Raw genomic sequence first — 72089 nt, 5'->3', positions numbered from 1 at the left:
CGGAACTGACGCCGGCACCAAAAACTGCCGCAGCAAGCACCTGCAGCCGCTGCGGGCGTAGGCGAGGGGTATGCCCGCTATAGAAGGGGGTTAACCAACTCAAAGGAAGAAGGAAACCGCAGAGGAAGAGGGCTTCTGCAACACATGACCACCGACGTAGCATCTGCAAGAGGGAGCGCGCTTTCGTCCTCCGTAGCAACTGGCCTCCAGCACAACACCACCCCTCTGTAACTGAGCCAATCGTAGCTCTTTCTTATTATTATCTCTTAAAAATCTGCTTAGGTATCGTCTCCAACTTTTTCAGTATTGAGGAGAAGTGCACGATGGCAGTAGAGTCACCCTCTTTTTCTCACCCTGGATGTTATACGCCAGCTTATCAATGTACGGACGCATTGGACTTGACTGCCTTGAAGTACTAGCCAATATCCGCTTGCTTCATGCAGAATTTCATGCTCTTTATCTGTAGTATAAGGAAAATTCTGCTAATAGTATGGATCATAAATTCTCAATTGTTTGCTTGGCGATCAATACTGCCCAATAACTTCACGCCGCATGTGTAATTAGCTAATACCTATGAAAATATATTAACTGATTAACAAATAATTAATTAACAATTCATCATCATAATGCTATCTTATGTCCACTCCAGTTTACGCTATCTCCGCGAATTAATTCTATTTTATGCCTGCAAATTTTTTAATTGATTGACCCACCTGTACCGATGCCATCATCGACTGTATTTCCTAACAATAGGGATTCATTCCTTGCTCTAACAGGACACCGGTTGTTTGTCCTCGGTATTACGTGACCTAGTCAGGTCTTTTTCTTCCCTTAACTTATATGTAGGATACCCCTACTTGTTCTTTGCCCCATTCTGCTGCCTTCTCTATTTTAATGTTACGCCCATCGTATTTATTTCCATCGCATTGATTGTTTTGTAATGCCTACCGCATGCACTCAGGTCCATCGTTGTACGAATTTCCTTTGAGTGTGTTCTCCTGATAGTAATTCACCTAGATATACATACTCTTTAACAGATACTACGGTCAGGTTGCCGATCGCCACTTCTCCTTGTCCCAATAGTCCACTGATCGTCATCGTTGTTTTCTGCCGATTTTCTTCAGATTCATCGTTAGCCCTGCTTTAAAGAGACACTAAAGAGAAACAATGAATTGGTTTAGATTGATAAAGTGTGCTCGGAGAACTCTTGCGTAGTTTATTTCACCACCATAGATTTATTATTAGAGGAGAAAACCAAGTTCAAAGTTTCATTTTTAAATTTCGCGTCAAACTTTGTAATTCATGACGTAAAAGACTTCAAAGAACATTTAACGTATTTTGACGGCACTGGCTTGACGAAATTTCCACAAACTCGTTAAGTCAAGTCTCTGGCCCCCTAAGAGGACAATGTACTTCGATTTAGCCGATTAGGAACTACGTAGAGCATTAGCAGACGCCGTCAAAAATATGTGACGTCACGGCAATTGTGCGGGAATTCCAAGGTGGCGTCGCCACCTGTATTTTCTTTTTGCGCGTTTTCTCGCTTATTAAGCGTCTTCGCGCAGAAAGCGTGGTGTTTTTGGTATCGTGGAAGACTACTTTACTAATGCGAGAAAAATCGTTTTGCTCTTTAGTGTCCCTTTAACACTTCTTCGGTTTAGATATTCAATGGTTTCAGCCACGCCGAGTTTATTGGCGGAACAAAAAATCGACGCTTCACACACAACGCATTTAAACCAATAGCACGGCGCAAAAACGTCATATTCTTTAAACCAAACGACGCGAACGGTTATGCTAGAGCTCTTCAGTATTTTACCTCTACTGGTAACGTTAAATACCAAGCACTTTATTCACTGCGTGAAGGGCGCACCCTGAGGAAGTTGTGAATCAGGCACTCTCCTATGAAGACCTCAACTGCGATCATCTGAAGAAGCGAGTAGTGCTTCACAAATTCCATGAGCTCCACGTTGTGCTTGCTCGACACTCCCAGATCGGAATCGCAGCCGAGTTCCAAGACGCGTGTCAAAGAACTTTCGCGTATAGCCATGAGCAGCATTCCCATGGCCGGAAGGTAGGAGAATCCGAGCCGAGCGGGAATGCCGTCCCGCATCATCATCACGGGTTCTTGGAACGGCTGGACTCCCGGGGCAAACTTCCAAACGATGCAGCGAGGTTGGACGGCGGAATAGCCTGTCGGGCCGTCCAGCGAGCTGAATGCACTCGTTCATCATTTCTACAGGCAGCTGTTCTCTCAAGTGGCTTTTGTAGGCTGAATTTAGCTTTCTTAGCAGCGAATAAGGGTGGTCAGTCGCCTGTTCAAGGATATCCCATTTCGACGAGTCCACTACCACCACTGGGGCGACGTGTCCTGCATCCAGTGCTTCTCCGAGCTCCTCCAGGGTAATCATATTATCGTCTGGCTTTGTCGCCGTTACTTGGGCTGTCATCCGGCTGCGAATGTAAACAAAAAGATACAATATAGTCATCATCCAACAAGCGTAAACCGCCCACCGTGCCCAAAGACGCCTGTGGTGTCGGGGTTCGGGTGCCGACAAAAATAGTTTCCCGGGTGACACACCGTAAGGAAGATTCTGAGGTGTGGGCACAGTTTAGTGATGTCAGAAGGAGAGCTGACGCAACCATGGAGAACTCTCATTGCTGCCATGGTGAACACGCACAGCATTGCTTTGCAGAAATGGTATGAAGCCGCGATCGAAAAAAAAGCCACGAAGTGATTTCGCACGACAGAAGGCGGGACCATGCGAGGTCGTAGCCATTCCAGCGAGGCAGGAAGAACGCCTATTCTTTTTTCTCCCCTTCCCCCTCCCCCCGTGTAGGGTAGCAAACCGGGTACAACCTGGTTAACCTCCCTGCCTTTCCTTCGCTTTTATCTCTCTCTCTCTCAGGAAGAACGCCATTACTACTTTCGTAACTTTCGAACACATTCGGCGAAGCACTTCGGCTTCCGCATAGGCAGTGCATCTTTGGATTTCGCCCTGAAAAGTGCACTGCAGACATAAGCAGAGCACTGCAAATGATAGACGTAAATGTGACATCTCACGCCAAGTCATCAGTTCTTGTCCGAAGCACCGTTTAGGATCTTTAGTTGTTTGCGCAAGTTCCCTGGAGCCTGGAGCCTGTGTGTTTGGTGTTGCGATGACTCTGCCAAGAACCACGCCGTGCAATCCTATTGTAGAAGGTGGTAAAGAGTGATTTTGTTGATACGTGCTATTGACGATCTGCCGCAAGTAATTTTCCTCGGATTGCATCTTTTTAATCTCTCGTTTCACAACATTCTGCAGCAGTATCGTATGTGCATGCCATGACTGCCTGTTCGTGGTTTTTCTATATACTGTACAAAAAAGTCGCGACCTCGCAGCGCGCACGCAATGTTGTAGACTCTAATTCGATGATAACGGGGACTGTTTGCCATCTTGCTTGTTTTAACTTCTGTTTTTCAGACAATAGATAAGCTGGGCCAAATTAGTTGTCCCTTTTACGACATAAAAACCGCGAGTTGCTCTTGTTTTCATTAAGGCGTACGTAGATAAATGCAGGAACCAGAGCATAATTACATTGCACAACGCTTGTATTAGAGGCCAAACGCCTACGATATTAATTAGGGGGCAAATAATGGTGGCGTTAATCAGGACACGTCCGATGGAAAGGGAGCTGTGCGTCTCGACTTTTAGAACCAAGGCAGCTGTGGCATTAGCCTAGGAGCATTAATACATTGAAGTTTCTACACTCTAATCACGGTAACGTTTACTACAACATAAGAAGGTCAGCGACTTATAATGTGTAAGTTACATGGCTGTTACAACAATTTTATCTTTGTGCTTTCTTCCCTTCCCTCTCCAGAGGTTACATTAAGAGTAGCGTGCCAGTTTAAAAGCTACAGCACCACGATAAGCATTGTAACATTTAGATTGTAACTTATACAAACTCAGTGATTCATCCGTCATGGGACCTACACTATGGAGTAGAAGTTTATTGATCAATGTGTCACAGCGCGATCTGTCCGTTCGAGCAACGCCTTCTCATAAAATCCGCACGGACGTCGGAAGAAGCACAAGAACGAAATACCATCATATGTTGGTTAAATCTTTGTGCTAAACAACTTCTTAAGTTGCTCTTATATCTATTCTGCTTTTAGCCGCGGGAGTCGGGAATAATTGACTTGCCCACATGAAGCTTCACTAATAGCGGAGCAGATACATGAGATGGTAAATGGCGACACGATAAAGTACTCTGAGCACACAACAACCGACCAAATGAAACTAACGAGGTGGTCGAAGACCCATTCCGTGGCGCGAGAAAAATATTTTCCAAGACTCGCAATCAGGGTGTCGGAACGAAATGTTTTTCGTTTCGGTTTTAGTTTCATTCCGCCGCAAAAAGTTCCGTTTCTGTTGCGGAACGAAAAGAAAATATTCCGTAACGGTTCGTAACGATTTTTATTTGTATTCAAGAATTTGAAGTTAAAGTAATTTAAAATAAAAACATTGGATTTGTGGTATAGTTACTTGCACTCCTCTTAAGAAAGTGGGACAGGGGTAAAACACTTTTGCCCTCGTTCTTAAGAGGAGCGGAACTAACTGCACCACGAATTCTTACCAACTAGCACAAACCAGTACCCTTCAAAGTCATAATATTTATTTTCCCAAAAGTCAATTACGAATTTTTTTAGCGGACTCAATGCTTCAATGCTTTGTGTCAAGCGAGTGAGCACGATCTCAGAAGCAGCAAGTCATTGAGTGCACTCTCTGATGTGCAAGACCGCTGTTCTGATGAAAAAATCGCTTGGCCTCGCGGAAGACGCAGCACAGACACAGCGAAAGCTGGAAGAGCGGCCTTTCTAGAGCCCGTTGTTGACTATTTTGGGGCAACTATACAAGTACACATGCAAGGTACCCACTACGCCATAAATAATCGTAATTTTTCTGAAGTAGGGAAGCATGCTATTTTCGCAATTCTTCGGAGAATCGTTGCACCTGCTACGGTGCAACGTAGCAGTGCTGTGTAGCGGTGCAACGTAGCAGTGCTACGGTGCAAGCCGGGGGGAGGGGGAATAAGCAATGAAAATTGGTGTTTTTTTTTAAATACTCAAGGTTTTCAGCCAGTGAGCCCCCCCCCCCCCCCGCGAAAAAAATTCCTGGCTACGGGCCTGGCGTGCGTGCGTGTGCTTGCGTGTGTGTGGGAGGGGGTGGGGAGTGTAAAGTTTTTGCTTTTGTCGGCGCAGTGCCTTGGGTTTTCTGCCTTCACCGTGTATCATCCTGACCAGACGGGCTTCCATCAAACTTTAAACTGCTTTAGTGTGTTGATCTTAACTTGAAACCCTACCAAAAATGTATGCTGTAGTCATCTGCTTTGTATTGTTGCTTTCATACAGATCTCAGTGCACGGCATTCAAGATTCACGTTACCTGAATTCATGCTCATGCTTATGCTACTTAAAGAGGTGCGCCGTGTCAGAAAAATAAATTATTTAGTGCATTTACGCGATGCATTGCTATCGGCAATACTAGCACTGCGCTGCTTGATTACGTCTAACTGCGCGGCTATCGAAACGGGGCAGCTGAGTATGATATATTACGGTATGAGCTATACGCTGTGGTTTAACGATTTTTCAGATAGCGTGAATGCCAGCAATCGTGCAAAGTAGGAGCTTAAAAGGGGACGTTATCAATGTGGTTGGTATGCCTTTCGATTTTCTCAGTTCTTTGGCGATGAGAATTTGTTCTCTGGCCATAAGATAACTTTTTTTGTTGTTGTTGTTGTCGTTCTGTTCTAGGGTGAAAACAACGTGTCATTATGTTTAGAATAGACAAATCAGTATATATGTGATGTAACTGTCAAAGCCGGAATGTTGAAAGGTACGTAGACAGCACAAATGTTTTTTTTTTTTTTTTTGCCATCACTCAATGTGTTGCGTTGAAACTGTTTCCAGCATACATCCCACCCAAGGCATGCTAGGAGGATCTCCTATCAAGCAGCTTGGAAACTTGCAGACGCCGATATGCCTTATGTTCAGTGCAGCCGATGTTATGAACTGCCAAGTGGAACATACGCCTTAAAGAAAACAATTATGTACGAACATATTCAAGCTGCACGTCAAGTGCTAGGTATGGCCACTGAAAAATGCTAATCCTAGAATTTCTGTTGCTAATGACCTGGTGTCGTGCTTTTGCTGCTGAACTGTGACTTATATTATTTTATCGCTTACTCTCGCATTAAACAGACGTAAATTAGATGTGGGATTAACGTGCGCTTTTAATTCAGAATTTTTGTTTTGATATAAACGTACTGCACATGCTAATATACTAGATTTTAGGAGCGATAATGTATTGGTAAAGTGACGCCCTTTTTTGGGAGGGAGGGACGGAGGAGTTAGTATGTGTCTGACACTGCGCGTTATCAGCACTTGTGTGCAATATGGCAGTAACCGTTGCGATAGTCTAAAATAACGGTTCTCCTTTTAGGATCCATTGCCCAACAAGGTGATTACGGATTCAGCAACTGACAGATTGACTGATCAAACATGATTGTTCGTGCAGCAAGAGAGGGTTTGACTGCAGATCCCGACCACCTGCTTCTGTAAATTTGTACTAACCATAGGTGATAGCAAGGAGGCATGCCTTGATTACCGGCGGCCTTCTGTCAGTTAGACAAGTCCCTGAATCAATATTAATAAAGATAATCAATAAACTTCGTGTACTGATGACTATCACGCTAACTTTGACGTCTTCTGCTTTGAAGTTATGAAAGCAGTAAAATATGAATTCTTTTTGAATGGCGCACGAATTTTTTTTCGGATAATTTCTTATCCACTGCCAATTTGTATAATGTTTGATTTGGTCATCTTTCGGAAGTTTTCTTTAACGTAACCTTTCGTTAGCTAAGCAGTCTTGTACGCCTTCAGAAACCGTGTTTTACAGCGCATGCTAAGGAAAATCGAACACTGCCCCGATATTGCAAAAGCTGTTTTCCCTATCAGTTCTGCGTGTTGCACCCACGCAAAAAAAAAAAGAAAAAGAAACAAGAAAACAACAACAAAGAAGTCGTACTTTTAAAATGCGATTACGTGTGATATTGTAGGCAGAGGTTTCTGTTTTTCGAACTGTGCCACAGTAACCTGTTGAAAAATTAAAGAACATATCACCTGAACAAGATAAAGAAAATGTATTCGGGTTTCAGCAAAGGAGAAAGCCGAAGGAGTTGCATGTGTATTGTTATACATACTTCACGTATGTTTTAGTGGTTTGAGCTAGGAGCATTACAGAATCGCAGACATTCCACACGCAACATGAGCCACAAACGTAAAGCACTGACAATCACCCTCTTTTTGGCTGCCCTCTGGGTTTCATCGTTCTGCTTACGCGCACAGCGCCAGCAGTTATGGTATGCCGCACACATGAGTATACTTAAGGAGAAGCACGACTCTGATCACCTATTATTTGCAGGGGGCTCCACTCAGTATAACCGCTGTACCGGTGTCGCCTAACAAAGGGTATGTGCCTCTTTTTTCTTTCCATCTTCTTTCTGCGACACGTTCCGGACCAGTCGCTACGCACATGATCTGCCCAGCCAAGTGTCGCCTAGCAACAGAGGCGTGGCTCTTCCTTTAGTGCTTCTTTATGTGCACGCCTAATCTTTCGTACTTCTTTCTGTGGCTTATGCACACAGACTGATGAGAACTTTCACGGAGGACGTCACTTGGCCTGCAGCCTTTTCCTCAATGCACGCGCTGGACCTTTAGAATAATTCTGGTACATGTCTACTTAGAGCACGACAGTTACGGTGTCCGTGTCAAGAGATGTACGTTTGCCTCATCGCAAGAAAAAAAAACACAAAAAAATGTCCTTTGGAGTTGGCTTAGAGCTTACATGCATCATAACGTTACTTTCGACCACAAGAATTATGTCGTTCAAATGCGGTCTTCCCCTCAAACGATAATTAAGAAGAGCAGGTGATTGACGGATATTCTTAATTATGAGTTGTGCCATTTGTGTCAGACAAGTATCCTCTCTCGATCCAATTACGCAGATGTTTAAGCATTACAATTTGCATTTCTCGAAAAAACAGCGTTCCGGCTTTTGATAGACGCTGTTGGTATTATTTTATTTGTGAGCATGCACACATTTGCATTTACTGCGGGATTTTCTGATAATATCATTGAGAATTCGTATATAATATGCACATATGTACCAGCCGGCTACTTGTTACGCGATGATTTGAGACATTTCTTTGGGTTTAGCGAGATGTACGCAAAACTGACTTAATAATAATACTAATAATATCTGGGGTTTAACGTCCCAAAACCACGATATGGCAAAACTGACTTAACGTGGCGTATGGCGAGAAGTTTGTATATCAATTTTGAATATACTCTACGCTGTGAGGAACAGTGTTAATTCTCCGCTCACTTCTTTACCGCCTTCAACAGCTTCCCTGCTTTGTCAACTTCGCGTTTTGTCAGTATCCATGTTTCTCTTGCTGATCACACAAATGAAGGTGAACAAAATGGCAGATAGCCCTGTAACAAATAGGCGACTGGTATCTATTAGCACATAACACATATTTTGATAAGCAAGAATCACACATTAAATGAAAGTGCACGAGCAGGAGGAAAATAATTCAAGTGTTATAAACCAGCCGACCTAATGCTTCAACTGCATAGAAGTTGGACCAAGAGAGGATGGCCTGACACGTATATCATGATACTGTTGTAAAATCTCTGGTCATCATTGATACTGACGGGTCGATCAAATTTTAATAATAATCGCGGTTGAGGCATCATTACTGTAGTGCATGCTAACACCAAGTCGCCTCGAACATGCGATTCTACTTTCGGCTCCCTCTTATAATGACCGCAGCTGACGTGTTTGGCCTTGGTCACCGGAATTGTCACGTTCTATAAGCAGCCATGTACTTGAATTATTACAATGCGCCAGCGCGTGTGTTCCGAGAAGCACCTTCCATGTGACGTCTTCCGCAAAGGTTCGCATTTCGTAGCGTACGTGTGTAGACGGTGTATTAAAACCGCACAAGGAAGCGCGAAAAAAACACGAGGCACGCGCAGCATGAACTGCTAAGAGTGGAAAGGCGTGCTTCCGTTGCTGCGGCACACCTGGCTGATCAAAGCATGCGGTGAGCGTAACCTCCTGGAATGCATCGAAGCAAGAAGAGCGAAGGAAATAAGAGGTGCAGAACGGCGGCCGTATAAAATCTCCTGCAAGCCGTTTTGTGTAAACAGTATGCCGTGTACCGTACAACGTAACCTCTATTTTTACGTGAGAACTCTCGATACTGTGAATGGGTACTAAAGCTTATTTTCGTAAATTCTATTTTAAAAGTAAATTTGTGCATTTTTAATAAAGGTTAATTTTGCAAAGGTTACTAGATAACTTTTACTTCATAGGTACACAAATTTGTGAAGATGTGCACCTTTAGCAAACGTTACCGTGCTTAGAGTGCACGAGCGCATGAGAAAGAAAAAAATTCGGCAGATCCCACGCCTTGTGGGAATCGGTGTTATGCAAAGCAGTCAGCGAGTAGTTGTCTATGCTGGTTGTTTTGACATTGAGCCAAGCATTAGGGGGTGGACCGACGAGCTTTTGTAAGCGTAGTAGTTGGGTGCACATCGTGGCCTTATCAGGCACGTCGACTACACTGGCGTTGAAAGGGTAAATTATGGTCTGACCATATGAACTTTCATTAGCGCATTCTTCACGGTCGAGCGACGCTTGTATATGGCTTGCTGAATCATAGGAATACAAATGTAATCTTTATTAGACTTCTATGAAAGCTATGAAAGTGGAGCCAACACTGGAACCACAATTGAAGCTAACTTCGCATGGCGCCTGTATTATGGGAGTACATATGTAATGTTTATTGCTTTGTTATGAAATTAAGTAAGCAGCACTGCAACCACAATTGACGCTGCACCGACATTACGCCTGCATAGGGTCTTTTTAGAAAGCAGCATCAAGACGTGGTGTGGCTCTGTGGTAGAATACCTGACTGCCACGCAGAATGCTTCGGTTCGATTCCTGTTGGGATCCTGATCTTTATTAGATGCGAAGTATCTCTTGCTCGGGGGTATGTAAGGCGGCGTGGTAATCCGCACGCAGCGTTGTCCGCACTCACACTACGCATGCGCGACTCTCCTCATTCTCTCTCTCCAACAGCTGCGCGTTACTCTCTCCACTTCTCTACCAGCACCTGCATGCGCTTCTCCTGCGTTCTCGCTTCTGCTCTCACGACGCATACGCTACTCTCTTCCTCTAGTCTCCTCTCCTTCAAATAGTAGAGCGCTGCGCGCGTTCAGTCCAGCGCTTGCCTCGGTTGGCTCCTCTGAAATCCGGGCTCGACATGCCGAAATTCTCTGCTGCGCAGCGCCGCGATGAGGGCCAGCGCATGCGCGTCCCCTCCCCTCTCTCTCCTCTCCTACGCTGCCTCTCTCTCGCGCGCCTATCGACGTTCCCCGCACGCCCTGTGAGAATTAATGGTCAGGCTAGAGGGAAGACACGACGCGCGTAGTGTTCCTCTTCGCGTTCCACGACGCGAGGTCGGTAGTATGCCCAGCGAATGCCAACGGAACGCGATCGTGCAAGTGCTCCGGCTTCGCATCGCCTCATGGTCCCCTTTAGCGGGTGATGGTGTAATTTTTTCTTTCCATTCGTCGGGTCAACGCTGGTGATGTCAGTTTTACAGCGAAAGCTGTTATGAGATGACAACAAGGGCCGTTTTCGGCGCCGTAGCTGTCCGCCGCCGCAAGTGTCCGTAACCACTATCACGCGAAATAAAAAAAAAACTAAATAAGAAAAAATATATAACCAGGTTCAAACCTGGGCCCTCTGCGTGGGAGCCCAGTATTCGGCCTCAGAGCCATGCCGGTGCTTGAGACTGCATTGTAAAAAGATCCTATACAGGCTTCATGTCGGGAAGGAACCACATTAACATGTGTAATGTAGTGTGGTAGAGTAAAATAACCAGGCGTCACACAACGCGAATTGCGCAACGAGTGGGTTGTTGAATCCTTCCAACTCATTACAAAGGCCTCTGCCATAATTCTTCCTCGTCATCAGCCACAGCATCAACAAAGTGCACATAATGCTTTACAGATGTTTAGCGATACCACGGTTCTCCGCAGAATGGTGAAAAATTGCAAAGTGGCTGCTTCCTTACTTCATAAAAATGACGATTTATAGCGTAGTGGTTTCCTCGCAAGTGCACTTCTATTCGTTGCCAAGGAAGCCCAAAGCTCCCATGATCCATTTCCTCAGCCTCTCAATAAAGTTAATTCTCACTCTCTCTCTCTCTCTTTCTCTCTCTCTGTTTCTCCGGTTAACGTATGTTATAAAGCCTGGTGGGACAGTTAAACAGCGACCGGAAGTCACACAATGTCAATTACGTAACTAGTGGGTCGTTTAAAGCTTCCAACCCATTACAAAGTGCTCAACCATAGTTCTTCATCATCATCAACCGTCGCATCAACAAAGTGGACAAAATTCCTTACAGATGGTACCCTGCTTCTCCGCAGAATAACGAATTGTGCTTCCCAACTTCCCAAAAAATTATGATTTGTGGCATAGTGGGTACGTTGCTAATGTACTTGTATTAGTAGCCACAAGAGAGTTTATAACGGCCTCTAGAAATGCCACTCTTTCAGCTTTCGCTTTGCCTGTGCTGCGCTTTCCGCGCAGGCCTGACGTTTTAAATACGAACGCATTTCTTAGTCGGGGGTCGTCCTGCGTCCCTGGCCGGCGTGCGCACAGATCTCTCCGCGCGCGCTCCTCCTCGCCCCTAGCAACAGCTGCGCCACGCCTAGCAACCGGAGCAGGTGGTGAGCGGCAGAGGGTAAGGGAGAGGAGGAGCGCGCGGGCGTGTGATGGCGCTCGCATCGCGGAGCAGCGGAGGGTAAGGAAGAGGAGGAGTGTACCCGGTGAGGGCGCTCGCATCGCGGAGCTCGCTTGGCGGAGAGAGAGCTCGGGCGCTCCTCCTCTCCGCACTCGGACCTATATATATATTATGCATTGGGCGCGCGCTTTGGTGTCTTGATAGCGATGGAAGTCGGTGAAGTCGAATCTCTCGCGGCAACGATACCACTAGGACGAAGTGTAACTCAATGCAACTCGAGCATTACGCCTCTACGTGCACACTCTCGTCTCTCTTCATTAATTCATCGCACACTCATCGGGTGCACCCAAATGCATTCGCATTTCCTCACGATCCCCTTCGGGGAGGTGCGGGGGATTTTTTCTTTACGCTGTCTTATGTAAATTACCGATATCTGTTCTCGCCGTTCCTCGGAAGGTATAAACTGTCAATCTCCTGTGGTGCATACCCGCTTACCGTATACGGGTGTGTGCCAGATGTGTCTGGAGGAAAGGGTTTGACGATGTACGGGGCAGGATTTTCACATTATTCATGCCATGACCAGACAGTCATATTCGTCAAATCCTTATAACCTCCGATTCCAATTTTGGTCTACACCAAGTTAAGGAGGCGATTATGAGAGCACCCAGACGTAGGCGGCTACATAGATAGATAGATAGATAGATAGATAGATAGATAGATAGATAGATAGATAGATAGATAGATAGATAGATAGATAGATAGATAGATAGATAGATAGATAGATAGATAGATAGATAGATAGATAGATAGATAGATAGATAGATAGATAGATAGATAGATAGATAGATAGATAGATAGATAGATAGATAGATAGATAGATAGATAGATAGATAGATAGATAGATAGATAGATAGATAGATAGATAGATAGAAGTGCCAAAGGTTCGCTAAGAAATGCTTCGTATTTAAAATGCGACAGTACGTCTATTTCATGTTTAATTATTGAGAAACGTACGCGTGAAAGTGAAGGTTGCTTTTATAAGTGAAAACAACTGTAGTGTAGTGATATCTGTCCATCGTTTATCCCAAAGTTGTGATGCAGCATGTGAAAAAGGCAAAAAAAAAGTCCGTAATTAGTTCGAGCATGTGAAGTATGTCTGAAAATTACGTTCGCTTATTTCTTGCACATGCGTACTTTCTTATCCAGAAGCAAACGTATAGTCGACAGTTAAAGGGTTGCTCTTGTACAGATGTCTCTCTAGGCAGCACGCTGGCATTAGACCGATCTCGGCCTAAGGTCGGCAAATGTCGGCAGCAATATTGGCCCACGTCGGCAAATCACGCTCGCGCTACTTTCAGCCACATCGGCCGGATGTCGGCTAGCCGGCGTTGGGCCAATCTGGGCTTCCTGGCGTTGGGCCGATGTGGGCTAGCCAACGTCGATCCGAGTCGGGCCTGCCGTTTTTCAGCCGATGACGGCAAGCCGTCATCTGGCCTATGTAAGTTAGCCGATGCTGGCGTGGTGTCAGCCCCGCCGAGGTCGGCAAGCCGCCAGAGTGACCGTTTGCACCCGTCATTGTGGTGTTTTAGCAGCGGTGCTTTGCCGTGCGGTAAGTACAATAATACTGTACCGTCGTGGTCTACACGTAGCTAGTTTATATGGGGACACCGGCGGCACTTGCTCGATGCGTACAGTAACTTGATCAGAAAGGCTCATAGACGTGTTATAAAGTAAGACGGCTGCGTGCCGACCACAATATTTCGGTATTACTGTAGTCAGCAGTGCTAAAATAGCCTATTCGCGGCCCAGCGGCACTCATCGACTACCATTGGCGCCGTATTCGGAAAATACTTCGTAATTACAATGACTGACTGCTCCACTGGTGTCTTAGCGTGCCATTTAGAACCAGATTGCCGTGGAACCGTGAAAGGCCGAGAAGGAAAGTCAATATTGTCTCCAACACAACTAAAAGGATGAAAGGCCTCCTGCACTAACTACGCGTGCGTCTGGGTAATGAATATTAAGGAGCCACGCATTTCAAGGTGAGAAACGCAAATTTATTTACCCACATGAGCACACGCCAGCAGTTCCGGAATAATTGTGCCGTAAAGGAATAATACCTAAACATCTGCACATACCATAGCCAACATCTAAAACGATCCCACAGCGTCCGTATAGACTTCCAAAGCAACGTCGAGCGGCGCCACCGCTCTTATCGCAACTGGGGGCACCCACGGCCACAGCACTTCAGCCCCCGCTTCCGCGCACGCGCAGAGCTCTCGTATTCCATCTGTGGTACTAATAAGGCGGCAATAGGGGCTAGTTGGTACGTCTCCATTATTGTGATGCACTGCAGGAGGACACGGACCAGAAAAAACGAGGAAGCAACACAGGGTGATGCGCAAAATCACAACTACTTTATTTCGACCATGGACAGCCCTATTTACGAGAAAGACAGGAACACGAAAGGAGGTGGGGGGATTCAGTGATAAGACAGTAGAACACAAAAGTAAAAAAAGAAACGTATTATGCAGGGCTTCAAACAATGTCACCGAAATGTGTCAAGAAATTATGCATGCGGTGATACGGTTTCTTTCAAAACGCTAATTTCTTTTTGAGAGAGGGCGATCGTGGGAGTGCTAACGCGCCCTTCGCTGATATGCACGTAAAATGCTTCGGTAATTTCCCTCTCTGTCTGATCGAAAGATCGCGCCAAATCTTTTCTGGTAGGAAACATCGCTGTGCGCTTACATTCTGCGCAGTCGGAAGCCATATGACCAGGGTGTGTTAGCAGCTATATAGCGTAATTATGCTCTTTTAGTCTCTCATAATGCACCACCCGGTTTGGCCTATGTATTTCCTACTGTAGGAGAGGCGGATGCCGTAAACAACGCCTCCTGAGCATTTCACAAGTATACAGCCCGTTTACTTGCTTCCGCTTTTTTGTGTGTGTGTGGAAAGGCAGGAAAATCTTGATCGAGAATGGGGTGAGGCGAAGAGTTATACTCTAGTCAGTGTTATTCACGGCACATTCACAATAAATATTTAAAGAACTATAGAGCGAAAAAAATAGCTTGCAATTTAGGCTGAACATGGTCCCAAATTCGAATCCATCAAAGACGACAAGATTGTGACAAACCGAAAAATACAAGAATACGAAAAGCCTTGCCATTTTGGTTGAAATGGTCCCAAAGTTGAATGAATCAAAAAACGACCAGACTATGAAAAAAAAAAGGTTAGGTTGAAATGGTACCAGAGTCGATGCATCAAAAAACGGCCACATTAAAAAAACCGAAAAATACAAGATTTCCAAAGGCTACAGGCTTGCCATTTAGGTTGGAATGGTCCGAAATTCGGGTGCATCAAAAAACGACCAGACTATAAAAATCGCAAAATACAAGACTTCCAATGGCTATAGGCTTGCCATTTAGGTTGAAATGGTCCCAAAGTCGAATGCATAAAAAAACTACCACGCTATGAAAAAATCTGTAAATACAAGATATCCAAAGGCTCAAGCTTGCCATTTAGGTTGAAATGGTACTAAAGTCGGATGAACTAAAAAACTACCACACAGTAAAAAATCAGAAAATAAGATACACAAAGGCTTGCCATTTAGGTGGAAATGGTCCCAAAGCCAAATGCGTCAAAAATACTACCAGATTACGAAAAACGGAAAAATACAAGACTTCCAAAGGCTATAGGCCTGCCATTTAGGTTGAAATGGTACCAAAGTCGAATTCATCAAAAAACTGCCACACTATGAAAAAACGTAAATTACAAGATTTCCAAAGCTAAAGGATTACAATTAGGTCCGAGAAAACACAAAAATGGTCAAAGAATTTGTCCAGCACCTACAGCCAAGGACGCCAACAGACAAATAAAAAATTACACCACCTCCTACTCAAGGGGATGCGAAGTTAGGGAATACGAAGCAGCATTGGGGGCGCACACCAAGTTTCCGTCACGTTCACTCGGCATTTCCGTTAGTGTGTGAGGTTTGTATCTAGTGTTTGTGTTAACATTACGTTGTGTTTGTGCGTTGCTTTCCGTTAGCGCCGAGTGAACGAGTGGCGCCGACGTTGACGTTACAACTCATCTCAACGGGAGCGAAGCGAGAATGACTGAAGCCAACCGAGAACACGCGCTTATATACACATGAAATGGGGGAGGGAGAGGAGAGAGTGGGGAGAGAGTGTATTTGGCTGCAGCGCGTCTGCATCACGTGGGAGGAGATGTTGCGCCGCGGCTGCAGCGCGGGGGAGGAGAGGAGAGAAGGCGACCGAACACCTGCGTAAAGGAGGAGAGTGTGAAAGGGACTAGGCGCATGCGCAGTGGAGCACGGACGCCACCAGCGATGATGGACACAGCCCCAAGCAAAAACTGCTTCGCATCTAAAACGGTACGAGCGCTAACGTTACACGTACTGAATACTTCGTTCGTCGTTCTTTTCCAAGAAAATATGACGTATATATGTGTGCGCAGATCATCCGAAAATCAGTCGAAACCTGTCCAGCAACACACTTCCATCTTCACTTATGATAGTCGTGGCGTACTGACAGTACTTTCATAAAATTTCATAAAACATGCTTCACGAATGTCACGCTCAATGGTATCATGCGGCCGTCAAGAAAACGTGGTGTGTAGGAACATAGCAGCGTCCGCATGGACACAAACTGGGTGTTAGGAACTAATCTTGTGCGCAATTCCTTTTTACTGCGAACAGTGTGGATACAATGCTATTTTCCATACCACGACGTTTTCACAACGGGTGCATAATAAGCTCTGAGGCGTAATCATTGAGCCATTTATTCCCTTGAACTCGAAGAAAGTAGTCGTTTTAACACTGGTTTGAGCAGCGGAACTTAAAACGAGGGACAATAGCAGACAAAAAGTGATTTAGACGTTTTAGTACGCCATCAATGGCGCGGTACACATTGTGGGTATTGGGCTTCGTGTATCCCATCCGTAGTTAAGCTAAAGCTATTCACATAACAAATGACAACAATTTATTTAACGCTCACACGTCAGCGCGACGATCGAAGGTGCGCAAGGTAGGGCAACCAGGAAAATATACGCAGGCGAACAGCACCTCCAGGCAGCGTGTGGTTCTCGTTGGACTGATCCTATCCTCTCACTCGGATGCGCGAAGTCGATCACATTTTAAGAAACAGGATGGGCCACGCGCATCACTAATGCGCATCACGTGGTGCTATCAAGAGCGCCGGTGAGGGCGTGGCACCAGCAACATGTATACCTCGCATTTTGTGATCAAACGCTCAGTAGCAACCATTGCAAAATGTTAACAGCGCTTACAAAGATTCGAAAAGGGGCGGAACAAAGAAAGGCAAACAGCGTTCTTTGTCTCTCTTGGTCCCCTTCCTTTCCGAACCTTCTATGCGCTCTTAACATTTTGCAATGGATCCACAGCATACCTGCACAAGCGTCAACCCTTTCAACAATGCAGTTCAGTTGTAGCCAGCTCTCGTCATATTCTCATGTGTCTGATGACTCTGATCTGGCCTTTCTTTGTTCACACTGCAGAATTTCTTCGCTATGAACCAACTAGACAACTCCGAGGTAATTCTACTTTAAACTCGACTTCTTCGAAATACGAAAAAAACTTTCAAAAATCCAGAAATTCGATATTTCCACACGCTTCAGGCTGACCGTTTAGGTTAAAAACTCCCATCACATCTGTTTCATCAGAATCCGACGAAACCTTTAAAAACCATGAAATGAAAATTGCTGGAGGCTACAGCGTTACATTTCTCAAATGACACCAGAACTTACCTGTGAGGCTGTGCATATGGCCAAGGATCGAGAGGCAAGCACCCCATTTCATTTTGACGTATGCGCAACTACACCTTGAGATACATGCATGCGCTACATGTGTGCATGCGATAATGTGCAGTGCAACTTCTAAGCAGCGTTTCCTGTGTCGTTGTGGTAGCCGAGACGGTATAGCGTTCGGTTCACAAGCGGAGGGGCGTTGGTTCGAATCCCGCAGACGGCGTCGCCAAAGAAAAAAACGCAGTGGTATGACGCAGTGTTGCGCTTACCATGGCTGAAACAGATGAAAAACCGGTGGTTCGCATGGCACTGCCGCAAATGCAGAGCGTAGCATGATGACATCATTCATGTGCAGGGGCCCGCATTTCCACAGCCACCACTGGATTTGTAAGCATGCGCTACAATAAGGTACTTACCGTCCCTTAAACACCTAAAAAGTCTCGTGGTTGCTTTGCTCCGCACCACAGTGGCACTGTAAGACCACTACGAAGCCCGGCTGTACCCATTTGAAACCGCTGGGTGGGCGGCCGGCACCGGGGATCGAACCCGGCACCTCCCGTATTGGAAGCTGACGCCCAAGCGTTTCGCCACCAATTCGGTGAGGGTACAAGTGAATAACGAGCAAGATATAGCTTGCACGATAATTTGCAACGAAACGTAAAAAGAATCGAAGGAATGAAATAAAGGTCACAATCACTAGGTCTTAGTGGGAGGGTCCTTCATTCCAGTTACACAACCTCTTACCTCAATCGCAACCATCAAGAATTCCGAGGGTTATTGCCTTACATTTTTGGTTGCGATGCCCGCACCGGGATTCGAACCACCACCCTTTTGGTTACGAGCGTAACACCTGAACCACAGGGCTAATGGAACGGCGATACGAATCACGCTTACAAGTTGGTTTGCACATTGTTGCACACCATAATCGTAAAAATTAATGCTAGAGTTTTCTGTCCAAGCCTCGGTACGTATAGCACTTGAGAAAAATATTTGTGTCATTGATGATGAAGGCTATACTCTGTATTAATATTTCTCCGTTTTTAGGCATCCTTACAATTCGATAAAACGAATCATTGAACAATTTTTGACTAAACAGTAGAGCCTATAGGCTTACTGGTTGGTGAACACTAGCCCTCAAGTCTATTTTATGCAAATTCCACAAAACACTCCCATGTAAAAAGACACTAGTTTAGCTGAGCCTATAGCTTTACTATTTTGGTTAAATATACACCCACCCCATACATTTCATCAAGTTTAAAGAGAAGGTTGAAAGCTAAACAAAAATTTCCACAGGTTGCCATTAAAGTTAATATTGGTCCCAAAATCGAATTCGTCAGCATACGACCAAACAATGAGAAATTGAAAAACACGAGACATAGCCTTGCTATTTGGGTTGAATATGGTCCCAAAGTCGAAATCACAAAAAATCAATCAAGATATAAGAAATCGGAAAATGCAACATTTCCAAAGCCTATAAGGCTTACCATTTAGACTGAAAATAGCACCAAAGTCTAATGCATCAAAACGCGATCAATCTACGCAGAATAGAAAAATACAACATATCCAAAGGCTTGCCGTTTAGGTTAAATATTGTCGCAAAGCTGAATGCATCAAAACGCCGACCTAACTACGAAAAAGCGCAAAATACAGCACTTCTAAAGGCCATAGGCTTGCCTTTTAGGTTGAAAATGCTCCCCAAAAATATTTCATCATAATACGACCTAACAATCAAAAATCGAAAAATACAATATTTCTAACTTATGTAGGCTTCCCGCTTAGGTCTAATATGGTCCCAAAATCTGTTTAACCAGGGTTTGATCAAACTGTGACAAATTGAAAAATACAACATTTCCAAAGGCTATATGGTTACTATTTAGTCTGAAAATAGACAGAACTAGGCAGAGAAGTTCTACAGCACCAACAAACAAGGACGAGATGAGGCAATTAAAAACGGTACGAGTGCTAACGTTCATGAATACTTTGTCTTTTTTTTTAGAAAATATGACGTATATATGTGTGCGCACATCATCCAAAAATCAGATGAAACATTTAAAGCAACCAACTTCGCTGCGGCTATCACAATTGAAGAACGAACTGACGGTACTTTGATAAAGGTTGAATAATTGACCTTAAAGAATTTCGCGCTCAAAATTATCATGCGGCGACCTATACGAAAACGTGGTGTTTTGGAAAGTAGCTGTCTGCCCGTGAACACAAACAAACTGGGTGTTATGAACTAACCTTGCATGCGATTCTTTTTCGTTGTAAAGAGTGGCAATACACTGCGCTTTCCCATACCACGGCGCGACTGCAGCCGGCGCATGATATGCTCTTACGCGTAATCCTTGAGGCATACTTCCTTAAACTCTTAAAAAATTAGTCGTTTTAGTACGCCGTCACTGTACCGGCACACATTGTAGGTATTGAACTTGGTGCATCCCGTCCGTAGATAAACCGAAGCACAAGTAGTATTCGCATAACAACGGACAAGAATTTATTTAAAGCTCACACGTCAGCACGACGACCGAAAGCGCGCAAGGCAGGGCAGCCAGGAAGATAGACGCAGGCGACCAGCAGCTCCAGGCAGCGTGTGGTTCTCGTTGGTCTGATTCTATCCTCTAACTCGCATGCGCGAAGTCGGTCACATTTTAAGAAACAGGATGGGCCACGCGCATCACTAATGCGCATCACGTGGTGCTATCAAGACAGCCGGTGAGGGCGTGGCACCTGCAACATGTATACCTCGCATTTTGTGATCAAAGGCTCAGTAGCAACCATTGCAAAATGTTAACAGCGCTTACAAAGATTCGAAAAGGGGCGGAACAAAGAAAGGCAAACAGCGTTTTTTGTCTCTCTTGGTCCCCTTCCTTTCCGAACCTTCTATGCGCCCTTAACATTTTGCAATGGATCCACAGCATACCTGCACAAGCGTCAACCCTTTCAACAATGCAGTTCAGTTGTAGCCAGCTCTAGTCATATTCTCATGTGTCTCATGACTCTCATCTGGTCTTTCTTTGTTCACACTGCAGAATTTCTTCGCTATGAACCAACTAGACAACTCCGAGATAATTCTCATTTAATCTCGACTTCTTCGAAATACGAAAAAAACTTTCAAAAATCCAGAAATTCAATATTTCCAAACGCTTCAGGCTGACCTTTTAGGTTAAAAAACTACCATAAGATCTGTTTCATCAAAATTCGACGAAACCTTTAAAAACCATGAAATGAAAATTGCTGCAGGCTACAGCGTTACATTTCTCAAATGACACCAGAACTTACCTGTGAGGCTGTGCATATGGCCAAGGATCGAGAGGCAAGCACCCCATTTCATTTTGACGTATGCGCAACTACACCTTGAGATACATGCATGCGCTACATGTGTGCATGCGATAATGTGCAGTGCAACTTCTAAGCAGCGTTTCCTGTGTCGTTGTGGTAGCCGACACGGTATAGCGTTCGGTTCACAAGCGGAGGGGCGTTGGTTCGAATCCCGCAGACGGCGTCGCCAAAGAAAAAAACGCAGTGGTATGACGCAGTGTAGCGCTTACCATGGCTGAAACGGATGAAAAACCAGTGGTTCGCATAGCACTGCCGCAAATGCAGAGCGTAGCATGATGACATCATTCATGTGCAGGGGCCCGCATTTCCACAGCCGCCACTGGATTTGTAAGCATGCGCTACAATAAGGTACTTACCGTCCCTTAAACACCTAAAAAGTCTCGTGGTTGTTTTGCTCCGCACCACAGTGGCACTGTAAGACCACTACGAAGCCCGGCTGTACCCATTTGCAACCGCTGGGTGGGCGGCCGGCACCGGGGATCGAACCCGGCACCTCCCGCATTGGGAGCTGACGCCCAAGCGTTTCGCCACCAATTCGGTGAGGGTACTAGCAAACAACGAGCAAGATATAGCTTGCACGATAATTTGCGACGAAACTTAAAAGAATCGAAGGAATGAAATAAAGGTCACAATCACTAGGTCTAAGTGAGAGGGTCCTTCATTCCGGTTACACACCCTCTTACCTCATTCGCATCCATCAAGAATTCCGAGGGTTATGGCCTTACATTTTTGGTTGCGATGCCCGCACCGGGATTCGAACCACCAACCTTTCGGTTACGAGCGTAACACCTTAGCCACCAGGCTATTGGAACGGCGATACGAACCACACTTATAAGTTGGTTTGCACATTTTTGCACACCATAATCATAAAATTTAATGCGAGGGCTTTTTGTCCAAGCCTCGGTAGGTATAGCACTTCAGAAAAATATTTGCGTCATTGATGGTGAAGGCTATAGTCTCTATTAACCTTCCATTTCTCCAAAGGTATAGGTTTGCCATGTACGCTGAATATGGTCAGAAATTCCAATCCACCAAAAATCACAGCATATCCACGGAGTGAATGATGATGGGTGGGCGAAGCTGCGGAGGTTCATCGGTAAACCGTGAATCTTCCGTGAATTCTGCCCAGTACATCATCACCGACGTGAGATCGGGCGCGTTTATACTAAAGGTTCGATGAGTTATGACGACTGGCAGCTCACATTAATTTTACATGTACGCTGTGAATTTTGATTGTTTAGAAAACCATTGCTTTAGAAAACATCTGGCGTCTTTTCGTTTTGCTTTAGAAACATCTGGCGTTCTTTCGTTTTGCTTTTACAAAACATCTGGCGTCTTTCGTTGGTTTATTTCATCAATCAACGGCGTTTTGAACAAAATTTTTATTGTTTAATCACGCACAGGATAAATCTCACCAGGCACTACCTTGGAGGTAAAGAATGGCTGCTAATGGGAATGAGAGACAGAAGAAGTCGGCTTTTAGCTAACGCTGCGAATTTTTTATTGTTCAACAACGCACAGGAAAAATCTCCCACCGGCACCACCTTGGAGGTCAAAGCGTAAGACTGGTTACGCACTACGACTACTACGACTACGACTACGACTACGAGTGACGAACGGGTGCCGCCTTAAGGAGCTTCGCCCCTAAAATGATCACATTACCAAAAATCGAAAACCACACTATTTCCAAAGGCTATAGGCTTGCCATTTAGGTTGAGATGGTCCCAAAGTCGAATGCATCAAAAAACTACCATACAATGAAAAATAAAAAAATGCAAGATTTCCAAAGGCTATACGCTTGCCATTTAGGTTGAATTGGTCCCAAATTCGTGTGCATCAAAAAACGACCAGACTATTAAACACCGAAAAGCACAAGATTTCGAAAGCTATAGGCTTGCCATTTGATTGAAATGGTCCCAAAGTCGTGTGCGTCAAAAAACAACCATATTATGAAAAACCGAAAAATACAAGATCTCCAAAGGCTTGCCATTTAGGTTGAAGTGGTCCCATGGTCGAATGACAGAGTTGGCATTGCTCAGACACAGGAAATTATACCACGCACTTTCTAGCGAAGTTCAAGTGTACGTACCGACTCATAATTTGTGAACCTGGACAGAAGTAATGCGGAGAACGACTGTTAGCAACGTTGTGGAGCCCCGATAGCCTTAAAGGTATGGCGGGCCTCTTTTGTTCATAAAAAACAAAACGTCGTTTTTTAAAAATAAAAATTGGGGGCACGTAACTAACGACATGGGACCGTAAGGCCAGGCGGTTCCGCGCCGTCGTTCCCACAAAGTGGTTCTGATCGTTTTGCCGCTATTACCCGGAAACTTATTTTTTTCCAATTTGGATGAATCTTCGAAACATCGAAAAATTGACGAAAACAATAAGCTATTAGAAACTTCATGAACACTCTAAAAATGAATTTGATGAAAATGCGAGAAAGCTTCAAAAGATCGAAAAATTCGACATTTCCAAAGGCTATAGACAGGCTTACTGTTTTCGTCAGAAATGGTCGAAAACTCGATTTAATGAAAATTCGAGGATGATTTTAAAAATCGAAAAATTAAATTTTTCGATTTTGGGGACCTTTCTGGTCAAAAAGGCACCCAAAGCTTATTTAAATGCAGCGAAACTTCAAAAATTGTGAAATTCAATAATTTCAAGTGTTAGTCTTACCTGTTTGGTCAAAAAGGCACCCAAATTTTATTTTATATAAAAACAAGGCAACATTAAAAAATTGTAAATGCAGGAGGAGGACGAAAGAAACATGCAGGGAGAAGGCAGGCAAGTAACCAGAAAATCTTCCGGTCGACTACCCTACCTTGGAGTATTAGGGAAGGGCAAGAGAATGATGAGGCAGAGAGAAAGGCAGTGAATTCACTGCAGCGTGTGGGACTGCACCACGAGGCGGAGGCGTTCGCACAAGCCTGTCGTCCTCAAGAGCGCAAGAGTGTCTTCGCTGCTTGTGGGACGTCGAGAGATTGGGACGGTGCTCTAGCAGCACCTGCACGGATACTTGCCAATCGTCCCGTCGTCGAAGTCCGTTGGAAAGTACTTGGCTGTCCGAGGCATATCGGGAACAGTGGCGCAGCAACTGGCCGATGTTTTCTTCGGTGCCGGAAACATCGCATGCCGTACTGTCAGCCCTTCCAAGTAACGTTGTATATGCCTTCGTAGAGGCAACTCCCAACAAAAGGCGATAGAGAAGCGTAGATTCGCGCCGATGAAGGCCGGATGGAGGCCGGAGTTGCAATGAAGGGTTCACTTAATGCAGTTTGGTATGCGTTATGTTTGGGGCGTTCCACTCCGTCATTGTGAGACGGCGGGCCACTTGTCGAATGTGGGTTGCAGCATATGTCCTCGAAAGCGGAACTGGAACAATGTCTGCTTCTTGATGTGATGCGCGAACAGCGTTATCTGCGAAATCCTTTCCACTGATACCGCAATGGCCAGGTAACTAGTGAAAGTCCATCCCGGGGGCTTTTTTGGCGTTTTTCTGTTACGCGGTGAGGAAGTTTGACGGTTTCCTTGCGTCAACTGTTCGTCACATCCGCGTCACAGAGCTGGCCGCATTCACTTTAACACCAATTGCAATATTTACTAAAATGCAATACTTCCTCAGACTACAGCCTTACCTGTTTTGTAAGAAAGCCCCCAAAATTTAGTTCTCGAAATGCAGTGAAACTTCAAATAATAGAAAGATTCAATATTTGTAAAGGTTATCGCTTACCTGTTTGGTCCAAAATTTGTTTTATCGAAGTGCAAGGCAACTCCAAAAAATCGAGAAATGCAATATTTCCTAAGACATTGGGACTACCGCCTTACCTTTTAAAAGCCTTACCTTTTTGGTCAAAAAGGCCTCCAAAGCTTATTGTATCGAAATATAGCGAAACTTTAAAAAATCGAAGAATTCAATATTTCCAAGGGTTTACCTGTATGGTCAAAAAGGCACCCAAAATTTATTTTATCGAAAAATGAGGCAACTTCAAAAAATCAAACAATGGAATATTTCCTAATACTATAGCCTTATCTTAGGGGTGCCCCCGCCCTCCCATGCACTTGCAGGTGCGAGCGTTTAACGCTTGCACCTGCTATACTTGGTAGTGGGGCTTGCCCATTTCCTATGGCGTACACCTGTCCGTGGTTTTTTCTTCGCGTTGGACATATTACGGCCGGCTTAAGCAGCTCCGCTGGTAATTCATCACCGGCGTGTACCACAGAAACCCGCATGACCATCGTCAGCAGTGTTGCCATCTCAGCGGATATACCGCTAGACCTGGCGGAATTTCGACAACTTTAGCGGTGAAAATTTGTATTTAGTTGATGGCGGATTATTTAGCGGAATTCAGCGGATGGCGGATTATTAGCGGAATGGTGAGAACCCGTTCGGTGAACTGGCACATTTCGCCATCTCCATGCTAGTACTCCTTACTCGAATGCTGAAGTTGGCTGATCGTTCAGCCAGATAAAATTGTTGAAGACAAAGCTCCGAAGCAGGCTCTCCCAGCACAGTTAATGTCATCATGGTCATCAAAGCTAGGCTGAAAAGACAAAAAGGGGTGCTTCGACTACTAGCTGCCAGAAAAAACTGTCCGCATCATCAGAACTTAGGATGTATACAGAGTGAATGTGAGTAAGCCCTACACTTCAATAGGTGCTCCACACCAGCCAGAGTGCCTGCTCGGCCAAGTGGGAGACTCTAGCCCAGATTGTGATAATGACGATCTATTCACACTCTGAGACATTTACACCTTTGTACCTGCGCTGAGATACTGAGCGCCGCGGTCATGGTGAGTGCTCTGTGAAGAAAATTGAAAATATAGTGACATTTTGTATTCCTACAAGCGTATTAGTAAATTACGTTCGTTTTCAGCATTTCTTTGTCTATTTTGTATTTATGCTTCTTTTAGAGTCCTACAAAATATTTGTTAGTGCTTTAGCGGATAACTTGGCGGTTTTGAAAAAAAAATAGCGGATTCTAGCGGATTTAAATGCCAATTTCGGTGGAATTCTTTACAACTGAGATGGCAACACTGATTGTCAGGCTTTGGCATAGCACATAAATACCAGGGATCTACACCAAATTGCACCGAAATTACAAATGGAAACGCAACAGGGGATGACTAAATTTCTTTTTCTGAGCCCAGAGGAATCTGAGCCGGAATGACGCAACCTGTACTCAGTTACGATTGTCGGAACAATCGCATTATTCCAGGAGCCCTCATCACTAAATGCCATTACTGTCTTAATTTCATCAAAGTGAGCGTTTTTGTCTCGAAAGACACGCCAAAATATTCGTCGTTTCCATAGACTCCCATTGTACGATCTTTAACTACTCTGGGAACAAAATTGAAGCTTACTACAACATGAACGCTGCAGTCTTCTTGTGCGTTTCGGTTTCCAGAAGCACTCTCAATTAATTAGCTCAATTAATTACGAAAAACTCGCTCGTTACATTGAAAGCGCGCCAGCTTCGCACCTCGGCCGCCAGGGGCGCTGGCTGTTATGTGTCCACAAAATCTGCATCTGTTCTGCTATCGCGTTCTACTCTTGAATAAGAAGCTCAAGCGTCCTTCAAGTTTTAAGGTTCCTTGAGCTTCAGCGTCTGCGTATTCATTTCCCATCGCGCCACAGAGCGCAGGAATCCACTGGAAGGTGACGAGGCGGCCATTTGCTGAAGCAATGTGAAGAAGCTCTGCAATTTCTACAGCTAAAATGTAATATGGACCTTGTCTCATGACGCAATTATTGGTTTACAAAGCGAGTTTGGTTTTGCAGAATATCGTCCATGTACGAGGTCGTTCTCCAGGAAGGAATCTTATTGCCGCCCGGATAGCAGCACGTTCTTGGGCAGTTGATGTGGTCTTGCGGTTCACTTTGAATCTTCGAGCGATAACCATATGTGGGATGACAGGGGCTGCAGCGGGTGTATACAGCGTGGCAGATCCAAAGGCGTACACGTGCACTGTACCGTCGAACGTTTTATAAATGTGACGTAGGATCAGTTCTTTGAGGCCAATCGATAAAACGAGGGACTTCTTCGAAATCTCAGGAATCGCCCGAGTAACAGGCGGTTTAGGCAGGGCCCACGGAGGTGTTCCAAGAACACTCGGGGGAGGAAACCTTTATGGTAGAATATTGTCATGCCATGATATTGCTGTTGCAAAACTGCAGTCAGGGTGGGTGGCGGGTAGGGGTGATAGGGGATGCTGCCTGTGTCGCCAACAAGCGAAGATGCACTCGAAGTGGCTCGAAAAGCATGCATACACTGATGGAAGAAGCCCGACAGGGGCGTAGTCAGGGGGGGGGGGTTCAATCCCCCCCCCGAAATTTTTCAGTTTTGCTTGCGTATATATACACGCACACATACAAACGCACGCACTAACATACATAAAGTATGGTTGAACCCCCCCCCCCCCCCCCGAAAAAATTTCTGGCTACGCCCCTGAAGCCCGAGATTCCACGATGGTTCCATTCCTTGACCTACGGCCTGGTAGGCCCAAGCATGTTCGCAATCCTTAAGCTTGAATGCTCTCTAGCGTGTTCACACAGCTAGGTATCATCTTTGAGAGCACCGACATGCTGTATCGCATATATCCTACGAATGTACAGTTGAAGAAGTGACGATTCTGATGGGCTCCATTTTGCTCCTGCCACAGTCCGAAGAACGAGAACAAAGCTGTTCATTTTTGATTTAGGTGTTGCGACGTGTCTTGACCACCGACCACGACAGATCCCTGTCTATGATTACCCCAAGGAACTTGTAGTGCGTTACAGCAGGTGTCGCTGTTCCATTATTAATTATCGGGTATCTTGACATACGTTTACGCTTGAATGCAAGCACTGCGCACTTGTCAATTGAAAGAGTGAGACCCTGACGCCATAGATATTTCGCTGTGATCGTCACTGCACGTTGTAGTCGAGCACGCATTTGTGGACGAGTAGCTCAGGATGCCCATATGCATTATTCGTCTGCATGTGCGCTAACCTTTACTCTGCTGGCAAGTTCTGCTTCTAGTCCAGTCATCGTAACGTTGAACAGAATCCACGGTGTTTTCTTAGGGAATACCGCGGTGTATATTATATCGATCGGTGTCTCCGTCGCTAGTCGTCATGTAAATGGTACGCCCACTAAGGTAACTAACGACCCAGGCGTACAGTCGTCTGCCGATGTCTTAATCTTCCAGTGCGTCAAGGATCGCACAGTGCAGCACAGCAGGCCCGTAGCCAGGGATTTTTTCGGGGGGAGGGGGGGCACTTGCTGGAGGCCTTAACTATTTGGGAAAAACACCTATTTTCGTTATTTCTTTTTGGTAATACACACCGCTACATCGAAATTCAGGGGGGAAGGGGGGGGGGGACTAGGATCCGCCACCGGCTACGGGCCTGCAGCACGTTATTGTAGGCGTCCTAATTTTATTTATTTATTTATTTATGACATACTGCAGGCCCAAGGAAGGGCCCAAGCAGGAGGGGCTTAGGGAAAACAAAGTACAAAGTATAATCAAAAGGGAAGCAACATTGTAAGTATGGAGTAAATTAAAGGGAGCCATACAAATGTTGGCATATAAACATAGCGTATACAAATTCAGAAAAACAAAAACAACAACAAGAAACAGACAACACACTTAGCATCTTAATTGAGCAATAGCGTCAATATTAGACAGATGTTCACAAGGCAAGTTGTTCCAGTCTTTTATTGTACGCGGGAAAAATGAATACTTTAAAAGGTTAGTTCTAGTGATATAAGGCGTTAAGGATTCAGCATGGCGATGCCTTGTTCGGCGTGTTTCGAGCTGATTTATAAAAGGCTGAGGGTTAAGAGATAAACGGCTATTTTTCAGTAAGAACATGTATTTAAGTCTGAGAATTTTCCGCCGTAGTTGCAACGTTGGAATGTTATTAGTTAGCATTAGAGTTGTTGGGGATTCAGTTGAGCGGTATTTGGAAAAAATGAATCTTACTGCTTTGCGTTGTATCATCTCTAATGCGTCAGTGTTACGTTTGGTGAAAGGATACCACACAGTGCGTGCATATTCTAATTTAGGACGGACAGTGCTGGGCAGTATCAAAGATATATGTATCTTAGATACTATCTTAGATACAACTTGGGTATCTTGTATCTGTATCGCGATACGTCTCGAAAGACGAGTATCTGTATCTGTATTTCCGATACATTCGATACAAGATACTTCTATCGCAACACAGCCGTGCGAAACAATAATCGCTGGCCAAACTCCGCTTCTCAAGCTGGTACTGGTGCCACTAAGCGACCTGAATAATTATAAGGGCAGTGACGTTATTTTTACGCCAGAGTCGTCCAGTGAGGGTAGATCAGGAAGACAAGCACGCGGACGTCTACGCCCAGCCCACGTACCTTTTGTTTTCTCGATTTATTTTCTTTTTAGTTGCTCCAATGCCGCTACACTTGCTCATAACCACTGTCCTGCGCCGCGTACTCCACTGCATGCGGCGTCTATCGCGCAAATTCTGATGTTACAGTGTCGTCATTGCAGATTCTTTTGCGTCTTGATCCGCAACGAAATGTGATGCGTGCAAGAATGGGGTTGCTTTGCGTCGCGTGGATTTTACATATTAGCGATTTAAAAGATCTCGAGGATATAAGTTTGACTTGCATGCAATTAATTAACTTATATGCAAATAAGATTCTAACAACTATAGCACCACAGGTACTGATGCTAGATCTAATAGAGCAAGCGTTTACCTAACAGAAAATATCTTGGCGTACGGTGTTTTTCACTTCCATCTGCATTTATTCAAAGAATTTATGAAATCATAATTTGATTATTAGCACAAGGCACAAGTGCTTTTTTAGCTATAATTTTGCGTCACATACATTACCTAGGTCTCTGCACTGTTTTTCCGGTCTGGTCACTGCAGTCTGTCTTTTGTAACGCGCTCCCAAAACAAGATTACTGCTTTATTCTTCTAACTGTCTGCTTTATTTCTACTACTGTTTACACATTTACACGCTGCCAAGGCGATTTTGAAAACAAATATATTATTATGTGGGCGTGCCTTGAGTATACAGTACACAATATTCTACTTACCGCTTAAGAAAATAGCGAAATTGAATTTGCAATATAAAAATGGAAGAGCCATCTTAAAGATGTTAGGAAGGGGATTCGAGAAACGTTGTTTTACTGAATGCTCCGTTTTACTCATGAGCGTCCCAACGAGCCGTTGAGGAAATTTTCCATAGGCACTGAATCTCACATTGTCTCAACCAAGCCCTTAGCCGGGGGCGGCTAAGGGCTTGGTTGGGGGAAGGAGTGCCCCCCCCCCCCCCGAAATTTTGGTGAAGTAGGTGGTTATACCAAAAATAAATAATGAAAGTGGGTGTTTTTCTCAAATAGTCAAGGTTTTCAGCAAGTACCCCCCCCCCCCTCCCCGAAAAAATTTTTGGCTACGGGCCTGGTCTCAACAGGTAAGTTGACGATACTTCGTGATCATAGGGGCGCCGTCTGTATCGTGTTTCTGTACTCATTCAATGTGAATGTTTGATAAACAACCACCTCTCTATTTTACTTATATTTGTTTTCCGGTTTTAGGCCTTCTTAAATATTTTTCTTATTACTAATCGCTACGTAAAGGGAGCTATAAGCGGCAATAGCGCGAATAGCGGCGGTGTCCTGCGATGCTTCGTGCAGCTACGCAATACGTCTGAGACATTTCTGTGTTGCACATGTTCTCTCGTTCAAGAAAAATTGCTAAAAAATTGCACGTTAGTGAGTATATCAACAAAGAATCCCTTACGCCAGCAGCTAAGTAGAACATGGAAATTCATTGCAGGTTTACGTCATCTACATATACAACAGGGATCTCAAACTCAGCTTATAACCGGCGGGCCGCAGTCGAGAAATGTAGCTCCAAAGGCCCGGGGACAGGAAAGATGGTAGGGTCGGAGAGAGTTTGAACAAAAGGACGTTGCCATTTGAAGGGAGGCCTTTGACATATCTCATATATAGGTCATTTCTGAAGGGGGTTTTGAGTCCGGATTCCAGAAACAACGATACGGATGTACATAACGAGTGAAATGTGGACGCGGATTGAAATATAGAGTTTTTGTTCCACGGTTATGTTTCAGCACATGGTGACCACGTGTTCCTCACGAAAGAAATGCTTGAGACCAGTCGTGTCTGTGTACCTCACTAACATACTTATTTAGAAAACAAAAACAAATGGAACGGAGACGGTCATGTGTGCCGGCCGGGCCGCTAGCGAACGGTCGCAAGCCCCGTATACACCATGCGTTCCCCGCGCCACTCCCCCCACCCCAGGAAGAAAGAAAGTCGCTATTAGAATTGTTGCTGCTGTACACCTGTCCGGATATACGGTATTGGGCAAACTGTCTTTTACGGACAAGGTAAAAGTCCACACCGGTATTTGCGCCGTCGTGCTTCTTATTGACGTTATTTCGATTACATGGCAACCCGCTAGCTGGTCGGCAAGTTGAGCAGTGACTCCCATAAACTGCAAAAATGACAAGCAAGAACCACTGTCAGCGAAGTGTATAAAGAGCTGTCCTGTGAAGAAGCTAAAACAAGCCCCAATAAGTTGTTTTTGAGAGGGAAACTAATGTACTTTGAGCAGGAAGGGCAAAACTTTTCAGATACTAACAGACATTTCATGCAAGTGAAACTAAATAGGTCACAGTTCAGAAATTTTCAAGGAGACATCTTTGTGTATAGGCGTTTGCTGCTACATTGTACGGATCTATAATAACAAATTTGAGAATGTATCGAAGTATCTTAAGATACAATTGCCAAGTATCGTATCGGATACAATTAGTGCGGCAGTATCTTGTATCTGTATCTCCAATACTTTTTGCCTGAGTATCTTGTATCGTATCGCGATACAATTTCAAAGTATCTTTGCCCAGCCCTGAGGACGGATTAGCGAGTAATAAGCTGTTAGACGAGTGTTGTGGGGAGCCTGTTTTAATTTACGCCTTAAAAGCAAAGTTTACGAAAAGCCGGCTTACAGATGTTAGAAATATGCGTATTCCAGGATAAATTACTATAGTTATAGCGACACCTAGATACATATATTGATTAACTTCAGTCAGAGGTTTGGAAGCGACGTTATAGGGAAATGATAAATTTTTAACTTTTTTTTTTGATAATTCTCATAAAGAGTGAGTTTTCAGCATTTAATTCCATATTCCATTTGCAACACTAGGACACTATGTTTTGAAGGTTAGAATTGAGTGTAGCTTGGTCGTCACTGCAAGTTACTTCATTTAACAGCCCACAATCATCGGCGAACAATCTGATTTGTACGGAATGTCTAGGAAGACGGCCGCCACTAGTCTGCGTCGGCTTCTTTGCTCTTCAACGTTGGAGATCAAGTCGACCACACCATCAATGGCAGATCGGCCTCTCCTAGAGCCCTTCATAAATGCAGGGAAGCAATTATTGCTCTATGAAGCCACTCTAATCTTGACAGTAAAAACCTTTCCACTACTTTCCCGACGCAGCTGGCTAAGGCGATCGGCCTGTTGGAGGAAAGGGCATGAGGACACTTCCCCGGTTTCAGCAACGCAATGACGCGACTGCATTTCTAATTACCTGGGACATTTTCTGACTCCCACGAGGAGTTATAGTGAGACAACAGAATATTCCGTGCTTGTTTACCAAGATGGCGGAGTGCAGCGTACGTGACTCCGTGAGTTCCCGGCGCCGATCAGCTTCGGGAAACAGAAACGGCACCGTCAAGCTCGTGCATTTAAAAGGTACATGCTTACATTTCATCTTAAAACTAGTAACATAAAGAAAGTGATGCATGTGCATAAAGCTTAATCATGACTTCAGCCGTGAAAAAGGGAGAGGGTATAGTGATGCCACTCTCTCATCCCTAGGTGACCAGGCTGGCTTCTAATGCGAGCCGGACTACTTTATGACGATGCAGAATTTCATCCGAGTACACATTAGCAAAACATTGCTAATGAAACACACACAGACTGTATATAGTACTCGCCCCTGAACGAAGTAAGCTAGACGATCCACCAGCTGCGAGATAACTCCGAGATAGTCAAAATATACATTTTGAAGGTACACATCGGCCGCCAGGGATACTTTAATTGCACGTTGGCTTTCGAGGACGAGACCAGCGTCACATGCATGCCGCTCCCGAACATGCCACGTGCACGCAGCTGCCGCCGGAATCACAGATAATGTATATACGGATGTAAACAAACCTTGCACTTATTGGCCTCGAGATCTTGGAGTGGCGCCCTCTCGCGTGTGACGTCAGAGCGGGGACTCCGCTCTCACCGCGCTGCAGCAGCCGCTGCTCCTGTATGCTGATCGTCTGCTTCAGGTGGGAACTTTGTCGAACGAACAGCCAGAAACAGCCTCGCGACGGTCAACTAACGTCTGCAACAAATGTTTTCGAGTGTAATCTTGAACTTGTTTAGTTGCGGCCCAATCGACAGGGCCAAGAAATCCCCCGGATGGCCGACGAGTGCGCCGATGCCCGACCGCATCGCTGGTAAAAAAGTGAAACTATGTGTGAGTGTTCTCGCTCGTTATCTTGTTTCCGCCGTACGATACTCATTAGTTTGGGTGTTTCTTCCGATAGTTCAGTAAGCGTGCCGTTATCCAGCATCTACAAGTGTGTAGATAAGGCTTGTGAAAGGTCGCGGTGCCTCATCGAGGGCGAGGCGGTGTACAACGCAGGCCGCTTTGTTGAATGTGCGGTCGAGGCCGTCAACGGAGATCGCATCACCGTCGCAGCTCTCCTCCTGCAAACAAGTGCGCAAGTGCCGCCTTGTTGCAACCCCCCTGCCGATGCCCATGATCGCAGTTTTTCCCGTAATGTTGGTTCAGTGAGAACGATATTACGTCGTAGTTCATATCAACACCGCACAGGGCCGTCGCATGGGTATTAGAATATAACAAATCGTTAATCGCTGATTATACCACGCACAGGGCCACAAAGATTAACGTGGCAAAGGCAAGCTGGGTCGAGTTTCACGCCACACCGCCTAACGAAACGCTTAAAGAGCTCCGCTTTTAAAAAAGTGTCTGCACTGCCTCAGGTGGAAACGTTTTGAGAATGTGCACTAAACAGCGGCAACAGGTTTCGTTTATGACTTTATGATAAGCAGTCCGCTAGGCGCGCGCTTGCCTTCATAAGTAAAATAAGTATAAACACCTTCTCAATGCAGCCGCAGTCTTAGATATCTTGTGCCGCTCAGCTGAGCTCACGAGGCGCGCTTACCTGCGAGGCGATTCGGAGGCCGTGCCGTCGGCTCCTTGTCTGCAGGTTGTGGGACGGCACCGCACCTGGTGTAAGTCGCCTATGCTTATAGCCATCGTGCAATAAACGTCTTAAGTATTGGCGAGGCGCTTAAACACGGTCAAGCCTACCTAAGAGTGGCGCGTACGGTGGGTAGCAGAAGTCACTGCCCGCGAAGTGCTTGCTGCACACGGTCGAGGAAGGTACTTTCTGTGCTGTTGCACAAAAACGCTCCACGAAGAATTTCAGCACGCAGTGCTCGGGCCTGCCACGCACGAACAGCCTGGTAAACGTCTGCTTGCAACGTTTTACTACGTGCAAACCGCACAATACGCGCAAAGTTTACGCCGGGACTACAAATCTGAGCAGACGCGAATCACCGCGGAGAACGCGCCGTGGGGCGTCTGCTGTTTTGTTTGCCCCATACCGGTTTGTTTGCCCCATAAATCTGACGTCACTTCCGCCACACTTTTCGCAATGCATTGGGATACGATAGGGCCTCTCCTGAGTTTGCCTTCCTCCATGGCTACTGGAATAGAATACTATACAAACACGTACGTGAAGATACCAAGCAGTGTACGATGTCAATGGTGGAATAAGCATGCATATGTTTAAAACGTCATTTGCTGCATTCACAGATGTACAAAGCCAAGGACTTCGTTATGTACGACTATGGTGCCAAGGAGAACCAAAAGCGCTACGGTCAGGTAAGGTTCCTTTAAAGGAATAATTATTGCGATGATGTATATGTTCAATTTTCGCGGCCGAGATTTTCAACTAAAGTGAAAGAGTGGGTGCTGAAATCGGTAGGCACAACCTTCATTTCCAACAGAAACAAGTCACGGAAAATAATGAATTCATTGCGTTTTTCACAAACTGTCGCGTCTAACTGCCGCGTCGTGAACTACAGGAGGAGAAGTTTAAAGGGACTGACAACTGCCCAGAACATGAAATGAGATGACTCCACTGATGAAAAGATTGTCGGTCGCATAGACTCATTTTTTTTTTCGTGAGAGATAATAAATTTATATTTTTATTTCTTAATTGAAAGTCGCGAAAAATGACCTGTGGCGCCTCTGGCGGCAAAACATGAACGATACGATGAACCCGGCCACGTGACCATTGATTGCTGTACGCAACGCGCACTGAACAACTTTTCAGCATGCTCATGCAACCGTGCACGCAGTTTCCAGGTCGTTAAGACTTTGGAGCGACATAGTTTTGTTACCTACACTTCGTCTCAGAAATGACGCGCGCTGCTACTAGGCGCGGCCGCGCACATGCGTAGTGACGTTTTCGATTACTTGGCTTGGCTCGTGCATCGAGAGAGTAACGACGCCGGGACAAGCCACCCATGGCACAGACGCAGGAAACCTTGGACGCACGCGCACAAAACGCGGTACAGATACGGGGAAGGTGTGTAATGCCACATCATCTCATTGTAACAGCTTATTTTTTTTTTAAATGTAGTGGCTTAGCTCGGTTATGCCAGGATATACGTAGCGTTAGCAAAGGTTCAGCTGACTATTCTTAGCTTTCCAGATTGTCTAGGATTATTAGCCTTCTTCTGTTCATTCTTCGTACGCTCGCTAATTGCCAGGCAACTACTTCGGGATCCGATGAGATGAGCTTCTCGCCTCTTCTGCGCCGTTGAGCAGCATTTGCGCTCTCCTTCACGGCGTTACCCACCTGCAAACGCCAGTCAGAGGTGCTATCACGCGGCTCCAGCGCTGTCAGATGGCGACTGCACAGCGAAGGCGAATAGCTCGCTGTGCAGTCGCCAGTGTGTCTACCATGGCTACGACGTCACTCCTCTCGAATGCACAGACCAGCAGCGGCGAGTCGCGCACGGCGGTGGAGAGAGCGCGTGAGATCGCGGTGGCGGTGAGCCAGCTGTGTGAGATCACTGAACCTTGCACATACGCAGCACGGCTCATGAGGATCCACGCGAAATCGGCTCCGGCTGGGCAAGTGTGGCTAACGCTAATAAATAGCTGAAAAGCTATAAAGGTGGTTAAGCATAGTTACAGGAACTTCTGCGAAAGCCGAACGATAGTTTCACAAATATCGAGAAGGGCTGGCGGAATCGCTATCAATTCTCAGCGTTGCTGGAGGAAAGGTACGTCCGTGTTTAGAGCCTTTCAGATCGAAAAATACTGCTTGTAAAATAACTACGTGCTTTTGGGATTAACTTACTGAAGCTACAAACACTGCGAAGAGTGAGCTTTCTGTCGCGCCGTAAAAAAAAATAGGTCGAGAAAAATCAGTTGTCGGTCCCTTTAAATGTCAGCAGAAACAGGCGTGCCAACAATGCCAGCCGCCGTCCGCGGTCTCTCAATCGGTTCAGCTTCTACTACGGTTCCTAGAACCACTACGAGCGGAACTAGCAGCGAACAACGCTTATTAGCGTCTTTCCGGAAGGGGCAGAGTGGGATGCAAAGATGTGGAGAAAGGGAAGTAGCTGGACAAGAAAACGTGCACCCTGCATCCGCCGCGGTGGCATTGACGACATGGATCGCGCTGCCGCGTAACCGCACATGCTCACAATCCTGGAATACAGCCGACTGTTCAAGAATATGTGAAACTGTTTATGAGAACAGTCACGTCTTCCGAGTAGAAATTAGGCATTTGCGGCATTTTTCCTATTTCTGTTCAATATCCCTTTAAGGATATTTTTTTACGTGTCTTTGTACTTCACTTTGCATGTTCATTGCACAGGCAGAAGCCCCGCCCTATCCGCTGGAACGTATTACGACTCCATGGGCGCTCTTCTCGCCAGAGAGCGACGCTGTCGCCGACCCACGTGACGTCGAAGACCTTGCTGCCAGACTTGGACCAAGGGTTATCCTGCACCGGGTGGTTCCACAGAAAACTTTGCGGCACGTTGACTTCTCAATAGGATACAGAACAAACGACTTCCTGCACAACGTCGCCATCGACGTTATCAAGCAGCACATTGACGAGAACGCATGAGGGAGCCCATTTCTGGCGCAAGGACTGGCACACTTAAAAACACTCCCTTGTCGAAATTCGAAAGAAAATGGCTCTTTTTCTTGCGGAATGGAGGGCGACAACCTAAGGATTCAGTTCTAACTCCTCAAACATTAATGCAGTGTACCTGGGGTGCTATCCTGGACATCGTCAAAAGTTCCGCCATGTTGACTCGTTTCGTAACTGCCGCATTTTGAGCTGACTGGAGAGGTTATAGCAGCCCTCCGGGCCAATCGGAGTTGACCAATGGCGGAAATTGACAATGTCCAGAATAGCACCCCAGATCTCCGAAAAGTTGCGCAAGGAGGGTGAAGCAAGCGGCAAGCTAAGCATCGACATATTTGCAAAGCACAAGAGCGAGGACAGATGAGAGGACACAGCAGAGTTGCTGCATTGTGTCCTAGAACACACCACAGCACCTTTGTTGTGTCCTCTCATCGGTTCTCGGATCTCTTTGCGCTGTGCAAATATGTCTATGCTAAATCGCCAACTAGCCCAAGCTCCCTTCTATCACGCTAGCTAAGGCATTACTTTTTGCTACTCATTTTATTATTTACCGTAAAACATTTAATCAGAGGCGTAGCCAGGATCTTTTTCCCAGGGAATGGGGTGGGCGGTTCCACCCCCCCCCCCCCCCATATATAGGTTTATGCACGTTTCTACGCGTGTGTAAAACACATACAAACTCAAGCTGGAGGAGGGGTTGACGCCCCCGACTTCCCCACTTTCTACGTCTATAATTAAAGGTGAACTCCGGCGCCTTTTTACCATATAATATTGCTGTTTTGAAATGGCATTGACAGTTCTGTAACAGGTAGGGTGGTTCAGCTAGCTTAGAAATTCGTCAATAATTTTTTTTTATAATCCAGAACAATGCGTCGAAACCGAAATGGGTACCGACTTTGTGCAACATCTGAGATAACATCACACTCTACACCACCGAAATGTAGACATAGTGCACGGAACGCCAATACGAATACAAGACATGTAGTACAAGAAATACGTGGATTGATTTTGACCACCTTGGGTTTTTTTACACGCACCTTTAAACTGTAAGTACAATAGCATGTTTGCACTCTGCTCGCATCCAAATACAGTCACAACAGCTTGGAATTGAACCCGCGGCCTCAAGTGGCAGAACAACACAGCTGCTAGATCTGCTGAGGTGAGTGCGCTCGTTCTGATTGCAAAGTGTAGTCTGACTCAACCAGGCAGACGTAATGGTTATATGCAGAGCTATCAGACGGGACGAAATGAAAGAACACAGGCCACCACTGTTCTTTCGTTTCGTCTCATCTTATGGCAATGTTTCCTGCATATAGGTGGCCACGAACCAACCAGTGCAAATTCGTATCCTTCTGCGCACATAATGAATTTCAACAGGATCAACAAACAAAATCCTGTACCTCACGGTGAGTTGGAGAGTGGACTTCTATATGGTGGCGCCGCTCGTGACAAATTCCTCGCTCTTGAGTTTCGCGGCTTACCAAGCTATTCTCTAAGGCGAAAATAGATTTCCTAGCAATGCACAAGGTTAACTTGCATAATGCAGCTTAAGTTGTGCTTCTCAGTAATGCACCTGCAACTAATGAGTGCAGCTCGTATCTGCTTCTAAATTAAGTGAGCATCAGGTTAAAAAGCATACAAACAAGAAACAAAGTGACACGAAGTGACGAAAAGCAGTAAAAAAAAGTCACAGTTTCGCCGCAAGGGCGAAGCAATGAATGCGATAGCAAGAAACCAGGGGCGTAGCCACGTTAGGGCACACCGGGCCCGTGCCCCCCCCCCCGAAATTTTTTTTGCCATAGCATACAGAGCAGAAAATGACACTCGACCACATCTGCCTGCTCGTCCCCACTACAGATCAAGGAGGTGCCCCCTCCCCCCCCCGAAAAAAATTTCTGCCTACGCCCCTGCAAGAAACTAATGCTATACGAAGTGAGGCTCGCCAATGGATACTCTCAGTTTGAACAGCGCTCCTGTTGCAAAGGCGGCCGAAGCAGCGAAGGAAACTAGCGTGCTTTAAGTGTCGAGCTGTGACACTTGATAGTTCGCGCTCATCTTCTGTTTGTTCGTTTAGCGGCGTCCCTTGAGCTCGAGTGACTTTCGCACGCTCCGTAACATGAGCGCGGTCATCACGGTGAAAGCGTGAAACATCCCTCTTTCCCCTCAGCACGAGAAAACCGCGCGAGCAGAGAGCGGAAGGGCAAGGCTCTCCCTGCGCAAACATAAGAAGAAGCGAGCGAGCTCGCCGACGCGCTCCTCGCGCCATCTCGCTGGTAATGAAGAAACGCTTATAAGCGCCTGCCGTCTCCGAGTCCGTCCAGCGCTAAGGGGTGTGTATATAACGCTCGCCGTTAGTTGCGTGGAGGATCCGCGTTTCGTGGCGTAGTGGCTAGCGCCACTCGCTGCGGAGCAAGAGGTCCCTGGTTCGATTCCGCGCTTCGGAAGCACTTTTCTGAATTAATTTTCTTTGGGGCTTCTATATATATATATATATATATATATATACATATACGGTGCACGACGACGGCGACGGCAAAATTCAGCCAAGACTGTCCATATAATTGCTATCGCAATAAAACGCTTTGTTGTATGAGTGTACTTTTTCTCGGTGTCCGTGGAATTGTTGCGCCATCCAAATTCAAGTACGCCTACACTACACAGTGCAAGTGCCATACAGCACAAATCTCGGATAAATACAAAAATGTTTTTGGTGCTAGTGTATACTGAAAATACCACCTGCAAAGGTGGTGCAACGTTTATGTAATTTTGTTAATTTTTTGTTGTGATAAGTCGGAGTAGATCGTGTAGAATCAAGTACAAGTGTCATACAATGTGAATTCCATGCTGGATCACAAGGTGACAGTGACATGGTGAAGTCTGCATGTGCAAAGGGTGTCTGGAACAGGCCCACGTGTTGCAGTTTTACAGCGAAAGCTGTTATGAGATCATTTCACCGGCCGTTTTTGGCGCCGTAGTTGTCCGCCGCCGCTGCCGCCGCCGGTGCCCGTAACCAGTATCGCTCGAAATAAGAAAAAAAAGGACATAAGAAAAAATTTCCAGGATGGAACGAGGTTCGAACCTGGGCCCTCTGCGTGGGAGCCCAGTATTCAACCTCTGAACCATGCCGGCGCTTGAAACTGCTTTGCAAAAAGGTCCTATACAGGCTTCATGTCGGGAAGGAACCACACTAGCATATGCAATATAGCATGGTTGAATAGTAAAATAAGCATCAAGCATCGCACAACGCGAATTCTGTAACCCTGCGTCACACAATGCGAATTGCACAACGAATAGGTTGTTGAATGCTTCCAACCCATTACAAAGGGCTCTGCATAATTCTTCATCGTCATCAGGCACAGCATCAACAAAGTGCGCATAATGCCTTACATGCGTTTAGCAGGTACCAATGCTCTCCGTAGAATGACGAAAAATGGCACAGTGCCTGCTGCCCTACTTCTAAAAAATTACAATGATTTATAGCATAGTGGGTTCCTCGCAAGTGCACTTGTATTGGTTGGCAATGAAGCCCCTAAGCGCATGACCCACTTCCTCAAGGTCTCAGTAAAATTACAATGATTTATAGCGTAGTGGGTTCCTCGCAAGTGAACTTGTATTGGTTGCCAAGGAAGCCCATAAGCGCATGATCCATTTCCTCGGGGTCTCAGTGAAGTTCTTCGCCCCCACCCCCCGTCTCTCTCCCACGTCAACGTATGGTATACAGCATGACGGGAGAAGGAAATAGCGACCGGGCGTCACCCAATGCAAATTACATAACTGGTGGGCCGTTTAAAGCTTCCAACCCATTACAAAGGGCTGAGCCATAATTCTTCATCGTCATCAGTCGTCGCGTCAACAAAGTGCACATAATGCCTTACAGACGTGTAGCTGGTGCCTCCCTTCTCCGCAGAATGACAAATAATGGCTTAGTAGGTGCTTCCCAACTTCAGAAAAATTGTGATTTATGGCGTAGTGGGTACCTTTCTAGTGTACTTGTATTGTCGCCCCAAGAGAGCTTAAAACGGGCTCTAGAAACGCCGCTCTTCCAGCTTTCGCTGTGACTGTGCTGCGGTTTCAGCGCAGGCCTGGCGTTTTTTATAACAAAGCAGTCAAATCATTGTAGGCCAGTTGCAAACACTTCCACCCTGATTTGTACTCCTGCGAGATTTGCACTGCAAGATGGCCCAGTGCCTTTGCACTTAAAAAGTCTGCATTAGCTGACCAGAATATATGCTGTTTATTTTTGCGATGAGGATCAATGCATGTTGATCAATAAATATAAATATATACACAAAATGATGCAGGAAAATGTCTCTGCACAAGGCAATTAAAACACACGTTTGCCAGTAGCTACTTATAGATCTGTGTACTGGCTGGCTTATTCTGTACACTGGCTAGCTGATATCTTTTTTTTTCTTTGTTAATTCAGTTGATGTTGCCCTTTTTCTTTTAGCACCAATGCATCTTTGAGCTGTACTCCTGCCATTGCAAGCACCACTACACCCAGCCACGTTTCGTTCTACCAGTGCTGCGGCTTGGTTCACTTTGTCTACCACTTGTTGCAACAGCGCAGTGTCCTGTATACAACAAAGCAGAGAATCTACCTCCTCCATTCGAGCCTTGATTTGTGATTTTATGCGTAACATGCTCTTCTTGGGGTCTCCTTGCTCGAGATACCTGGAACACGTTTCAGCTGGCAGTTCAGCGGGTTCCAAGTCCTGTTCAGCCTTCAAGCAATCTTTTGTTTCTTGGGATTTGAACGTTCTTTCTTGCACTACACAATCACTGTCTTCATGAGCTGTTATATGCAGTACGCTTTGTTTGGCCTCAATACAAACTGAGGCATTGCTCACTGTTTTCAGTAGTAAGTAGTCCGCGTCTTCGTGTACTTTCAAAAGTGACCCACTCGGTTCAAAGCTGACACGAGGGTCCATTTCTGATATCTCACTCACTCTTTCTTGCAATGCACAGCCAGCGATCTCGTGGAACATGACATGTGGCTCACCTTCGACAAAAAATTTTACTTCTGGTGCATTGCTGACTGTTTCCTGCAAAATGGAACTAGCATCATCATAGCCTGTCGTGTGTGGCTCACTTGGCTCGACCTTGATACAAGCTTCGATATCCGATGCCTTGCTACTTGCTATTGGCGACATATAATCAGTGCCTTCAGGGTTTGCCACGCCTATCTCATTCGGTTCAACCTCAAAGCAAGTCTCCATTTCAGATGCCTCGCTTACTGTTTCTGCCTCATTTGGTTCGACCTTGATAAAAACTTCCATTTCAGATGCCTTGCTCATTTTGTCCTGCATCACGAAACCAGCATTTTCATGGGCGATCATGTCTGTCTCATTCGTTTCAGCCTTGATGGAAGCTGCCTTTTCTGATGTTGTGCTAGTCATATCCTGCAACACGTAATCAGCATAACCAAGGACTGCCTCATGTGTCTCCTTTGGTTCAACTTTGATGCAAACTTCCATTTCTGATACCTTGCCTATCGACATGCAATCACTGCCTTTATGTGCTGTCATACCAGGCTCATTTGGTTTGGCCTTCATACAAGGTTCCATAACAGATGCCTCACTTATCGGTTCCTGCAACATGAAATCAGCATCTTCATGGGCTGCCTCAAGTATCATCTTTGGTTCAGCCTTGATAGAAGCTGCCATTTGTGATGCTGTGCTAGTTATAGTACATTGCGACATGCACTCAGTATCAGCATGATCTGCCACATGTCCGTCTTTCGGTTCAAGCTTGATAAAAACTCCTTCAGATGCCTCGCTAACCGTCTCCTGCATCACGAAATCAGCGTCTTCATGGGTTGTCATATTTGGCTCGGCCTTGATACAAGCTTCCGTTACTGGCGCATTGCTACTAATTCCCAGTGACATGCAATCAGTGGTGCCATGGGCTATCATTTGTGGCGCACTCAATTTGACCTTGATGAAAACTGAGGCATCATTCACCGTTTTCAATAAGCAATCAATATTGTCAATGCCTGCGATGCGAGGCTGATTTGGTTCGACCTTCTGAAGAACTTCCCTTTCTGGTGCCCTGCTTGTCATTTGCTGAAGCACACAATCGGCATTTGCTTGGGCTGCTGGTTCATTCCTGTAAGCAGCTGGAGTGCATGAAATGTCCCGGCCCTTACTATGCGAGAAGACCTCTGCAATGTGTTTGCATGGCACCTCAGTCTGTATGAACTTGGAAGAAGTGCAGCTTGAAATGTTTAAGTTCACTTCTTCAAACCTACAACTCTGAGTGGTAGAAGAGATCAAAAAAGTGCCTTCTTCTTTGTCTCGCCTAATATCTGACTTTCTGCAGGGAGCAGCGCTCGCTAAGCCTTCCACAATGTGTTTTGTATCATTAGTAGGTTTGCAGTGGGGATACTGGGGCAATGCGCCATGGTGAAGAGGGTATTGAGGAACGGAGCTTGCACTGGCCTGTAAAGCCTGTACCTTGTTATCCGGAGAAAACTTCTTCGCGAAAACTCGAACGAGTCCTCGAGCATGGTGGCTACGACAATGTTTTGCCAAAAACGACTGCACTTTCCGACTTTCAGTCCCCGAATCCGATATTAAGTTACTGAAACAAAATGCACGTCCCTGCCTTTCTGCCAATATTTCAATGACCAGCAGCCACTTTTGGCACACGTATCCTTGCAGCCTCTTGTTTCTTTGCCAGTGGGGAGAATGTTCCAGCGTTTCCACCACTGACCTGCGCTCATCGTCATTTTTGCTGCAAGCTACTTTCTGCAGCATTTCCTTGACGAAGCTGACGTCCCCTGTGTCGCTCAATGCTTTGGGTCGCCACTCGCTCCACGATTCATGTCGGTGGAAGTCGCACAGTAGAGGACGACTGCCTGGGAACACGGAAGACAGTGCACTGATCTCTGCTTCGCTGTGTTCTACAATCCAGAACTTTGTAACGGCAGTATTCGGGTCACGAGCCTTGAACAGATCAAGCGCCTCCGCCATGCAGTCGGCCATCTCAAAGTGAACAAGAAACGTACCGACCATGGCATGATACCTTGGCGTTTTGAAGCATAAGAGGAAGACCGGTAGGGCATAGCCGGTTCCGCGCAATGCCACTTCGATACAAATGACAATCTCAGAATGCTTGTGCATGAGATTTCTCACAAAATCCACATGAGCACAAAGCAGCAACGCGTCTCTGCATTCGCTCGCTATTGTCTCCAAGATGTTGCAGTCGAATTCCGTAGACTGTTGGTCACTTTCCCTCTGTACATCTCTCTGCTGATAAGTATGAAAACGATGATTCGTCTCTGGCACTTTCTCGTGTAGTTCATTCACGAAACTTGCAATGTCCTCTTGCACGAGAGAACTAAACCCGTCCTTCAACAGGGCTCTCCGTATGAGATCTTTTATGGTTCTCTTGGTTGCGTGAAAATCCTCACACTTTGTTATTAAGCTTGGATCGCCCGCAAACAGAACTTCTTTCACGTAATATGTCAAACAGTTCTCATCTGTTGCAAGTGATGGCATGTTCGTCTGTGCCCACTGCATCTGATTCTGCATTACGTTTGTGTTTGCTGGCTGTTCTTCACAGCAGTAGTCTTCGTTGTGGTTCAAACGGCCCATTTTGTCACACATCTTGATGTAAAAGCGTTGTTGCCTGAGCAGAGGCTTCCCAGAAGACTCTTCGTGAAGAGCCAGCTTCAGCCGCGACAGCGTTTCTTTTATGGCTGCTTCACGTCCTTGACTTGTAGAATATTGTGTCAGGAAAGGCACCTGGAAAAGGCAGAATGGAAATGAACAATGGTATGAGAGTGTGGCACTAACTTTTGGACTGAGCAAACCTCTATAACAATTACAAAAGAAAAAAAGAATGGCATCCACTCTTTCATAGCCCGAAGCTGCAAAGAAAATTCATACAAACTTCTCAGAAAACTTCTTAGCCGACAAAAAGTTCATCCCAGTCTGGGATTCATACCTGCAAGCAATACCTTCCTGAAAGTTGAATTTTTTGTCCAGTGGAAAGCTTTGTTTCGGTGAAATCAGTACAAGTTTCTTTCGAAGCTTCAAACCACAAACAGGTGACAGTCTTTCCCTTTCACTAGCACTCTTCCACCTTGCACACTTCAGCAGAACTAATTTGTTATCCAGCAAGACTTTGATTTCGGCGAGTTGGTACATGCTTAGCTGGGGAAAAGCAGCGCAATAAAGGATGAGGACGCAGGAACACGGTAGACTGGACGAGCGCTGATCCAGTCAGCGCTCGTCCAGTCTACCGTGTTCCTGCGTCCTCATCCTTTATTACACTGTTTTTCCCCAGCTAACTTGTCATATAACAGTAAAATGAGGCTGCAATTATGACAATGCTGTGACGAATGGGCCAGCAATGAAACCTTTGTTGTGCGACAAGCCCACAATTGAGAGAGAATCAATTATTGCAAAATGCCACATATAAGTATGCATGTGACTGACAGACCTTCGAAGGCTGCATTTCTTAGCGCTCACGAACACTGGGTTTCTTGCGTACGACTCCGAAATCTGTTGTAAAAGCTTTGCTGAAAATTTGGCTCACTATATTCGTTCATCTATGTGCTTTTGTGCAATGTACATATATTAGACCGGGAGGCCTTCGTGTTCTTGAGGTAGCACAAAGGTCGTTTTTCCAATAACGAATGGCCAGAGGTGCTGTGCTTCACTGCACAACAGCTAGTTATCTATGGTACAAGTATTCTTAGCCGCATGACAGGGATGTGATGTGGTGAAGCATATTACAGCAAAAGCACCATTATAGAGCCGAATAAAATCTTTGCTGTGGGAGCCATTCATATGTCGATACACACACCTTGTTCTTTTCTCATTGATGACTTGCACTACCATGCAGATTCAATGACCTGCTTCAAAATATCTGGCAAATTAGCGCCATTCGATCAGCAGCAAAAGAGAGCCGTTTGTGCTCTTGAACGGACCCCTTTCAATGATACCACATCTCCATATAAAATTAAATATAAGCTAGTTCCACCAAGTCTTCTTTACACAGAAAAGCTCTCACTTTATATGTTCATGCAAATTAAAGAAAACTGGACAAATTTTGAGTCCAGCTATCTTCAAACAACCACAGACCGCAACTTACGTGTGATAAACTATAAATAACCTAAGACCAGAACAAATTACGGGACGCAATGCTTGAGATACAAAATTCCTAGGCTCTTAAATTCAAACAAAGAACTGTTAGATATAATAAAAGAATCGTCCTCTTTAACAGTGTATAAAAGAAAAATCTGCAAATATCGTTAAATGTGTTGCACATTGTTGTGTTGTCAGTGCCAATGACTGTAGGCGGAATAATATGTTGTATTGTTCCTTATGCTAGTTCCGTCACCTATGTTGTTTATTGTACTATTGTTAATCATGTTGATCATGTTGTTTATGTTACTCGATCATGTGTCTACTGTCTACATAGCTGTTTCTTTTTCTTTTCTTTTAATTATGTTGCTTCGCCGAGTACTGATTGTACAGGGGTAAGGGCCTCCGTCAGGCGCATGCTCGCGCCTTTAGCCCTCAACTCTTTGGTTTTCTGTAAGAAAACTATCAAATGTGTGATTCCGACGATACGCGCTGAAAGGGAGCTTGACATACCATAGTACAGTGCTATATTTTTGAGAGGGAGTTCTAAGATGTTACACCTATTTGGTATAATGAATAATGTGGTATAAGCATGTTCAACTGCAGTACTGTTTCTTCTGCATTGTTTCAATATTGCTTTGTTACATCAATGGGATCTATAACTGGAAAGTGGCACCTCAGTTCTGCAAACAATAAACGTACAATGAATTACATCTTTTTTTTTATCTACATGAACTTACTATTATTTACCCGTCATTGTGATCTCCATGTAGCTGCATTTTCTATAGTCAGTTACAACCGAAGAAAAATCGCCAGGCCTGCGCAGAACACTCGGCACAGTCACAGCAAAAGCTGGAAAAGTGGCCTTTCTAAAGTCCATTGTAGACTCTCTTGGGGCAACTAATCCAAGCACAAGTGCAAGGTACTCACTACAGTGAACTCTCAATTGAGTGAACTTCAAGGGACCCAAGGAAATAGTTCACTTAACTGAAAGTTCACTAAACTGAATATTCACTAGAATATGGAACAGCATTGGGCACAGCAGACATTCTAGTCAAAAAGCTGAAATGCAATTTATTTTGAAAAGAGATCTGTAATTTTCATTTGGACTGGTGCCCTTAAAGCGCAAGAAGAGACAAAGCTTTCCAGAGAGTCCACGTTTCTGTGCACTGCCTCTGGCACAGCTTGTTGCGGGGACACGAAGTCTCGCAACTTTCTAACACACTCTACCGCCTCGGCTAGAGTTACAGGATTTGAACCTGCCGCCGATGGATCGGCTATTTAGTGGCGGCTCGCATCGGCTAATCGACTATGCCAGTGCTGCAGTGCACAAAACTTCGTTGAATTGATTTAAAAAATGAGCCTGGGTCCGCGGATCAAGTTCATTCAAGTGAAAAATTCACTATTCTGAAATTCGTTTAACTGAAAGATTTTTGCATAGAATGCATAAGAAAATCGCCGGGCATTTTCTAAAAGTTCGTTATTCTGAAATATTCGTTAAACCGACGTTCGTACAAGTGAGAGTTTACTGTACGCCATAAATCATTGTAATTTTCATGAAGTAGGGAAACACACACTTGGCCATTTTTCGTGATTCTGCAGAAAGCCGTGGTACGCGATACACATTTGTGAGGCATTATGTGCCCTTTGTTTGTGCTGTGGCTGATGATGATGAAGAATTATGGCTGAGCCCTTTGTAATGGGCCAGAAGCATTGAACGACCGACTCGTTGTGCAAATAGCATTGTGTGACGACTGGGTGTTATTTTACTCTTCTAGCATGCTATGTTACATATGTTTACGCGATTCCTTGCCCGACATGACCCCTGTATAGACCGTTTTCACGGAGAGGAGGAGCGTAGCCTCGAACCGGTGTATTTTCGCGGCTCTCCCTCTCTCCACCGCGTGGTCAACCGTCCGACCACTGCCGCTGGTGTGTGCTGATTCCCGAGTTTTGCATTGCGTGGTGCGTGAGAGGTCAGCGTGTTTCCATTTTTCGACGCGCTGAAGAAATTGTGCTGCCGCAAATCGAAATCTCGGACGAGAACAGGTTGACCAGCTACCACTGCACTGTGTTTGGCTGCGGCGAAAAAAAAAAAAAAAAAAAACGTAAAGTCCGGCAGCCGAGGCATGCGAAGTGCACAATGCTCTTATTAAATGTCTTCGCTTCTCTTAGGTCACACGCCTTCTTCTTCCGCAAATCATATATGTGGTGTCTTCACTTACGGCCACTTTTTCACGTCATCACACCAGCTTGTGATTATACTTGGGTGCTGGTACACTTTATCATCTGCACCAAAGACATTCGATGTCAAGGCTGACGATTAATACACATGTTTGGCCAAGAGTTGTTCTTTCATAACATCAACCTATCTGATTTCTATGCTACAGCACATCATTTACAATGTTTGCGGCTAGAAAATGTTCCATCTTAATGCGTGCAATTTCGAGATTATCGAATTAGCACTTTCCAATCTACATGACAGAAAGGGCCGCATGACATGTGTGCTTTTTTGGCGCAGGTACGCGTCTCTAACGTTTCATCGAGAGCACGTTCTTTCTCGACTTGTCAATTTTCTGACGATAAATGGGGTAGCGTTATGACAACCGCACCTTTTTTTTCGCGCGGTAACCTGGGTGCCCCGAACAATCGGCCCACGTTCGTTAAAGCCAGGTCGTTACCTGGACACGTGTGCTCGTCGTAATGCTTCTCAAATACTCGCCAGAAAACAAACTGACAATAATGTTACCAAAAATGGGCGCCCTTTCGGCGTATCGCTAGTGGCGGCGGCTCGCGCCGAAGCGAACCTACGCCATGCTATGCTTCCAGATGTGCAACAGGCTTGTTTTCATTTTATCATCGTGTTGTTTCTACGCCGAATTTTGAGCTCACCCGTCGTATACATCTGTTTCTTATCCTGTGCATCGATCAGAGGCCACAAGCTTTTAACGACGGCGACACGAATCAACACAGGCATCGGTCTTTGTGCTGTCGTTCCATGAACATTGTATTGCAACGTGCCAAGCGGAACCAAATGGTCTGTTAAGGATTAGAGTTATGTTTAACTTGAATAATCACGGCACGGAAACCCGGGAGTCATCTTAAACACTAATGCGCGCAGCCCGACAATGGCCTACGTGTTCACTCGTATCCATTTATGTTTCTCCGATTGCTTCGAGGGTTGTCCTAAATGTTAACGCTCTCTTATAGTGCATATTCCAAGAACCACACAAGACCAGATATAACAAAATATACAAAGCAATTACCAATTTACAGATGCTGATTACAAACTGCATTGGCATTCTACTCATCATCGGCGCTGCTGCGGGAACGTCTCGTGGGCCGCCGCTGCTTGCTGTTTCAGCAATTTGAAGCTGACAGCTAAGCGATTATTTACCAGCGCCTTTACACTCGCGAAGCGTTGCTCTGTTTTGCCCGTGTACCGCGAAGAACAGCAGTACCTTGTGAAGTGAGCGTATATGCTGCATACACGGCCGCGGAACCCCACACACCGGAAGGGCGGCGAAACATCGCAGACGCTAGACGGCGCTGCGGCGGTGGAGAGCTTTAAAAATGGTAGCCTCCTTGTGAAATTGGTGTATAGGGTATTCTTGCAAAGGAGTTTCAAGCACCAGGGTGGCTCTGTGGTAGAATACTCAACTGCCATGCAGAAGGCCTGGGTTCAATTCCCATCTGACCCACGCAATAGCAGTTACTTCGGCGCAGAAAACAGCCGTTGTTATCTCATAACAGCTTTCACTGTAAAAATCTAGGCTCCACCGACAGCGCCATAGTGCAACCGCCCTTCAACTGTGAAAGACATTTGCGCTAGCTGTTTTCCCCTTGAACCATAAGTACTTTTTCTTGGCTAATGTAAACACTACATATATTACGTGTTAAAGGTTCACGGTTATTACCAGAAACATAATGTTTGGCTCAGCCGTGACGTCAGAAGCTGCGACGAAATTTGCCAGAACATTCAAGTTTCTGACCTAAAACCAAGGAAGAGAATTTTAAGGTAAGGTATAGGGGTCGTTAATTGTTTAACTGTATTGTAGTAATCATGATATAAATGTGAAGAAAGTAAAGCGGACAATAAGACAACTGGTACAGACAGTAGCACTGATAGTTGGGCCAGTTGGTTGAGTTGGTAAGGGTTCACGATTAGGAAATGGCGCAATGAAAAGAAACGAAACACTGACTACGAAGAAAACACGAAGACAAGCGCCGGATAGAGACAACTGGTAGAGAGCGTACGGTGCGTCATCCCAAGGTTGCAGGTTCGATCCCAGCCGACGGCAAATCGTCTATTCGTCCACTTTGCTATCTTCACATTTATATTGTAAATACTGCAATACAGTTAAAACAGTACAATTAACGTCACTTATACCTTCCTTGGCTTCGTTATCTGCTGGTCTTCATTCAGGTTCACCTAAAACCAGTGACACACAAAAAAAAACGCCAGGCCTGCGCTGAAACTGCAACACAGTCACAGCGAAAGCTGGAAGAGCGGCGTTTCTAGAGGCCGTTGTAAGCTCTCTTGGGGCTACAATACAAGTACACTAGAAAGGTACCCACTACGCCATAAATCACAATTTTTGTGAAGTTGGGAAGCACCAACTAAGCCATTATTCGTCATTCTGCGGAGAAGCGAGGCACCAGCCACACGTCTGTAAGGCATTATGTGCACTTTTGTTGACACGACGACTGATGACGATGAAGAATTATGGCTCAGCCCTTTGTAATGGGTTGGAATCTTTAAACGGCCCACCAGTTATGTAATTTGCATTGGGTGACGCCCGGTCGCTACTTCCCTCCCCCGTCAAGCTGTATAACATACGTTGACGTGGGAGAGAGATGAGGGAGGGGGAGAAGAACTTTACTGAGACCCCGAGGAAATGGATCATGCGCTTATGGGCTTCCTTGGCAACCAATACAAGTGCACTTGCGAGGAACCCACTACGCTATAAATCATTGTAATTTTATTGAGACCCCGAGGAAATAGATCATGCGCTTATGGGCTTCCTTGGCAACCAATACAAGTGCACTTGCGAGGAACCCACTACGCTATAAATCATTGTAATTTTATTGAGACCCCGAGGAAATAGATCATGCGCTTATGGGCTTCCTTGGCAACCAATACAAGTGCACTTGCGAGGAACCCACTACGCTATAAATCATTGTAATTTTATTGAGACCCCGAGGAAATAGATCATGCGCTTATGGGCTTCCTTGGCAACCAATACAAGTGCACTTGCGAGGAACCCACTACGCTATAAATCATTGTAATTTTTGAGAAGTAGGGCAGCAGGCACTGTGCCATTTTTCGTCATTCTACGGAGAGCCGTGGTACCTGCTAAACGCATGTAAGGCATTATGCGCACTTTGTTGATGCCGTGCCTGATGACGACGAAGAATTATGGCGGAGCCCTTTGTAATGGGTTGGAAGCATTCAACAACCTACTCGTTGCGCAATTCGCATTGTGTGACGCCTGATTACAGAACCCGCGTTGTGCGACGCTTGGTGCTCATTTTACTCTTCTGCCACGCTATATTGCATATGTTAATGCGGTTCCTTCCTGACATGAAGCCTGTATAGGACCTTTTTGCAAAGCACTTTCAAGCACCGGCATGGCTCAGAGGTTGAATACTGGGCTCACACGCAGAGGACCCAGGTTCGAACCTCGTTCCATCCTGGAATTTTTTTCTTATTTCGTTTTTTTTTTTTTTCTTATTTTGAGCGATACTGGTTACGGACACCGGCGGCGACAACTACGGCGCCAAAAACGGCCGGTGAAATGATCTCATAACAGCTTTCGCTGTAAAATGTGCCTGTATGAGAAAGTCGACTATCTGAAACCCTCGAGGAGTGCTCGATGTCATGAAAATGAGTAAGTACTACTGGATAGAGCATTTATTCACATTCTCTCTGTAGGAAGGACAGGAACTGCTGTGGGCAGAGCTGACCTTTCTTCATATGTCGTAACCGAGTATAGCAGTGCGTATGTGGCACTAGTAACCAGTAAAAATCTCAAACTGAGCTTTTTACGTGGCAATCATTTTTTTTTGCAGTTGGTTGAACGAGTGTCTTGGCGTATTACGAAATATAAGAGCTAATATCCCACCCGAAATTCTGGGTATGTATCCACTTGTTTGACGTACATCATTGCAGGGCAGCTGATGTATCTTGCCCCTCGGCAGTTGTCATGCTCCATCAAGATGGCTGTCAACCAATCTGCCCCTTCTTTCTGCACACGAACAGAGTTGGTATGCATTAATACAAGATCACAAACGGAGTATAATCACCAATAAAATAACGACAATGGTGCAGTAACCTGCTGGAATAAGGGAACAACTTCAGCAGAAATACTGCTATCATCAATGTTTCTCGAAGCCCATACCACAATGCATGCATTTCAAAGATGATTGTTCAAATCTGTGTATGTAGTAAACATTTGTGCTTACTTCAATTGCAATCTCTACACTATCATAAATATCTAGGAATCGCTACCTCTAACAACTTACACAGGAACAACCATGTAATTACCATTTCCTTTCCTGTTTTTGGAGAACGTCTTCTCTGCCATAAGCTGAAAGATGTGTCATCTTGAGTTAAATCATTAATTAAGGCCGTCTTTATTCAACGCAACTGAAATATTGTCATTCTCTTTGGGATCCGTTCACTGAAACTAAAGTCACTTGCTTTTTTCTTTTTCATTATAGCTGTGGGACCTTGCAAGTTTCATTCACACGCTTCAAAGCAGGGGAAGAATGTACTCAGACTCAAATTTCCACATTCGTTATTAAAACATAAGCTTTACCTACATCCAAAGCCATACCACACTCTTTGTTCTTCATGACAAACCCCTAAATCTCGCTCTCTTCACTATGGCAGAACAAAACATCTTTAAAAGGGTCATGAACCAGCCCTCGGCCTTGGTGAAAAAAAAGAAACATTATGCGGAAAGCAGACACTGCTATGAACAGCTCAGCCAAATCTTGCACTTGGGTATGGCAAGGAGAGTTTAGAAGCGGAGCACGAAGTTGCTGTTTGATCGGGCACCCCTCCTCAAACAGAAGCCTGTGCTCACTCTTCGGATCTGCCCGCGTCTCCTGTTTGACTTCGAGCAACAGATAGCATGCTATTGGCCAATAGCCAACATAAATCAAGAGCGGCATTCAGATCAGGTGCCCTTCCTGCGATGGGGTGCTATCAGGTGCTGTGCTCCATAGTCTACTAAAATTGCATAGTAGCCACACTAGCAATAACAGGATTCACGACAGGAGAGAGCGATCGCGTTTCACCACACGCACTCAAGGTCACGATGCGTGCTGACACAACTTCTTTCCCCCATGCCATTCCTCCTTGCTTTGCTTCTAGCACACTCGTCGGGATGAGAGAAGAGAGAAAGCGCTTAAAGCATACGAAAACTCCATTTAGCTCCGCTCGTTCATGACGAAGTCGAGAAGCTTTTGCAGCAATCGATTCGTGATGCAATAAACAACGATACTGAGGTCATTCGATGAATACTTGAAAAAGTCGTTCATAACCTCTTCAAACTCTTTTTCCCGTAGAATTATCAAAGAAGTGAATGCCATACATTATCATTATTTTAACAGCGTAAAATTACTTGAACTCACACTCTGAGCTCAACGAGGTAAAGACTAATAATAACTGCTAGGGTTTAACATGCCAAAACCGCGATACATTTATGAGGCACGGCCATAGTAGCAGGCTCTGGAAATTTCAACCACCTGGGTTTTTTCAACATGCACGTAAATCAAGGAAAATGGTCCTCTAGCATGTCGCTTCCATCGAAATGCAACTTTTGTGGCTGAGGTCAAACCCATGACTTTCGGGTCAGCAGCCAAGTGAGGTAAACATTGTACCACCAAGTAACTGGTAGCGAAACTTCCATAGGAGCCCACACATTCAGAAAATCGCTGCTCATCAGCTGCTCATGGGGCTTAACGCCATCTGTGTTAGGAGGGAACACTTCCGGTGAAACAAAAAATAAAGCGAATGTGACGCAACATCCGACAAAAAAGTGACGTCATTTTGTTGGCACTAGCACGAAATTTGACCTCGAAATAGATTTCTTAGGCCCCTGATCGCAAGGAGTTGTGCCACAGCAAGCCGGCAAGTCCATGGCGAGTGCGCTTGAAGCCAACGCTAGATTAACTAATATCGACTCATGACTAAACAGTGGTGTTTAAGTGCACCGCCGTTTAACCCCTTCAGGGTTTTCGCCGTACATGTACGGCAGAAGCTTCCTGGTACCAAAGGGTTTTCGTCGTACATGTACGGCATAGCGTTTATTTTTAAAACGCGCGCCTTTTTCGATCATTTCTCTTGTTTGGCCTGTGCTTCAACACTTCGGGAATATGTGGAATTTTTTTCATGCGCCGATGTCTCTCCGTTGTATTTTTTTTTCGCTTCCCAAAACGGCGCGCCGCCTATCGCTTGCCCATCCGAGCGCGTTCGCGGTGCAGCTGGTTTAAAGTGCGCGCCTTTTTCGATGATTTCTCTTGCTTGGCATGTGCTGCCACGCTTCGGGAATACGTGGAATTTTTTTCATGCGCCGATGTCTCTCCGTTGTTGTATAGTGTACTAGAATATGGGGTAGTGTGTTCAGACGCCCTCTCTCGCCACGCATCGCGTGAAGCGGCGCGCGTGGACAAAAAGCCGATCCGCGTGGCGGAGCTGCCGTAGCATGGGCTGGCAGGATTGTCTCTGTAGCTCTTCCGCTCCGCATTCTCGGGTGCCTTGCAGTGACCTGTTGCTTGTGTTCGCGCTCGCTTAGCGGAAGTTTTTCTGGCGATTGCTTTGCTGACCTTGCGACAGTGAGGCAATGCCGAGCCGTCGGTGGCAACGACACTGATTTGCACCTGGGTGCGAAACAGGTTATCACTGGAAAAAAGGTGAGCAGCCATCGCTTTTCGCTGTTCCAAAAGACGGAGCACGAAGAAAACTTTGGGAGCGGAATTTACATCGTAAGGACAGGACCCTGGACAAAAGCTGCTCTCTATGTGAGCTGCACTTCGAGCCGTTATGTGTGATCAGACTACGTGCGCGTTATAAACGGCGAAGAAGTGCGCGTACCCCGTGGGAGACCAGAGCTGACGCCGGACGCCGTGGCGACGTTACTGCCCAATGCCCCAAGCTACTTGTCAAAGAAAGCGTCGCATCCAAGACTTCCGAGAAAGCGGAAGAACTCTGCGGTTGATTCTACAATCTCCAAGAAAACTGCAGCGCCCTGTGCTGACGGTGAGGCCACTGATTCAGCTCCGTCGGCTCCACGCGAGAAGTCAGAGTTGACGATTTGGACAATGCTGTTGAAGCAGGGAACCTGGACTTGGTGGAGCGCATACTCCAGAGGATTCCATCTGATCACAAAGAATACGTGGAGCAGAAGAGTGATGATCGGCTCATATAATATATGTCCGGTTATGTGGCACTAAAGTTCCTAAGGCGAAATTTGAGGCAGTGAAGAAGCTAGAGGGCATATTTACCACCTTTTTCAGCAAGCAAGAGCTGTGCAGCAACAGCGTTGTTGCTGTGATGCTGCTCGCAAAAAAGCACTTTGACTGTACCCTATAGGCTGCAGCCAACATGCAGACCTTCTGATCGCAGCAGTGATAAAGTTTTATGTGCTGACACGACTTCATTTTTTTCGTGAAGGGTATCAACCAGTCTCGAGAGGCGAAACGAAAAAAAAAAAAAGCTGCATGCGAAAATCAGTCGATGTTCATAAGGGTGCCACCGTGATCAAGTGGTCATGAACTGATAACTCTTCGGAATGGCAACTAATTTGATCAGTGTTTCTGCTCACTGCAGTGCGCGCGCACGTAAATAAAGAGTTTCTTCCTACAGTCCGGCAGTGGTGCCAAGTGATGTTTCCTTTTGACTGTACAATGCAAAATCCCGGCCACGGCGGCAGTATTTCGTCGGGCGCGTAATGCAAAAACACCCGTGCATCTGTAGATTTAGGTGCAGGTTAAAGGACCCAATGAGGTAAAAATAATTTACAAGTCTTCCACTACGGCGTGCCTTGCAGTCTAATGGTAGTTTTGTTACCTAAGCCACATAATTACGATTGCATGAGGCAACTATCACCAACAACGGTGCCGCGCGAAACGAAGAAAGTCGAAGCTGTCGCAGGGTGCAGGCTACGACTCGTTATAGTGATATTTTAACAAAAACCTTCAGGGTTCATAGATGCTCATTCGATACATCGAGCTTCCTAATTTTTTTTTCGTTCATCGACCGAACTTTAAAGAAATTGCAGGGAGTTTTGTTTCCCCAGTTATGACTGCTTCGCTGTCGTATGCGTTTCTTTCATTCGGACCGCGTGTTTCAGCTTTATTGCATTTCGTTTTGAATGCATGTACGACCACACCCATTCAGAATGCTTGTCGCTGACGTGTCAGCAATTAAGCACATAAGGTTATTAAGCGCGACGTATCAAAGCACGGAAGCGCATCAGGAGCAATGGCTGGCAATGCGCGATGTGACAGCCCATGCTCAGGTGGCGCCATCTCGCGGCTGTCAATACCAACTGCGGCAGCCATGGCCCCTCCCTGAACACACTACCCATATTCTAGTACACTATAGTTGTTGCTTTTTTTATGCTTCGCAAAATGGCGCGCCGCGCGCCGGCTATCGCTTGCGCAACCGAGAGCGCCCGCGGCGCGGTTCGGTTTCAAACGCGTGCATTCTCCCATTTCTCTTGCTTGGAATGTGCTGCCACGCATCGGGAATACGTGTAATTTTTTTAATACGCCAAAGTCTCTCCGTCTTTTTATGTTTTCTTTCCAAAGAGGCGCGGCGGCTTGTAGTCTCGCATCAGAACGCGCGCACGCGGTCCGGATCGTTTCGGTTTCGTCCTTCGGGTGGTTTTCGCTTCTTGCGCCCGCAGAGTGGATGGCTGTTTGGTTTCTAATCTCTCAAAGGGTGACCGCTTGTTACTCTCTCATTTATTGCACCCCGGCGCGCGATTACATCTGTTTCCGCGCGGCGCTAAATTACACAAACGACGCCGCCGTGATTGCGTTTCCTGTTTTGGGTTCTCGGAAAAACTAACTACGTCTTGTTGGCGATAAGACGAAGTATTACTGTAGCTTTTTCACTCGTTTTGCTTTCCGGACGGGCGCAGAACCATAGAGTTTTCTTCCGTGCGCTCACTAACGCAGTTCGCTCGCGCTATGGAAGCGCGCTTCGGTTGCGCTGCTGCCGGTGAGTCGAGCAGCGATTCTTCCGATGCGGACTATTCCCAAATTGCCGATCAGAATCTGATTCATTGGATTTCAGTTCGTCAGACGAGGAGTTTTGACGAGTTCAGACTCCGATGACGATCAAGGAGCGACATCTGAAACGCGTGCGCGGGGAGCCATGCTTCAAAGACTATGACACGCTGAAAAGTTTTTAAGTGTTTGAGCACGAGCGTTTTTAACCGGAAACGTAGTCTGGTACGCTTATTTTTGTATGTTTGTGAGCTATGTTTAATACAATGCATAATTTTTATTCATAAAAAACTGTCAAGCTTCTTTTTTTTAGGATTCTGCTTGATTTTACTACGAATAAACCATATGTATGTAGCAACAAAACTGATTTTTTTGTCACTTTACGGTCACGAAAAAAAAATTTTAGACAATTGTTTTCTTAAATAGAATCGTCTGAAGAATTTATTTCAGCAATAAAAAAATTACACATTTTTGGACTGGATTTCGCGAAAAAATTCGACCCTCAAAGGGTTAATTCACCTTGGTATTACCGTATTTACTCGAATCTAACGCGCACCTTTTTTCCGGAAAAACGACTCCAAAAATCGCATGCGCGTTAGAATCGAGTACCGAAAAAAAAAAAAAAACTTAGTTATCGTATTGCCATCGACATTTCAAAATGCCCGCCTCCTACGCGCCTTGGCCATTTCTGCATTTTTTCAGTTCGTACGTGTGCTGAGGAGATTGTCATCCCGTTCTGCGTTCGCATCGACGGCATGGAAGTGCCGACTCCAAATACTCGACGAGCGTACCACGATGCCGCATTTAAAAGAATAGTTATTACATGTGCAGAGATACGGACGGAAATCGGGCCGCATCGCGGTTGTTCGGATATAGTTCGGAGTTCCCGAAACGTGCGTGCGAGACTGGCGCAAACAGAAGCAGAAGATTTTTTACAGCAAAGCTTCACGAAAAGGTTTCAGTGGACCAAAGCAGGGCCGGTTTCCCGAAATCGAAGAGTGTTGACAGCGACAAGGAGTTGTCCGACAGCGACGAGGACTGATCCATTACGCGACTCGTATCGCCGCCGTAGTGGTGACAGTTTTAGCGGCAAGGCCCGCTTTTTGACTTTGTGTTTTACTTTTTTGAAACTTCAGCTCTTTAAAACCCAAATACTTGTTCTTCTGAATGTGCGAAGTATGACTCCTACGGACTTTTTTTGTTCTCTTCTCTCACGAAAAATGGGTGCGCGTTACAATCGATGTATTACTTTTTTTTTTTTTTTGGTCGCGGAAAACGGGTGCGCGTTACAATCGAGGGCGCGGTAGAATCGAGTAAATACGGTACCAGAAAACCTTATTCTTGGGTCTTTTATTCTGTGTTCGTGTCATCTTCCACGGTGGGATGGAAGCAGCAGCGTACCTCTCATGTTTGCAGCGTTGCTTATTTGCTTCACTCATGCACAGGGGCTTTAAAGAGCGCATTGGTTGTGCGCTTCAGTTATAATGAGAAGATATAATGCCTGGTCATGCCAAAATGATGATATTTCAGATTTATTCAATGGTCACAATAACACAATTTTATCACACCCTACACAATGAGCAACAAGTGTCGTAATAAGTACAAAAAGTGCGTACGCTATGTGCACTACGTTTAGCTTTATGTTTCAATATATTAACCTTACATGTAATGTATACAGGCATGCGAATTGTAGTGCAACAGATAACTTCACGATCTGCTCGGCGATAACAGGAAATATCGTAGGCACTGCGTGTTCATGAAGGAAACCGGGTAGCAGGAATACCGATCCATGAATATCCACCAAGCACACTACTCCGAACTGTCGCCCCGGCATCTCATCTAGAAGAGCTGGGTCACCAGGCGCATGCGTCTTGCTATTGCATCCTTGAACACCACAAGCACCACAAGTTTCCGCAAGTACCGAGGAAAGCTTTGGGCGTTAAATGTTAGCCGCATCGTCCCGTTGAACACCGTAATCAACACGCTCACCAACGACGAAACATACCTTGCAACTTCGAGCACAGCAAAAATCAAACTCTCACCACAATAATTCAGAAAATGCATGCAAGTGCGAAACACCAGAACACGTGAGGGGGCATGTTGTTGCAAACTTGAAAAGCACGCCATTCCATGCACCGCAAGGGTTACACTGAATAACAATGAAATGTGCCTCCCTTCAGGGGGCGTTAAGAAAAAGGCTTTTCGTAATAATTAAACAGTGTCATACATTCTTGGCACATTGCACCTACACAATATTGTTCAGGAAATAAATGTAATTTTTTAAACATAAAGATTGTTTCGCCATTGAAGAAAACTTGGTTTTCGCTATTTTGTTCCCTCCAAACATAGTCGGGCTTCAATCGCAGCAACCATAACTCCCCTTGCTGGTGTCGTTGGATATAGATTCTGAACCGCTTTTCGGCCGAAGCTTCGTGACCAATTTGAATCGACCTTGGCACCACCGTGGCAGCTAACAGTGCAAAGACAGATGTACTGTCATGAACAATATTAAAGGGAACACTGAAATTACCTTTTAAAGGTTGCAGAGGCTCAATGCAGTTGGCAAGCGCAAACTTGTTCATAACACTAAATGCTCAAGGGCGAAGGTGTGCTTTGGAATAATATACGTCACATTCATATCGGCGTTCCGTCTCGTATTGCTCTCGAATGTACACATCAGAGACATCTGCCTCTGTGGTACAGCGGTTGTAGTGCTCAGCTGCTGACCCAAAAGTCACTGGTTCGATCGCGACCGCAGCGGTCTCATTTCGATGGAGGCGAAATGCTGGAGGTCCGTGTACTATGCGATGTCAGTGCACGCTAAAGAACACCAGATGGTTGAAATTTCCGGAGCCCTCCACTATGGCGTGCCTCATATGGCGTGCCTAATCATATCGTCGTTTTGGAACATAAAAACCCAGATATTATTAAATGCGAAGCATTTCTTAGCGAACCTCTGGCACTTTGAGCATTTCTATCTACGTATCTATCTATCTATCTATCTATCTATCTATCTATCTATCTATCTATCTATCTATCCAGCCGCCTACGTCTGGGGGCTCTCATGATCGCCTCCTTAACTTCGTTCAGACCAAAATTGGCATAGGAGGGTAACATAATTTGACGAATATGACTGTCGGGTCATGACCCGCTTACCACGGGCCAAGGTACATGGGTATGCGCCACAGGTGATTGACAGTTTATATCTACCCAGGAACGGCGAGAACAGGCAATAAATGCGAGAGCGTTAAGAAAAACCGACACCGGCAGCGTTGACCTGACGAATGGAAAGAATGAAAATTTGGATCCCATCAGGAATCGAACCCAAGCACTCTGCGTGGCAATCAGGTATTCTACCACAGAGCCACGTCAGGTCTGTAAATTGGTTTGAAAAAACATTCTATGCAGGCGTAATGTCGGTGCAACGTCAGTTGTGGTTGTGGTGCTTGCTATCTATATAATTTTACAAGAGAGCAATAAACACTATACATGATACTTCTCCGATACAGACGTCATATCACATTAACGTCTGTGGTTCCAGTGTTGGCTCCGCTTTTATAGCAATCTAATAAACATTACATTTGTATCCCTATGATTCAGCAAGCTATATTCAAGCATTGCTCGACTACGGAGGAATACATTAACAAAAGTTACGTATGATATTCCCATCATCGCACCGTAAAGTGCACTTAGTCCGCCAGAACGACGCAGTGTCATCTTCATTTCTTACGAGGCTGGGCGATGGCCTCATGCTGATCGAGGATGATGCCAGATTGATCGACAGCCGCTTTGTAGACTAGGCTACCTAGGCCACATACGCCCAGGTAGTCTACGAATACGACAAGCGCCATCCACTGATGTTGGTCTACGTAGCACTATCCAGGCCTACCAGCCTCGACGTCCCATACCTCACCAACGCGAAGGGTGACTTCAGATTCCAAGATGTCGCCGGCTCTATCTACAGACAATTTGTCGACAAAATGACCAAGGCATCCACGGTTTCCAAAAGATGTACTATGCCTCATACCTCACTACACATGGACCCCTCGTCACCGCGATCACGACCTGATCCGATAACAAGCCATGACCAGCTGCTGGTGCTCACTGATCATGGGTATGATGACCTTGTTCAAGAACTGTCAAGAACTTCTTGCACACATGCACACGAGTTCGTGAAACGTGCCTGCATTCTCTATCATAAAGGACAAGTATAAGAACTACATATCGGCTTACGGCTTCTGGTGTTGGTATAATACCCACGTCGCCGTTGCCAGCGTTACCCTACTGTAAACAACTGGTTATATAACACATATGCGGCTCTTCAACATATATGTGTGCGTATAAAATTTATACAAATCTTTAGCGTCATTTTGTAACGTTTCGCTCAGTAAAAAAATTACGCTACAGTCACCTTCCCACCGCATGCTTCGCATCACATCGACTCCCATGGTACGTGGAATCTGCCGAATTTTATTACAGATCAGATACACTTTGTTATGTGTGTCATGGTCTTCACTTAACCCCTTAACTATTTTTGGAAGACTGTAGCTCACCCAAAAGAGAGCCATGAGCATTTTGAATGACACACACTCATATGCGTGCAAGTTCGTAAGTTGCCTTGCAGATGGCAGCACTGACCTGGTAATTTCTTTTTCTTGCACCTACTGTTTTCCTTCTTTATTTTTTCATCAACTTGTGTTTTGAAAATGGCATTTGGTGGAGGCAACGTATGCATTGGTCCATTGTTTCGGAAAAGCTTTTCATCATCAGAATGTGGTAAAAATTGCCAAACAGTGCTTTCCTCCTGTTTTTATTGTTGATAACTAGCACACGGCCTGGCATTCCTCAGGAGCAACAATAAATTCGATTATGCTAATTTGCCTTAGCATGTGCTTAAATTTCTTGCTTTTCAGGAGGAAAATATTCAATACAAAGGTTTTAAAAAATAAGCATTTTGGGGGAAAATTCTCAGTATCATACCTGCCAACCTAGGGACCTCCAAATTGGGGTATTTGCAAAACAAAGGCAACGGGAAACATGATGACAAAAAAACTAAATAAATTACTTCGCACACCAATGCCTCATGATCGTGGTCTCTTATGGAAGGAGTCGCTTTTTTGAAAAGCAAAGCACTTATATACAAATAACGCTTGTATGGAAGTTAACAACAAAGCTTTCTCTGGTGCGAATCAACTCTGAAGTGTGAGATTTGTAGATAGAATTTGTAAAAATTCACCGACGATTATAATACTGCCAAATGCAAATTCTGAGGGCAGCTGTTTAGGTGTTTCGATTTTACGATAAGGTGAACAAATGTGCATGCATCAAGGTGACGCAGCACAGCGCGAGTGGGAGTATAGAATGCTTGGTTTTCGCATCAATGTAACATGGTGAACATGGCGTCGCCAATTTCTGCCGCCACTGGCTGACGCGAATGCTACGCCAGACTATAAAGGGCCTTTAAGAGTCCACTAGAGCATTCCACACACAAAGTGTCCCTTCGACCAACGCACATCTTCTTCTTCCAAGCCTCGCAGGTCAACCCGCTTTCTTGTGCCCGTGCGCGAGAGGCATGCACTGCGCTGTCACAAGAAGCGCAAGCAGGCCCTTGGCATTGCAAACGCTAACACGGCGGGTCGCTGGCTCTCATGGTGGAAAACTCCTTGGGGCTGTCTCTATTTCGCTATCGTCCTCATACGCTCTCGCGGTTACGCCGACGCCAACGGTGATGCTGCTCAATGCAGGAACAGGCGCCTAAGAGCTGCGCTTTAAAAATGACATATATTTATTTCCTGCTCCTCAGGGGCGCTGTAACGCTCACAGCTCTGAATAATTCCAGTAAAGCTTTTTGATACCAGGCATGAAACCAGAGTTTGTAAGTATAGGTATAGTAAAAGTATATAAGTAATTAAATACGCATATGTACAGGCCAAAGTATGCTGTGACCTACGATATCTCGTAGCCCCTTCCACACTTAGCACACTTCGCCGCATAACGCTGTACGACAGCAAAGCTAGCTTTAAACTGTAGTAGGACTGATAAGTGGGTGAGTTTGGAACTTATCCATCTTTGCGCAGCGCACAAAATTGACAAGGCACACAAGAGAAGAGGACGGGACAAGTGCTAATCTAACAACTAGCTTTGCATGAGCTAGCTTTGCAAAAGATTTGCAAAAGCTAGCTTTGCATGAGCTGCAGTGTAATGTTATAGCGCGTTCCTCATCAAGACAAAGAAAACATGCTGATCTGTAGATAACCAAGGCCACACACAAATTCGGCGGCCTCCCCTCTGTTTACATAAGTAGGTAGAGGGGAGGGTACCACGACAAGCTGTTGGGATTCCTCAAGGCTAGAAAATTTTTAGAATCGCTGTCCTTTGTTACTTTCATATTGGGTTGGGTTAGGGCTGTTTATCGGGAGATTTATGGCCATGCTCGTACAATCAGGAGGACTGGTCAGAAATTGGGAGTCTCTTGGGAAAATCGGGAGAGTTGGCAGGTATGCATTGTATAAAAACAGCTAAGGGGCTAAGCTTTCATGTTCCAGTAATGTTATACTATGTTCTTGACATGTGCACTGCAAGTTTACGAGAGCACCTGTCGCTCCTGTTTAGGTCACAAGGCCTGCAGATTTACAATGTAATGAACAGCCACCCTCCCTTATGCTTGATTTCTGCAGCTGCCGTGAGGCGGCGACACAAATACACAAAAAACTAAGCAAATAGTAACTATGCCGAGTGCTACATCGGAAGATCCAGAACAGAAAATGAAGTTTGCAAAGTTTGCACTGTTTGCAAAGACGGTGCACATGCAGTTGCGGCATGTGCAGGCGCTGAAATCTTACCAGTTGCTGTGTGTTGACAGGGCATTCTCAGTTAAAGTGAACTGACACTGGATTTAAAAGGTAGTCACCCCTGCTGTGTCACACAGGCACCCTTGAAAGGCCATCCAGCCAATGGCCTTCGAAACACCACAACTCTATCGACTCAATGAAGTCGTGGTCCTGCTACACGGCAGTTCTGAACAGCCGTTGAGTGGTTCAGGCATTTTCCGCAAAAATTAAAGGCGCTGCGGATCTTTATTTTTCCTTTCAGGTCACCAATATACAAATCCACTAATTATGTGCGTGATTTTTCTTTAAACATTTTAATAATAAATTGGTTATATGTTGTTATACATATGTGTTTAGTTTTTGAAGGGGTACTGACACAAAATTTCGTGGCTAAGAGAGCCTGCGGGATTGATTCTCGTGAACAGGCGTATATCATCTACCAAATGTGAACAGCGAATACAGCTTGGAAGGTAATTTATATGAATTTTGAAGTTTGCATGCCCGATCTAGCGCTGTACGCCGTACCTCGTGACATTTACATCCTACAAAGTGACCTGAAGGGTACCCCAATACTTCCACGACGTCATTACTGCGGCCTAACTCAGAGATGCTCCACTAAATCATGATGCATAGTCACCACTGTGCTTTTCCTGCACTTGCACCAGCAGGCTACTATTAGCAGCCGCTCACGAGTCCATGCCAGCAGTGAATGTATGGAAGCCTCAAGAAAATCTTTGCCACTGACGGTGACAGCAACAACATCGCGCTGCACATGCCACGTGCAAAAGACTATGGAGGCAGTGCGGAAGTGCGTCACAGTTCTGCATACCGTTTCACGTGCTAGACGACATTAGTTGCTCACTGTGGCACGTCGTTCACGAAGTCCTCCCAAGCCAAAAGAGAGACTGGTCAGTAATAAACAGACTGTAATTAATTATTTGTTGTGTGCTGCACCAAGTGATGTGCCCTGTTATGACTAATAGGCCTCCAGCAGCATACTGCAGCAAAAAAACGCCCCACCAAAACTTTTGTCAGTATCCCTTTAATATGTTGATGAACGAAACTGCGGCAACGTTTACACCGCTCGATGTGGCTGTCATACACTCGACAACACAGGCACGTCGCGGTTGTCGAGAGTATGTGCTGTTTGCACATTTCCAGTGGCAAAAATACTTTATGAAATGATTAGTAGCACTCACATATACTATTTTTAGAGCACACTGGTGTAATTTTTTCTATGTAATCGGGAGTAGGAGCACACTCTGAACAAAATGGCATGTTTCCGCTTCCATTGCTCAATGGCCAATGGCCAACGGGGTTTCAATAGAGTTGTAAGGTGCTCCGGTAACTCCATGTACTATTGACTAGGCAGCCTTCAAAAGCACCAGTGTAGCAGCTCAAACCTGACCCTTGAGTCAATGGACTACCACTTGGAAGGCCTTCCAAATGCCCGTGTGACACGGGTATAACACTGCCATCTCGATTCATGTTCTACTGTCATTTGGTCCATGTGTCCGAGTAAAAGGCGTATAAAATTGCATAGCATAACATCAGAAAAACAATTCAGGCAAGATTTCAACAACTAAACGGAAATGTGTTGTGCTGCAATGGTTGCAACACAAAGCTCATACACGATGGCTGCATACTCATTGGCCAATAAACAAGCTTATACTGTAGTGCACTCGCTCATTTCTTCACTGATTACCACACTGCTTCACTCACCTCACCACATCTTACATTATGTAAACTTGCAGGGTCTATTTCAATATCACAGCATGGTTGCCAAAACCATGTGGTCCCCACAACCGTGTATGGCACATCTTCGTCTATGAAGACATGGTCACTTTGAGGGGACAGCAGGAGCCTCTCTGCATTGATAGACCATAGGGATTAATTTCAAGTTTTGTATCAGGGCATCAACAAGTGCATTCCTGCCAATTTGCAAACATTAAATCTTGCAAAGTGTTGTGGAGTTGTGATGATGCAAATAAACTGCACATTCCCTCTTCACACTTTATGAAAGAAGGTGTACACATAAATGACCAGGACACACAACGGGAACACACGACAGCGCTGCTCTACATTGCAAAGATTGCACATGCAAGCCTATCTTTCAAGAAGCGGAAATAGCAAGCAAGCATAAGGACAAACAAGTGCGCGAGGCAATAGAAGCTGAAATGATCCAGAGGTTCAGAGGTTGGGTGATCAATGTGTCAGTTCAGCATCTATCATTTTATCAAATAATGCATCACAACTCTTGTGATCGGTGTTTCCAAGCTGATGGGAAGTGTTTATCCGCGTTTGACATGAGCAATAAAGTGGGTTATTCCCTATACATATGTGAAAAAACAGTTCCAGTAAATTGTTGTCAGCGCTGTCCTGTGTTGCCGTTCTGTGTTCTGATCATTTATGTGTGCTGTTTGTTTCATAAAGCTATGCCAACAAGCCCAAATTATGAATATTCTAACGCTTTACTTTCATTTTTTTACTTGAAGGTTGTCGTTAGGCATAGTGTTTCACTTGTAAGTATAATGAAACATTAGTTTACAATACTAGTGCCGAAAAATGCACTTTTAACCATGATTAGGACAGATTGGAATTGAAATTTCTTGACCACTGTCAACTTCTTTCCGCAGCCAAATCAGCCAGTAACGACCAAAACTTTCCATGCCGATGGGACTTGACTGCAATCAAAAGCACCTGTACACAGGTGTGACAGCTGTATGACATGCAGTGTGATGACAGAAAGAGTGCTTTTCATTATGGTGAAAGTGATCGCTCATTATTTGAAAGATGTCCAGAAAGCTTGAGATAGTAGATTCACTTCCAACATTTTTTAGTTCACATAAAAATTGGCCGGTGCCAGTGATCAGCGAGCGAGCACAGCCAAGCACCAGCAACAAGCAGTAGTACACCAGTGATGCACGGCTGCGCTTAATATGACAACAGGGGAGCGCGTGGCCTCATGCGCTAAAAGAATGCGCATGGCTTCAACTTGCCTTCATTTGCACAGCTAAATGATATTTTCTTATTTTGTATCATCCCCAAATAAGTGAGCAGCAGTTATGTGGAGATATAAAGGCTAGTGGAAGGCTTCCACACCCACACCTAGTAACAACAACATTCAGACATCTATCCAACTGATAAGCCAGACGCGTGGTATTTGAAACAAACTTGTAATATAGTTTGCCCACACTGCATTTGAAAATGTGTTTGTCTGATGTCCAGAAAATGTCCATTAACCACATTTAGGCATCCTTACCGAAGATTTACACGTCAAGCTGTAAACATCGATTTAAATGGGCAATCACATTCTCGAACATTGTGTGAGGAAACTACATTTGAAGTTAAGTTCAAATACCACGAATTTGACCATTCGCACACCGCGAACAACACTATGGACGTAACTAGAAGCTGCTCATTGTTACGTCTGAGCGTAGCGCAGCAGCAGAAGCGCTAAACACTAACCACGAAAAAAGTGGACCTCATCTCAAAGTTCTGAATCGACGGCCACGCCAGCAAAACACACAACGACGACAGCATGACACACCACGAACCTTTTACACAAGGGTATTGCCTCGTTGTCAAGGTTTTGAATACCACCTTCTTGGCGGCGAGGTGGCGCATAAACTTGTCGAACGTCTCTTGGGAGTCCACGTAGCCAGTCCAACAGTCAACGTGCCTTCGCGCTCTTTCGAGGTGCCTAGGAATGACGTTGCGCAACATGACACCTACGGTGCGCGGGTCTCTGGGCGACTACAACGACCAAGCGGCAGTGGAGGCAGCGCATACAGGGACACAAGGAAGAAACTTTCCCGCGAGTAGCTTCCACCTGCCCCTGTGCTTAGTACTTAGTACACTCAGTACCGCCGCACGCATGCGCGTAGCTTGTCTCAGGGTTCTAGCGGTTCTAGTTCACCATGTAGTTGATGTAGTTCACTCTACTCGGGGAATTCATTGGGCACGCATTGGCTCGAGGCATGTCGCTGTACTTTGCTTTTTTTAGCCACTACTCTCTGTAGTGACGCCGGCCGCGTTACATACTGGCCGTGCACTAGCCACTGTAGTTCAGAGATTCAGTCATTCAGTCTACATCTAAACTCGCACCAACACCAGCACTACTACGGACACTTTCAGCACATCTCCGGACTTTTCCCTTGCGGATACGAGCGTACGAGTAACGAGTCTGCGCATGCGCAACGGCTGTTTCTTTTTTGGTGGCCAACAACCACGACCTACTGTACTCCTCTGACCTGTCAGGGGTCCTATGAGAGCGCGCGTCCCCGCTCTCGTTCAACCGCTCGCCGTAGGTGGCGCTTCCTATAACCTGTTCGCTTTACTGTTTGAAGCGCTTTACTGTTTGAAGCAAGGTCGGGCTGTAACGAAGAAGAACAATGTACATGCTGCGGGGGAACTAAGGAAACGATGGAACATGTACTGATTGAATGTGGCGATATTCACCCAGGTATACGTGTGGGCACGAGTCTACATGAAGCCTTGGGTTTTAGGGACAACAATGGAAAGCTGAACACGTCCGCGATAGAAATAAGTAAGAGACGGTTAGAGTATTGGTGGCAGAAAAGTAGAGATAAAGAACAAAAATAAATAATGGGGGAAAAATAAGGTCATTCTGCCTTAAGAGGCAGAGAGATGGACCGTGAATTTATATTTTTTGGTATAATAACATAGATTTAATCAATGTAGATAAGGTATTTGGCCAACATGAAACAAGGAAGGTTTTTTTTTTTTTTTTTTTTTTTCGAGCCTGGTGGCAGACATGTCACCGCCCCGTTTTAAAGGGGACGCTCATAGCATCCATCCATCCATCCTAGAGTCACTGTATATGCTACCTTTATGCTACCTAAAGGTAGCATATACAGTAACTCTACCTGTTCCATGTCGAACCCCTATTCGACAATAGTGTAGCCAGCAGCCTCCTCTTCGAAGCACAAGCCGGCGCTTTGATGACAGCGTGGGAGATGCAATGTGCCGTGTATGTGGTGCCGACGAGGAGTCAATCGAACACTTGGTCATGAACTGCGAGGGCCTCACAACAGCACCAACAGATGGCACCACCTTACAGCAGGCGCTTGGCTTCTCGCCCAACGACGCTCCTGATGGTGGCGGAGTGGCAACGTTTTTAGATTATTTCAGTTTGCAAACTAGCTTCGAGAGGCGGCCAGGTTTTGTCGCCGTCCCGAGAGGTGGCGCTGGCGTAGCGTTGAGATCGGTTGAGATGCAGTACGAAGGGCGACGCTTGCTTCAGCCGCGTGCTTTTGCTGCGTTGTTGGTGCTCGCGCGTTCATCACTCATGTATCCTTAGGTCTGACATGTTCCACCAAGGCATGAGCTCTTTGCTGTGATCGTGCGTACGTATTTGAGTAGATACCGCGAAGTGTAAGCGTCGATTCTTGACACGCCGAGGTGCAGCGCGCCGTGTTGTTCGGGGTACGTTTCGGCTTCGGCAAGTCCCGTAGCGCGACGTTTCTTCATGGGAGCTTTTTTATGTTTAGAGGAATTGAAACCAAGTTGTTTTCAGTTTAGCTGCAAAGGAACTGGGTCTGCTTCGACACTTTTTGAACCTTTCTTGGCGCACTTCGAGACTGTGATGTGACAAAATAAGCTTCGGTTGGCCCGTTCACAAGGACACCACTACTGCAATAATATCTGGGGTATTTATATGCCAAAACCACGATCGATATGATAATGAAGCACGTCGTTGTATTGCCTCCGGAAATTTAGACCATCAGGTGTTTAACGTGCAGTGACATCGCACATCACACGGTCCTCTAGCACCATAGAGTTTCCTACAATACTTACTAGAGGGAACTCTGGCGCTAGTGTCTATGGGAGCTGCAATGCATCGCGCTTCAGCCAGCATGGGAATCATGGGTAGTACACGGATTTGTCTAAACTTCGTTCTTTCGGCTCCGTTTGGCTCCGCGTCGCCTGCATCCGCTTTGTCGAAAAACGAAGTTCAGCAAAAATCAGCAGTTTCACTTCACCACTTTAACTTCTTTAGGCTCACCGATTCAAATCTGGTCACGAAGTTCATAACGATCCATTCTTTTATCCGAAAGAAAACCAAAACATAGCAATAAACAAAGCCACAAGTGCGTTCGAAGCCCACAAGCACGAAGACTAGGCAAATCCGTGTACTACCCATCATTCCCATGGTGGCTGAACGATCGCAGCGCCAGAGTTCCCTCTAGGTCATTTTAGGAAACTCTATGTCTAGCACATCTGTCGAAATGCGATCGCAGCGGCTAGGATCGAACCCGCGACCTTCGGGTCAGCCGTCGAGCACCATAACCACTGCACCACCGAGGCGAACCACCACTGCTGCAGAGCATTTTGCTGCCAAAGACGCTTGCAAAAGCCTAAGGTCTTCAGGAAAGGTCGCATCCGCAAAAAAGAAATTAAAGCTAATGTGAAGGCTTCCCGTACAGTTTCATCATCGTAACCAGCTTGAACCGAGGTAGCGGTTACGGGGTGTGCGAATAGTGATTTTTGAGGCCGAATGGAATAGCGACAGAAGCGAATAGAATTGAACAAAGTATACTTTTTGAATAAGCCACAAATTTATGAAACAGCCGTTCTTAATTAGAACAAATGTAAATTGATGTTCGCGTCCTCGTATTCATATCTTTATTTATTTATTTATTTATTTATTTATTTATTTATTTATTTATTTATTTATTTATTCATTCATTCATTCATTTCGCGCTGTTTATTATCGGTATGAATATCCAACCAGCCAAGTTAGCTACCTTAGTAACTCGGCAAGTTTCGGGAAATTTTATTGAGGCAATCAGGTGAAAATTTATTTATTTATTTATTTATTTATTTATTTATTTATTTATTTATTTATTTATTTATTTATTTATTTATCTATATGTTATACTCAAAGGTCTCAAAACTAGATATTACATGACAAGTAATGCCAGAAAGAAAGGTCGGTTAGGACGATGGCAGATAGAAGGGCATTCCATATATTTTTTTTTTTAAGTATACAGCAGGCCCTTCACGGCCCGTGTAAGTCGGTACATAAATACATGAAAGTATATACATTGCCGAAAATTCATGTTGAAATTTTAGGTTGCGCCCATACTCATACACAGCTTTGCTGTAAAAGAAGGTCGATACGTATTAGAATGGGCGCATGATATAGGTACACAGCATTTGTAGGCGTATGGCGGGAGGAACGCACTGGAATGAGTTATCGGGACGACAGTTACAGGGATGACAGCTATCGTACTTTTGCGCCAATTTTGGCCTTGCTTCATTGCAGTTGACATTTGGAATATTCATAAAATATTCGGGCTTACAAATGCTATTCGATTCGATGATAGAATCGAAGAAGGCACTGTTCCATTTGAATATCGAAATTTTCGAATACTCGCACACACTTGTAAATACGTCGCTGCAAATAATGTACCTGTTGCATTCTGTTTCATGAGATCGAATGAAAATGACAAGACGTGTTTTGCTGGCTTTCTTGCTGGTTTTTGATTTGGTAGGCTTTTCAACAGCAGGCGTAATAAGCATTCAGGTGATTTTGGAATATGATTGAGCATTACGGGAGCCTAAGATGATTTGCGCATATACTGGCGAGAAATTAATGCCGGTTACAACGGGAAACGGAATGAAGGTAAGCGCACCGTGCA

At 45.3% G+C, this 72089-nt stretch overlaps 1 protein-coding gene and 1 long non-coding RNA gene across 4 annotated transcripts; one reads left to right on the top strand and one right to left on the bottom strand.

The window, feature by feature from the left end:
• Positions 1 to 2326: 2326 nt before the first annotated feature.
• LOC119402613 (uncharacterized) lies at positions 2327 to 6746 on the top strand. Its single transcript, XR_005185847.2, has 5 exons — positions 2327 to 2400; positions 5633 to 5692; positions 5794 to 5875; positions 5950 to 6124; positions 6482 to 6746. It is a non-coding gene; the product is annotated as an uncharacterized LOC119402613 (long non-coding RNA).
• Positions 6747 to 41463: 34717 nt separating this feature from the next.
• LOC119401450 (uncharacterized) lies at positions 41464 to 68587 on the bottom strand. Of its 3 annotated transcripts, none has more exons than XM_037668268.1 (4): positions 67980 to 68587; positions 66145 to 66290; positions 52474 to 52596; positions 41464 to 45001 (listed from the first exon to the last, which is right to left on the bottom strand). In XM_037668268.1, exons 1-4 carry the CDS (start codon positions 68146 to 68148, stop codon positions 41645 to 41647), a joined length of 3795 nt encoding a protein of 1264 aa, XP_037524196.1. In that variant the 5' UTR covers positions 68149 to 68587; the 3' UTR covers positions 41464 to 41644. The 3 variants fall into 3 exon arrangements, with proteins under 3 accessions (XP_037524196.1, XP_037524197.1, XP_037524198.1); XM_037668269.1 differs by having other exon boundaries at positions 66160 to 66290; XM_037668270.2 differs by having other exon boundaries at positions 44770 to 45001; positions 52511 to 52596.
• Between the last annotated feature and the right edge of the window lie 3502 nt (positions 68588 to 72089).

The sequence above is a fragment of the Rhipicephalus sanguineus genome, chromosome 8, assembly GCF_013339695.2.
Source record: "Rhipicephalus sanguineus isolate Rsan-2018 chromosome 8, BIME_Rsan_1.4, whole genome shotgun sequence".
In the NCBI taxonomy this organism is placed as follows: Eukaryota; Metazoa; Arthropoda; class Arachnida; order Ixodida; family Ixodidae; genus Rhipicephalus; species Rhipicephalus sanguineus.
Note: the sequence above shows the minus strand (reverse complement) of the source record. Positions and strands in the feature narration are given on the sequence as shown.

Bases quoted from the DNA above. Each gene is read 5' to 3' on its own strand.
- LOC119401450 (XM_037668268.1), bottom strand. From the start codon at position 68,148: ATGTTGCGCAACGTCATTCCTAGGCACCTCGAAAGAGCGCGAAGGCAC. The intron at 66,291-67,979 runs GTTCGTGGTGTG...CTATCAATGCAG, and splicing joins GCAATACCCTTGTGTAAAAG to AGAGGCTCCTGCTGTCCCCT. The intron at 45,002-52,473 runs GTGGGATATTAG...TGCCTTTTCCAG, and splicing joins ATACATACCCAGAATTTCGG to GTGCCTTTCCTGACACAATA.